This window comes from Lampetra fluviatilis, chromosome 17 (genome assembly GCF_964198595.1).
Source record: "Lampetra fluviatilis chromosome 17, kcLamFluv1.1, whole genome shotgun sequence".
Lineage (NCBI taxonomy): Eukaryota > Metazoa > Chordata > Hyperoartia > Petromyzontiformes > Petromyzontidae > Lampetra > Lampetra fluviatilis.
Window position 1 is genome coordinate 12,322,595 of NC_136291.1, and position 72,089 is coordinate 12,394,683.

Consider the following 72,089-nt stretch of genomic DNA (forward strand, 5'->3'; position numbering starts at 1 on the left):
TTCGCAGCAAATCTGATTGGAGAATCAAAGGGGTCAATATGTCCGTTCGTTTCTCAGTCCGCTTGTCCTGGTGAGGGTCATGACCCGCGACCCGCGACCGCGTAAATATGAATGGATGAAAACTTGACCCGTCTCGTATTTGCCGCCGACGTAGTCGTTATGATGTCGACTGGGAATGAAGCGCAGGGAATGTTGGGAGCACTGCAAAGTTTGGCTCCGAATAAATATAAGAGCAAAGGTCACGGAATACAATGACCTTTTTTTACCTTAACCCACTTTAAATATGTACAGGCAGTCCTTGAATTATGAACACCCGACTTCCGAACGCACGCCAGCACTTAGGAACCAGCTTCCGTAAAATATAAAAAGAAATTACATCGACTTAAAACGCGAACCCGCACTTGCAAACTGAATTGCGGAACTATTTTGTTCAGCGGAGCGATCCTCCGCAAGATGTAATGAGTCGGCCTCGGCTGGGAGTGAGTGGTTTGTGTGTGCGCACGCGCAGTGTTACATGCAAATGTACAATATTTATTTTTAATTATGAGTTTAACAATGCTTCCATTTTTTGCTGAACCGTAACACATTTCACAACACTGACCATATGGGCCTTGTTATTGTATTATTGTGTTCCAACTTAATGCGTTCCAACCTACAAACCGTTCGACTCACGAACGGGTCACAGGAACGAATTAGGTTCGTAAAGCGAGGACTGCCCGTACAAAGCGTAGGCGAAGGAGCAGTCCTGTAACTGCCGACTCACTCCCCTGCTATTGGAGCGGCCTACACCGGAGGGCGCTCTGGAGCTCCCCATCTGGGCGGCCTGCACGGACACCGCGTCGTGCGATACTCGTCACTAATTGGCACGTTTTGTTTATGTGACAAACCCCTTACTGATTGGCTGTGTCGGGTGGTGGCGGGTTTAACGACACATTTATATTTATGCGATCTAACCGTCCCAGCTAAAAAACGTTATCGTGGACAATTATGGTCGCGAAAGCGTACGTGTTAAACTGACCTTCATTGGCCCTTCATTGAAGTTTTATTTTGTTTCCAGTTCTCACATTAGCTTTCTTAAAGTCCGACTCTCTTACACTTGCATGCTGTACTATTTCTCCTTTAGCCATTTCAAAATTGAAAATTAGATGGTTTACATGGCCTTCTACGATTGTCATGAACAGATTTAAACAAATGTTCGGAGGCCAATTGTAAGTCTTAAAATCACATTTGTCTCTCTTTCTGAACGGAATAAAATAGTGTGGAATTGTTCCAGGATTGCAGAATTACATTCATGTATAAACGTTTGAGGAAATACGTCCGATCGTTTAGTTTAAAAAGCTGGTGGTGCTTTCTTCCAAGGCAAGCAGCTATTTCATAATGAAGCAACTAATGGACAATCGAGGCTAACCAACTACATGAGCAATCTGGATTTCTACAAACGTCTCTTCTACGATTGACTACATACACTCCAGCAATCAAATCGTTGAAAAGACACGGGGATTTTACCCACCGTTGTACATCGCTTTTCGTAGATTACGAAAAAGGCATTTGATTCGGTGCAATCGGATGCAATAACACTGGTCAACAAATAAAAAACTTTTTTTCTGGCCTGGACTTTTGCAGCTGTTTTAGACTAATTTCAGAGTGCTGGTTCCAAATCTGATCTCAGATTTGCTCTATCACATCTCATTTTTATGCTATCGGCATACCCCATTTTCATTGCAAGTTGTTTCGAGTCAGTGACTGCTTTAGTGTTAAAATATGGTGCTGTATTTTTAGGATAGTGTGTTTATAATATCATTTTATGTAAATATCCACATTTATTTAATATTTTTCTTCTGCAGTTTTTATTGAAAATGCAATATTTGATATCTCAAAAACCTGATTGGATAGACAAAAACTGATGCCAGATTTGGAATCAGCACCCCAAAATTACGTTAAAACCGTTGGAATACCTTATGCCAGAAAAGGTGTGTTGACCAGTGTCATCATCCAAGCTCTCACGAACCAAGGCATTCACAAAAAACATGGAAGTGATCACAACCATGTATCAGGATGGACCAGCTCCACTCAGATTGTTGTGGATTTACTCTTTAACACACCGGTGTGCTGTAGTAGTAACGAATTGCCATGTTCTGTTCAGGTGACAAACGTTACTAATTGGCTGTGTCGGGTGGTGGTGGGTTTAACGACACATTTATATTTACACGCTCTAACCCCCCAAAAAACCTGTATTATGAAAGTAAAAAAATATAATTCAGGAGTCGGACAACAACAAAAACTGTTGCCAAAACTTTATAGCAACTGTAGTAGATGCTTTCCAAAACTTGAATTGAGAAATAAAGAAATAAACATAAACGGAGACAGGAATTCAAATTCGTAACTGACGAGAAACTCTATCCCAACAATTCGCCATCTCATATTTGCTAACAGCATAGTTATATTAGCAACCAATGGAAAATAACTTTAGGAAATGACTGAATAACGTCATAGAGAAGGCTGCAAAGTTGGCCTCAAGATACATGTGAGAGAAACAAAAGTAACGTACAAAAAGTTTGCTAAATGATTGCTAGAGGGACACAAGTGAGAACATCATCAACCTTGGGCACTTCTGAACTGTCGCAGGATGCCCATGAAATAGGGCCTCGCGACTCTGAGTCTTTCCTGCTTTAATAAATACAATCTATCTATCAATATAAGATGAATCAGGATCAAAATAATGACATAGAGAGGCACAAGAGAGCAGGATGGATTACTTTTGGAAAACTGAATTTGATCATGAAAATCTAAATCCTACTGTGCCGAAGGACGTACTTCAGTCGGTGCATATTACCCACTATAAGACACGGATTGGAAATATTTACACCGCCAGAGGAAATGGAACCAACGTTGACAGGTATGCAAAGAAGCGTGGGGTGATGCGTGCTTAAAATGAAACTAAAAGAGATACACACAGATCAGGCAACAAACACAGATTTGAGACATAACACACCGTAGGTAGCCAACCGTGCTCATCAAAGGTACGAACATGAAGAATGTAAGAGTTTTTTTTTGGGTCAGATTGCATAAATATATAAATGTGTCGTTAAAACCCACCACTATCCGACACAGCCAACTAGTAAGGGTTTTCACGTAAACAAAACGTGGCCAATTCGTCACTAGTACAGCACACCGGTGTGTTGGAGAGCCAAGCCACAACATTTACCATCTGAGTACGACATTTCGCCAGTAATTACAACTAGCTTCATCAGGCGACAGCCAGATTTGTGGAGAAGTCTAACCGTTTCGCTCTTGTGCCACGTGGGGGCGGGGGGGAGATTACTGAGGCAACATACATGATGCGAGCCCTTTGAACTTGTCCTTCCTGTCTATTGTGTGTATTAAAATAGCCGTACCAATGGTAATCTCTATTGAAGTACGCTGCCCTTTATAGGCATGCATTTAAATAATGTATTATTTGATGATTCACTTCCACGCAGAACTAAGGCGGTAGCTATCCAAACGGTTAAAGTTTTTTTCTTTTAATTTCGATAGATTATCTAATTAGTCTTGGCCAGTAGTAGCTAGTTTTGCACAGAACGTCAACATTATCCAAATCAATTGAGTGTCCTTGTTGGCACACGTGCTCTGCTACTGCTGACAGTTGTATTTGGGATAATTTAATATTTCTCTGATGTACTTTTAGTCTCATGCTGATCATTCGTCCTGTTTGCCCAACATAACATTTACCACAGGTGCAGTTAATCCTGTACACACCTTCTGCTAATAGCCTCCTCATGTTTAGATGTGGCCAAGACACGCCTGCAACACTCCAGACAATAACCATTACGTTATTTTTTTTGTCCGCATTTTTCTCCCGTCAACAAGGCAACCTGGATGATGATTATGCTGACGATGCGATCTTTACATACACAGTGGCACACAAATAGCAGCCTCAGTACTGAACCAATAGCCAGTAGTTGTGTGGATATAATATAAACGTATGTTAAATAGGGTTTGCAAAAAGAGTACACTACTCCATAAAATGTGACGGCACAAATGTTTGTATAATGCAAATTACGGATCACAGTTATAGTTCAATAGTCAATTTTAACTAAACCATGAACCGAGATAAACCATGAACCATCACATGAACTCCGGTCATCTTCGGAGCAGCGACTTTTGGATAGCCATCGAACAAAGACGGCCACTGCATCATGCGCTTTCTAGAACTCTATTCTATCCGGTACTAGGAAGTCACTGGAGCTATGCACTTTTAAGTAATCTAGATCGCAAAAACATTCTATTTCGACTGCTTTTTGTGTCTACTTTGTTGTCCTTCCTTAGGGGCATGTTCCATAAATGACGTCACGCACCGAGGGGGGGAAGGGGGGTCAGACATTTGTGAGGATGTGTGACGAGGGGGGGTTGAGAAATGTGACTACACATCAAAATGCGCAACTTTAAATGAATGTTAATTAAATAAAATTGTTATAACACTAATTTTTATTAATTTTCATGATTAACTATTTAATTATTTAAATTTACTAAGGTCACCTTTTATTTATTCCATGAAGGAGCATTTTGCTTCTCCATGGGAGAATGGAAAAGCATGCATTTTGTAAATTTTTTGAATGATTGTTATTAAACATTTTCATCATAATGATTCTACCTGGGCTTTTCATTCTGTGGAATGAATATGTGATTGTTATAATTGTACTCGCCATTTTTCTTCGTTCTACTACAAAGTTTCAAGTATTTTTTATAGTTATAATTACTTTTTATATTTTATAATAATAAGAGAATTTCAGTTTAACACGTAGGCTTTCGCGACCAATATTATTCATAATCAACGTTTTTGGGTTTAGATCGCGTTATTTATAAATGTGTCGAAACCCTCCACCACCCGACACGGCCAATCAGTAAAAAAGTGTCACGTTGACAAAAGACAAATAGTTCACTGCTTTAGCCCACCGGTGTGTTGAAGCGTAAAACTACCACATTTACAATTTGAGTAATTCTGGCGAATTGCCCGATGATGCTGGATGCAATTACCAGCGAAACGTCGTACTCAAATTGTAAATGTTGTGGTTTCACGCTTCAACACACCGGTGGGCTAAAGCAGTGAACTATTTGTCTTTTGTCAACGTGACACTTTTTTACTGATTGGCCGTGTCGGGTGGTGGAGGGTTACGACACATTTATAAATAACGCGATCTAAACCCAAAAACGTTGATTATGAAGAGAATTTCAATATAATATTCTGAACATCTGCAGTTTTAGTTAGACGTTGAATATTTTCGAGTGAATTTTATGCTAAATTTCAGGTTTCCAACGCCCCCTTTTAAAAACGTGTTTTCTCCTACAACATCAGAGTGCAGCGCCATATTAAATACACACTACAATGAGAAAAGTTTAAAGTGATTTGAAGCATACTCTTTGGTTCTTTCGGTAAAGTCACGTAGGTATTTTATTTTCTACCTACGTGACTTTACCGAAAGAACCAAAGAGTATGGATTCCTGCAGTCACGAAAGCTTTAAACCAAGATTGATTTGAAGCATGTTTCATTTTCAAAATGGAAATATGTTTTTTTTGGGGGGAGGGGTGGGGGCTGAGCTTTGTAACGTCATATTTTAGGAGGGTCTGACTTTTTGTGACGCCGTGTGACGAGGGAGGGAGGGGTCAAAAATAGGCCAAAACCGCGTGACGTCCTTTATGGACGGCCCCTTTGCGCGGCTGGCTACATAGTGCGCGAAATAAGTTCAACGTGCGTGCATACACAATAGCCACCGGGAAACATTCGCTCATTGCAGGACCTCCAAAGTGCGACTGTGGCCATGCTGGCGAGGCAGCAGTCCCTGTCATGGGGACTCGGGGCGTTTTGGCCGGGCGCTGCCTCTGACACGATGCCCGGCACGGCTCCCAGTCGTGATGGTAACGCGGCAGGGGGCGGTCGCGCTAACGAGGCACCTCCCACGTGTGGGGAACCGAGACAGGCCTCGAGGGAGGGTCGGTAGGTCACGCGGAGACGGAGCCTGTGTGAAGCCTTCACCTGCAGTAGGAGGCAATGCGAGTTGGCAGTTGCCCGATCTGTGGTATTGGAGAATTATCACCTCACACAACTGGGTTTTCTCCTGATGCTGTGATTTCCTCTTTTATAAAATTACCGAATCAGAGAGGATTTAAGCAAATATCCCAAGTCGGGATGTCCTGAAATATCAAATTTCGATTCTTCGTGAGGGTTTCCCGGTTAAACAAAACCAATTATACATTTTATTGGGGGGGGGGGGGGGGGGGAGTTATTAAGATTGTAAAATGTATTCAATTTCTTTTAAATATAAAGAAAAAATATATTCCCTTTGGGAACATTAAAAGTTCTCTGCATTTAAAATGCAGGAGAGTATTGAGAATGTAATGAAGATTATTTAACGGGAAAATGTTGAGGCTAGAGGCTGTACAGCGATTACGGGACGGGCAATTGTCTGTGCGTGAACGCGATGAAAAAGAGTGGCGCTCACCTCGAGGCTGCGCAGCATCGTGTTCATCGAGGAAATGTCCCATGGTGTTCATCGAGGAAATGTCCCGTGGTGTTTAGAGGTAATATCCCATCGTGTTCTTCAAAGAAATATCCCATCGTGTTCATAGAGGAAATATCCCATCGTGTTCTTCAAATAAATATCCCATCGTGTTCACAGAGGAAATATCGCATGGTGTTCATAGAGGAAATGTCCCATCGTGTTCATAGAGGAAATATCCCATGGTGTTCATCAATAAAATATACCATCGTGTTCATAGAGGAAATATCCCATCGTGTTCATAGAGGAAATATCCCATGGTGTTCATTAATACAATTTACCATCGTGTTCATAGAGGAAATATCCTTTCGTGTTCATAGAGGAAATATCCCATCGTGTTCAGAGAAGAAATATCCCATCGTGTTCAGAGAAGAAATATCCCATAGTGTTCATCAATAAAATATACCATCGTGTTCATAGAGGAAATATCCCATCGTGTTCATAGAGGAAATATCCCATCGTGTTCAGAGAAGAAATATCCCATCGTGTTCATCAATAAAATATACCATCGTGTTCATAGAGGAAATATCCCATCGTGTTCATAGAGGAAATATCCCATGGTGTTCATTAATAAAATATACCATCGTGTTCATAGAGGAAATATCCTTTCGTGTTCATAGAGGAAATATCTCATCGTGTTCATAGAGGAAATATCCCGTCGTGTTCATAGAGGAAATATCCCATCGTGTTCAGAGAAGAAATATCCCATGGTGTTCAGAGAGGTAATATGCCATCGTGTTCATCGATTAAATATACCATCGTGTTCATCGATTAAATATGCCATGGTGTTCATCAATGACATATTCCATCGTGTTCATCGATTAAATATGCCATCATGTTCATCGAGAAAATATCCCATGGTGTTCATCAATGAAATATGCCATCGTGTTCATAGAGGAAATATCCCATCGTGTTCATTGAGGAAATATCCCATTGTGTTCATTAATAAAATATACCATCGTGTTCATAGAGGAAATATCCCATCGTGTTCATAGAGGAAATATCCCATCGTGTTCATAGAGGAAATATCCCATCGTGTTCATCAATAAAATATACCATCGTGTTCATAGAGGAAATATCCCATCGTGTTCATAGAGGAAATATCCCATCGTGTTCATCATTAAAATATACCATCGTGTTCATAGAGGAAATATCCCATCGTGTTCATCGAGGAAATATCCCATTGTGTACATCGATTAAATATCCCATAGTGTTGATAGAGGAAATATGGCATCGTGTTCATCGAGGAATTATCCCAAAATTCACCGTTGGCTTTCCCAGGCAGTATTCTCTCAACAAACTCTCCCTCTGCGGAAGTAGTGATTGTCCCACATCATACATAGCGCTGACATTTTAAGGAAACCAACAAAATATAAACTTTGGTAACAAAACGTTGTAGAACTTTTACAAAAACAAGGGATAAACCAATAAAATACATTGTACAGACACAGGCTTATAGCTTTGTAAAGAATAACATTACGGAGTGAAAAAAACCCTGAGATCTAAAATAACAGTTTCAAAAGTATAGCAAAGAAAAATTAGAGCATAAGTTTTAGAATTAATAGGCAATTTGTGTCCCAGTAATGAGTTATTGGTCTTACGGGGATGACGGCTTATTTTGCTTCTTTGAACAGAATTAGTGCCCTGCATCTGTAATTAGCAAAATAATTACATCGCCCAAAGTGTGTGACAGTTAATGGGATGATTTTCACTTGAATTAAATTTGGACTGCTTTGCATTTTGATTGCATCTAATAACATAGCTAGGAATTAGATTAAATGTCTTTAGACGGATTACTATGGTAACACGGGAGGGCGTGTAACATTGTAACACTACCTGTTGGCGGGGTATTTTTCATATCTATAATTCAATTTTATTTGGACGATCTTTTTTATTTTCATGAAGCCTGCGCATCTCTCTTTTCGCAGCTGTAATGCGATTTGCCGTTATCAACGATGTTAATCTACTTATTGAAGAGAGTGGACTATACATGCACAAACCAATCCAAGCAAAGACAAACATCCCCCGTGCAGCCTTGACAGACTGCTGGGGCAAGTGCCGTTAACGAATAGCACCTACGAATCCCGGCACGGCACGCGAAGGGGGAGCTGGGCCGCACCATGCCCGGCCGCCTTTGTCTCCCGAGTAGCAATGTTTACACACCGCACGAAGTACTCATTTGAGGCCGAGTCGATGTAGGGGAGGTCCAGGACCGGTTCAGATAATCGTCACCGTAGTTAGCTATGAGCCGGAATCGAACTTGTATAGCGGGTTTCGTAGAGCAGCGCGCGAACCGCGACACCACCGCTCTCCATATACAACCAATCCACAGACACACACATTTATTACACGGATAATAAACAGCACTTTTTATGCCATGGTTTTCTTAAAGGTTTTTTTTTATCTCTTCGTAAAGGCAGTAAAACACTCCCAAAACTGAAATCATTTCTCCATATGGTTTGCAAAAAGATAAATCACTCCGGGCTAACACAATTTACAAGTGCACGCACACACGCACACACACGTACATCGCACGCACGCACACACATACGCACAAACACACACGCACAAACACACACGCACACACACACACGCACACACTGACACACACACACGCACAAACACACTCACACAGCAACAACCGACATTCGCCACTAAGTGGCGGTGACGTCACCACGACGCTTGTGCCAGGCCAAGTGCACCTTGAGGCCACGTGAAGTGTCAAACGCCCGCTGGCAGGAGGTCACGGGCAGACCCAGCAGGTGCCACGGGTCGACTGATTGAGATGACTGGCTGATGCACCACCTGTGCCCCCTACTGTACCAACTTGCTGCGCTTTAGCCACCCGGCGCTCCGCTCGTTGTTGTGAGCGTCGCTCCTCCGCCCTCCGTTGTTGGAGGGCGACTGCCTCCAACTGCCCAGTAGCGTCCTTCACGAGCCTCCTCCACAGAGGCCGATCTTGACACCGCTGGTACCAATCATAGGTAAGTCCACTCAGCTCCACATCCTCCTGTACCACGTCACTCCATCTCTTCTCTAGCCCGTGCCGCGCCCGTTTAGCCCCCCTCGATCCGGCCGAACAAAAGCTGTTTAGGCATGCGGTGGCTGGGCATGCGGGCTACATGACCCAGCCAATGCAGCCTTGCCTGCCGGAGGAGCTCACCGATGGGACTTTGTCCAGATCTTTCGAGGATTTGTGAGCTCCTCACACAATCCAGCCTGGTTAACCCCAGGATGGATCGTAGGCAGGCCAGCCTAAATCTTTCTAACAGGCGAAGATGCTCCATTAGGGGGGTCCATGTTTCGCAAGCGTAGAGAAGGGAGGGCATGACCGTGGCCGAGAAGACCTGAAGCTTCATGCGGTGCGACAGACCTGGTAGCTTCCACACAGCGTTACGCAACCGATGAAAAGATATTGCCGCTCCACTGATTCGGAGTGAGACCTCTGCTGTCAAACCGGAGCAGGTCATAAGCACACTGCCCAGGTATGGGCAACTCTCCACTCTCTCCACAACTGCCCCATCACCGATTGGGAGTTGTGGGGGTGGAGTGTCCGATGGTACAAAATACCCAGGCACACACACACATACACACGCACGGCGTCACGACGGGCAGCACCGAGAGACGGCGCTCGTGTTTTGGCCGAAGTGTACCTAGGGGAGGCTCACACTACGTTTGTATGCTTGCAAAAGACAAAGACCCCCCCGTCTCGTCCCGTATAACCTCAAAAGATTGGTGGGGCAAGTGCTGTTAGCGAGCACCTATGCAGGCCGGCACTGTGGCACACGAGGGGGTCGATTAGCCAGCACCACGTGCGGCCGCCTTTGTCTCACACTCGTAACAGCAGCCGTATTTGGCAGTGACTCACCACAATATTTGTACCAGGCTAGGTGCCTTGTGAGTTGGCAATCCCCCGCGCGCAAACGCACACACATACAACATTAATGTACGGTTAAGCTTCTGTATATGGCATAGAAAGCGGGCACGATATGTTTGGCGACACTAAATTCCCTGAAAAACGCTCACGTCGTGTTGCCAGTGGTTACCGAAGAGCTCGGGCTATCTTCGCCGCGCATCGCGCAAAGCCATCTGTTTAAAACCCTGAAATTAACTATCTGGCTGCTGCAAACCGCATTCGCCGAAGGGAGCGTGCACCGATGCCGTTTGCTGCCTTGATTGGAGAAGGATCGTTGAATAAATATAAATACGCCACCACAGCAGCGGAGGGGGAGGAGAGAGGTAACATACAAAGGACACACAAAGCGCCGTCTTCATAAGTCATCCAACAAGCGCCATGAATATTTAACAGCGGCATTTTCCCGCGCTGTTAGGCCAGCATTACGGTTATCAAGCAGAGTATTTCCCACTGCGCAAGCTTCCTTGTTGATGTTGTTGTTGTGCGCAAGCAAACGCCCACGGTTGTGTTGCACGGGCATCCTGAGCGGCGTGGGCAGGTCGACCGGCCGCTTGCCAAACCCCTGCGCGCCGTCGACCATCAAACACACTCCCCTCATCCAGCGGCATTCATTATTGGCAGGACGATGATGCCATTGATGTGTGCGGGCCACCATTGGTTGTATACAACAATACCGGGTGAAATCAATCGTACGACACGTGCATTATGGTGTCAAGCGCTGCGCCACAATGCCACCGCTAAATTGATACGCTCCGATAATTGTTTGGCGTAACTCAGGGGCGCTTTTTAACATTTCATAATGTGGCGTCTGGCTCCACCGAGGTCATTAAACATACATTGCCAGGAAGTTTTTTGTTGTTGCCACAATTTACATGATGAAACATTTTCCCTGAGAGAGTGATGAGTTTTTTTTGGGCGCTTTATATATTTATTTATTTCCTTCCAGGGATAAAAGAGACCGACAAAATATTCAGTCAATTCCATCCGTTAGCCATTTAATGTCTCGTGGCAGTTTGACCAAGAAGGAATTATCATAGGTGATCATAAAATGCTTCTATATTCAATCGGGCATGGTAAGAAATGACCAACATTATTAATTAAAATGCTACTATATATGTATACTGTATATATATACATATTTTAATATTTTAAAGAACAAAAAAAAACATTTTAATCTAATGCATATTTTTAATGGCCTAAATAAATATGGAAAGAGAAAACACAATCTGCGGAAATAATGAATGAAAGCCAGGGATAAAATTGCTTTTCTACAAGAAGCTGGAAGCAGAGATGGGTTAAAATGCAGAGAGGAGCTGTAATAAGCAGCGGAGGAGAAGGTCCGCCGGGTTCACCTCCTTAGCATATTAATGCAGAGGACAATTTTACGATTCACAGAGCCGCGCAGCGGGATACAGTGTGTGCCGATCAGAAACACAAGTGGGAGAGCAGCGGAGGGGCCGCAAAACAGATTAGTGCAATATCAGCGACGAGCCCACGGTAAGACAACGCAGCCTCGAAAATAGACGAATTTTCCACTGCAAAACGGCGACGTAAAAACAAAAAACGAATTTACGCGGATACTCACAAATCGAGTTCGGTTGCAGCCACTCCTCTCGGCCGTACTATACACAGCTACGCATGCACGTACGTTGAACTTCTTTCGCACCGTACGTAGCCCACCGTGCCGGTACTGGATGTGGAAATCCATTGAGGGCTACGTACTCTTAGCTCAAATTCTGCAATGTATCGTTTTTTATCTTCCAACGTAAAAAGAACATTTTTAAAAAACGACCGCAGAATAGGTGTAATAGTTAAAGAGGATGCTTCCTTTTCATTTTGGGCAGCGCAGCAAAATATTTGTGGGGTTTAAGCCTTCGGAAGATCACTGTCCCCAGGATGATATTTTAAAAAATCTATAGAATAGATCTTAATACCCCCTATGAACAGTTTTACTGCTGTCAGTACGCTATACATCAGTCTGTATTCACAAAGCTTTTTGATATGCTATTCTATATGCAAACTATCAATGAAGTGTTCATCAGTTTGTCAGCTTTTTGTTGTTTTCATTTTTTCGCAATAGATGTCCGTCTCATTGTTTCCATGCACATTGAGCGTCCGTGCTTTAATGAATGGTGCCGCTAACCGGTCATTGCCCACCAGTGACGTGTTGGCGGCTCCTCGTGCATCTCGGGCATTGGGCCCCTGTGGACAATGTCTGGAATTAGAGAAGTGAACACTGCACTGCATTACATTACACCGCTGCATTGATATGAAAAATATATGTTCCACATTAGCGGTGAACAGTTTAGAGTCTGATTGGTCTCAATCGCATTGGATACAATCAGGCTCTTAATTTCACCACAAACCAATCAAATTTCATCTTCATTTTTTCCTGAGCCGATTGGCCCGATAGCAGAATAAGCAAGCGATTTTTGTATAAGACTCTAGAGCAGAGCACTGCATGAATGAAATAGCAACCAAAAAAACCGTGGCAATTACATTTTTGTTTAAGTTTCATCAACACAAACCTGACCTGACTGAAAAGTTACAATTTGTCTCTCAGCAGACTCCATTCAGAATTGTGCAAAATAACAGTGTGTGTGGCTCTTTCTCGGCCATTATCCATGTTGGAGTTAATTGAGATTCGGTGAGGACGCATCACCAGACGGGATGACGATCGATGGTCAAGAATAATTATGGCGTGGCGGCCAAGAAACGCAATCGGTTGAAGAAGACGTCCGCCGAAAAGATGGAGCAATGGAATGAGCTCAGGCGCAAGGTGCCAGGTGGGTGACTGCATTGTGGGGTTGAGAGAGACGGTGGCAGCTTGGTAATGGGGCCCTCATCTAAAAGTGGGGTGATCATGGCTGATAACGATGAATCAAACACAAATGTTACTGCAAAGGAATATATTAAAATGCATTCCCTTTACGGCATAAATTTGTGGAAATGTGACAAATTACGCGATGTCAATGATAACCAACATTAACACGTTTAAAATTACGTGCACTTCAGGAAACTGTTTAACACGCAGGAGGTTTTTTGGGTACTATCGCGTAAATATAAATGTGTTGTGATTTCGAAACGTTGTACTCATTTTGTAAATGTTGTGGATTTACTCTCTAACACACTGGTGTGCTGTACTAGTAACAAATTGTCATGTTCTGTTTAGGTGACAAACGTTACTAATTGGCTGTGTTGGGTGGTGATGGGTTTAACGACACATTTATATTCACGTTATCTAACCCAAAAAACCTCTATTGAACTTAAGTAAACTATTAATCTTGTGTACGACAGCGAGTGGGGCAGTAGTTTTGTCACTGCACTAAGAACCCGATGACCAGCCACAACTGACAGAATATATTTCATAATTAAAGTATTTATTTACATTGGAGGAATCCGATGAGCTATCAAGCTTTTTCACAGATCTCCAGTAGGTCACAGCTATCCAGTAGGGTCTGTGGGCACTCTTTTAATCGGCACTGACCAGCATGGTGAAGTATGGTCAAACAACCCCCATGACTTATACGGCATGGGGAGGCCTTCATCCAGCTGTGTATCATTCATATTACAATTACCTTATATTATGACATACCATTCATAGTTTTTTTAGTATAAAAAATACTTCAAGGGGCCATTCAGAATATCATCTTGACAATCTGATCCAACACGATTTTTTCGTGCAAAAAATCAGTTGGGATCTGATTTCAATTAAATCCGACGATGCCCTCCCTGTGTAACAGCCACGTCAGCTTCAGATTTCTCGTTTCGTTCCAGAGATTATTTTTAGATTAACAGCGAGGAACAGCATGAGAGTTATTAAAATGAAATGTAACTTGCATAATCGTATGCAAGGGTTAAAGTTAACCACGCTGGGAGTTTATTCCCACCTTCTCCATTGCAGATGAGACCACGTCTCAGCAGACTTCTCACCTGGGTCACGATGAGCTAAATGACTCATTCATTCATTAATTTCCTCAGAGCTGAAGAACATGCTCTGCTACGTTGTTTTACAGGACAAAATAAAAATCACTTGACTTTAAATATACGAATAACGTGTGCACTTATCAAACATCCCTTTGTCATGCCCCTGATGGATGAACGCCTCTTGACACAGTGCTGGTCAGTTAAGATAGAATTGACCATACGTCACTAAACTGGAAAGTGTGGGATGGCGAAGGTGGCGGTGGGGGAGTGCGGGTGGGGGGGGGACGCAAGACCAGTTCAGATGTCACTCACCATTGATGCTGGTCATGACCGGTAATCAAACTCTGGTTGCTTGGCTGCATAGCGCAGTGAGCTCATCACTGTTCCACCCATCCATCCAGCTATTAACCGCGTAAAGAAGAGCACCACAGCGGTCCTCGTACTCGAGTCGTTGTCAGGAGGATCCTTGTTTTTGCCATTTCCTGCTTGGAGTATTTTTTTGCGTGGCAGGAAATCATACTATCTGCCGAAGACCAGTCTGTCCAAACCTACTTGCTGTACTCCCCTCCCGGCCTCCCTATGGGCACCTCGTCTTGTAAGTGGAGGTCTCAAGCACCTCCGATCAGCACGGTTAGCTACGTAAGGTGCGAAAGAAGTTCAACATACATAAATACAGACAAGCAGGCTCTATCTTTGCACACACGACTAACGCTTCATCCGAGTGTGCATTACACAAAGCGTGCCCCCTCCCCCCTCCCCGAACTCGGTCCTTTGTATACCACACTGCTCGATACGGCACGACGGAAAGTCCCATCGGCAGGTGGGGTAAAGCGTGAGCATTCCCACCTCTTCCAATGTGTCTCGTTAGCGTGGAAAAGTAGGCCAGCATAGCTTCGATAGGGGATCTCGAGAGCTCTCTCTAGCAGGTGCCCTTTCACGGGAGCAATCAATTTCCATCACTGTACAGTATTTATGATAATCTAACATTTTGTGAAGAACATCGGTGTGACGGTGTATGCATTGTCCTCCAATCACAGTTGTCCGAGGGTTGATTACTGGCCGTGTTTATCAGCCGAAAGTTGGTATAATTATCCAGACAGGGTCTTCCGCAGCTTAAAATCCAGCCAGGACCGTTTGCAAGGTCTAAATAGCAGCTATGACAGGGCCCAGTCAACACATGCTGATAAATTCGTGCAAAATAAAATAAAAAATTAGAGACTGTATTTCTTGAATTGTAAAAGAGGCATTATGTTCAGCCAGCAAGCCTCTGGGATCTATATTTTGAATTTACAACTGTGCAACAAAATCTCAGAGCAGCATTCTTTGTACTCATCACCATGCCACTGTCATTTACAAAACTGCCAAATGTCACGCAATACAGTTACAGGTGAGATCTGCCGTGAATAAACGCAGAGTAAGCATATAGCTGTCAGGTATAGCTATCACATAACGCTGCAGATTCGGTAAGTAAAACACCGTATAATTGGCACGTCTTCCAGATATAACATAACCTTAATTTAAAATTGTGTTTTTAAATTCTTTGTTTTTGATTTAATGAAGTAACAATTTTATATTAAATGCAAGTGTATATTTCACACTCACGTTTCTAGAATTAAAATATCAGATGTGGCTTTTAGAACGTAAAGCAGACACTTTATTAAGCAACAGAAACACACATCCCAGTATCAAGAGTTTAAACAAGGCTACGTGACATTTGCTGAATGTGAATCTTTAAAGTACTGCATAGGATTAAAAAGATCTGCTCGTCAAATGTCACTCCCAAGTGCATTGCCACGCATTTTCAGAACCACCCAGAAAAACCCGTACATTCTATCGCAGAGATGATAATAATAGAGTAATCATGAGAGTCAAAAATCAAAAGTCGGCGTACCTCTGCATAAATGAGCAGTGGATGCCACCCATCAACAACGGCAGCTGTGACCCCGAACAAAAATGACGGGCCAAGGTGACCCTGAATTCACAACCTTCTGATCGTCAGCTAAGCCCTCTGGTCCACTGCAGCCACCTATGTAATACTTGGGCGTGAGTCACAAAGCACCCAGTTCAAACTTTGATGAAATAGGCAATTCTGTCAAAGGTGTAGAAATTAGGTCAAATGGTTGATATTCCTGGATGATAAATTATCTTCCCACCGACTCCTTCAACGAGGCACCAAGTCTATTCTGCAAAAGAGAGGAATGATTATTGAGTATAAAAAAATATAAATCCTAATAATAGAAAAGTAAACTCATATTTTGGAAAGTACAATGCAGATAACCCATGAATTGTGCAAACATACTGATAGAGTAAACAAATAGAACAATTAAATAATCATGAACACAACATGCGAACACAACATTGAAAGGGGTTAAACATGATGAAAGATCCCAAGTAATTAAAATTAGGCGCCATATGCATAAACTAATTGCATAAATTAATTGGGAAAATATATAGGAAAAAAGGGATTAAGGTCTAAACCTTTTTTTCCAGAAGCATTTTATTAAGGACATAACATGGACACATGTACACACAGACAGCAGTTAAATGTGTGTGAAAAAGGAAATAAAACATTACACCCACATCATTAGGTACTAACCACATTACAGACAAGCACCGATGTTAAGCATTGCAATCCTGCCTTCACTTTAACGCATCGAGTTCATGGTGAACCCTCAACGTTTGCATTGTTCCCCGTAAGGCCTAAAATAGACCAAAATATCAAGTTCGTGCCAAGAAAAACCATGTCGTTTTCACGGCGCTTCACCTGTGCAGATGCTGCAAAAATATATAACCTGTATACGTACACTGTACATACGGTCGTAAAGCGAATTATGCACGCACATTTTCTGTGCAAAATATAGACCCGAGGCAACCTGAAGACGTGTGTGTATTTCTTCCACACGCACATCCGTGCACATCGAGATGAGAACAGAATTTATAAAAACAGGTTGATTCTGGTTATTTTAGATAACAATGGCAGGGAGTACTCTCCAATCTGTACATTTTGAAGTATATTTTCACATAATTGAAGGTCAGTTGGCCAGCATGTAAACTCTTTCACTTACAATTTACTGAAACTACAATTAAACAGTGTCTCAGGACAACAATACAATCGCATTATTTCTCTCTGGTGAGTAAAGTAAAAATATCTCCTGTATCGATCCTATATAAAACCTTACAATTTCATCAAGAAATCGAATTTTAATTTTACGTGTCAATACCGCCCTCAACAAAGTTGGTATCAGTCAGTGCACATCACAACGGTACTAGACGCGCACAAAAAACCACATACACCAGCCAAGTCTGGATGTTACGTTTTGCCCTAATCTCGCCAAGGCGGTCCACATTGCTCCCCGGTACAGAGTGTGTCCGCAAATGTTCGGCATCGGAGTAACTAAAGTGTTAATCGTCGTGCAAATTATTGATGATGCCAGCAGCGGCGGCAGCACGGGGCTGAAACGCGCTTCGCACGGCCTCCGCCGCTGATTAATTGCAAATTGGCGAGGGCCCGTAGCGGAGGGGAGAGTATCATTACACGATACGTCTACATTTCCTGCATGCAGACGCCTCGTGTAACATTTATCAAAATTGCTTCTCCGGCTCGCCGCCATTTTGTGCGCAGCAAGGGGGCCCAGAAAGAAGATTTCAGCAAAAGTCGGAGGATGCGTCCAGAAATGTCTCGCTCGGAAGATGCCACAACACAAGCATCCAGTTATTATCATTAACAATATTATATATAAATTCAGACGGAGCATGTTGTTTTATTGTAATGACAAGACAATACAGCATATATTAAGAATTTTAAAGCGTGACAGTTATTGTCAGCCTTTTCAAGCAAATTGGCACTGTTGATGAATGTTGTTATTATTATTGTGACGTTATGAAAGTGAGATTTGTTTGCACCGAAATTGTATTTTGAAATAAATAAATTCCACCAGGACACAATTTGCTAATTTAAAAATAAAAATTCAGACTGTCAAACAAGGTCAATGTGAAATTGCCTAACCTTTAATAATTAAAATTTAAATTCACACTTGCCGATATGAACAATTACTGCTGACAGACAGATAAAAATCCTCTGCCTCTTGCATGCCCAGCCCTTTATCATAAAAGGATGATTGCAGCTAGGGTTCACCGATAAACGCGCTTTCTTCAAGTGCAATGACTCAATAATGGGCACAATTAAAGTAATCCATTATTCATTAGGATTGCCGTTAATCATATGGGTAGATAATTGTCCAAGAATAAGACACTACCTAGGCCACTGCAAAACGCTTGCATTAAAGTACAGCGTATAATTTTTTACAAGAAAAAAAATACAATAAATATACTTACTTTAATTGCAAGCAGATTTGAGCAGTTATGCACTTTTGTATTCCATTACCTGTCATTTTTCGTTTCCATTTTTTGAGACATTCTATTCAGTCGACTGCTAATAAAATAAATTACCGCTAGAGAAATGCCATTCTTTTGTTCAGCAAAAATAAGTAAGCTATATTTTCACAAAAGGAAGCCTTAAATAGAATAGGACAGCAAGACAGATATGATTGAGCGATTCCAAGAGAAACCCCCTTTGCATTTCCGGAGATAACGACAAAAGGGCAAGAGTTTTCTTTTTTCTGCTGGGCTCCGGCAGGCAGTCTCGCTCGGTGCTGAGCGGAGGTTAGATGAAGCGCCCCCCCCACTTAAAATGCCGCCCCATTTGGGGACAGCGTAGCGGGCGCCTATTCACCGCTAAAGGTTATGGCAGCCGACAAAAAAAAAGCAGAGCCCAAGACGTCAGCCCACAGCTTATCTCCAGACAGAGCGTGCCTGCGCCACGTAGCTTGCACTGCTGAAGAATTTGACAAGAGAATTAGCAAGGCAATCATTTTTCAGCACGATCTAGTGGCTTCCCCCCCTCCCCATCGGCTTTAACAATACTGAATGTCCGTCATGCATTTTAAATACTTGTGACTTTTTAATGGCATTCGAAAATCCGGCGTCTGGAAAAAATGGCATTTTAAAGTGCTACGTTCAATCAGCCAACAATTTTTCTGTTAAATCCTATATTTATTCATGACTGTTGGATAATCTGCAACCCAGTAGGCCTGGCTTTTAAATCCTTTGTGGACGAAATGTCTTAGCTGCCACATTTCCTGCTTTCTCCATGGCCATTGTTAGCAATGGCCAAGTGCGGAAGTAATCCCGCATTTCACACTCAACAGATTTCGTTCTCTGTCAGCTGATAATAGTTTTTTTTAGGTTTTCCTGTTAATCAGCGGCATCCACACCACCGTGAGCCATTGAAGAGGAGCCACCAGCCTATCAAATACGGTGCGTACCTTTCTCTCGGGGTCACACATCAATCACCTCAAGTCCCACTGAAGAATTGTGCAATCACTGATAATGTTTGTACTGTTCACACTGCCCATCGCAGGCGGTCCTTCCTTAATTGTTTTACACACACACACGTACATAGCATGAGCACACACACAAGACCTCCGATTAGCACGGTCGGCTACATGCGGTACGCACGTGCACTAACATCAATGAGGTTGTGAAGAATACACGAGACTTGACACAAAAATGCAGCAACAACCGAATGTTACGCTTGCTCTAAATCCATATAAATAAACAATATACCATACCTGTGTAGTGACATCGCGGATGTCACTGTGTAATGCCGGCTCTAGTGAGGCACGGCGTGCGATGTATTGACATCGTGGGCCCCACGTATATGTGGGTGCAGTACCGGCCCTAGAGGGGCTCGGTGAGCGCTGACCGACAGTGCTGAGTGGCACCACGCTCTGCGTGCAGTGCCGACCCCTACAGGATGGGGTGTGAGAGTGCCGGCCATGGGAATGGGGTTAATAAGGGCCATGGCACTCTGGTTGATCCCGAAGGACACGTGACCAGTAAAGTATACACAGGAGCCCCAGGTGGGGGCTAGGGGTGGTCACGTGTCAGGGCCGAAATGCTGCTCGAGGATTCTAGAAGGTGATCGTGGCTAAGGGCGGAGCCAGCCCTACCACGGAGGATATAAGCCAGGTCTCCGAGCGGGACCGTCTGCTGTTGTTCATCCTGAACAATGTACGTTCCACGTTCTACGTCCTTCAAGAGTCACCAACACGTGGACCGGGACCCAGGCCAGGGTCCGGTCCGTCGTAGCCAACTCCAGTGTAATTAGTGTAGATAGCCTGGTGGTCCACCACCATAGGTTGTTGATGTATTAAGGGGTAGTACCCCGTGTGTTGGTTTTAATAAATGCGTTGCCTCCAAAAAGTGTCTGCGACTCGGTTGAACTCACTACACCTGTAATAACACAAGAAACAGTATACCAAACCTGTAATTTACTAAAAGCTTTTTTGCCCGTCCAAGGACGGGTGTATATTGCAGTAAATCTAAAATATTCAATAGAAAAAGTGAAGCTCATGATTATTAATGAGGGGGGGGGGGGGTTGCCCCATGTGGAGTGACATCACCCACTAATGGTTACTGGGGAGGGGTGGGGCATGTGGAGTGACGTCACCCGCTCATAATTTTAATGAGGGGTGCGGCATGTTTCAGTTTAATTTATTCGGTATAGCCCTGTGAGCCATGAAGCTCTTGACTCAGGTGCAACTGCAACAAACAAAACATGAAGAACATCTTAAAGTGACGACGCGCAACAGAAACATCTAGGAAAAAACAGTAAAATCTTCCAGAAAAAAACACATCATGTGGAATGTGCTACCTTGTATGTTCGTGTAAATTTCCACGCGGAATATTCATGAAGGGGGGCCTGTTTTGCAGTGACGTCACGCACGAATGTAGCACTGTGCTGCGTAGATTTATTTTTTACCGTCACTTTCTGTAAAGAAACGTCCTATTTGAAGCGACTTTGCGTAATAAATTATTTAATCAGCTCGACCTTCCTCTGCGCGAGTGTAAAAATACACCCACTCATGAATATTAATGAGGGGGGTGGGCCTCATGTGGAGTGACGTCATGCAGGGGTGGGCCTCATGTGGAGTGACGTAACGTGCAGGACGGACACACATTTCTGGGTGATTATAGTAGGTAATGAGCCAAGAACGGCTGCGAGTCCCACGCGTGACGTCACTCCACGTCGACCAGCCCCCCTCATTAATAATCATGAACAGGTGACGTCCTTCACATGGACCCCCCCTCATTAATAATCATGAGCGGGTGACGTCACTCCACATGGAGAATCCCCCCCCTAATGAATAATTATGAGGTGACATCCTCCAAATGGACACCCCCTCATTAATAATATTTAGCGGGTGACGTCACTCCATATGGGGGGCGAGGTGCCTCCTCCCCCCTCCTCAGCGTCAACTTACAACCGTCACTACAAAGGCAGAACCCTCACGTCACGCGATCACCGTCATGCTGTTGAGACATCAAAGTAAAAAGGACGTCATGATGAACATGGGATTATAACCTTAAAATGAAATAAGTCTGTCACCGCGGCCTTACAAATTTCACACGAATGGATGCAATGAATATCACGTCACGGTCTGCTTTTCGCTTGCAAGTTTCAGATTTACTGCAATACACCCGTCCTTGGACGGGCAAAAGGCGAGTAGCACAATAAACAGTATACCATACCTTTAATAGCACGATAAATGGTAAACCATACCTGCAATAACACAATAGAATACCTTACCTATGTAGTGGATTCAACTGAGTCGCAGACGTACTTCTTTGGAGGCAACACATTTATTGATACCAACACAAAGGGGTAACTGCCCCTTCACCAGGTAACATCCTATGGTGGTGGACCACCAGGCTAACTACCCTAATTACACTGGGTGTAGCTGTAACGGACCGGACCCCGGCTTGGGTCCAGGTCCACATGTTGGTGACTCTTCTCGGACATCGAACGTAGATTCTTCAGGATGACAACAGCAACGCTGAACCCCGGTCCCCCTGGGGACCCGGCTTATAGCCTCACTGGACGTGGCTGGCTCCGCCCTTGGCCACGACGACCTTCTCGAACCTTCTATCAGGATCTCCCCCCGACATGTGACCACCCCTAGCCCCCACTTGGGGCCCCTGTGTAGACTTTACCCGTCATGTGCCTTCCAGGGTCAACCAGAGTGCCATGCCCTTTATTAACTCCATTCATGGCCTGGCACCCTCACACCCCCTCCTAAAGGGGACAGCACTGCACGCCGAGCGTGGTGCCACTCAGTGCTCTGTCAGTGCTCACCGAGCCCCTCTAGGGCTGGTACTACACACAGCACTGCACGCCGTGCCTCGCTAGAGCCGGCATTACCCAGTGATAACACAATAAACAGCAGACAATACCTGTAATAACACAATAAACAATACACCATACCTGCAATAAAACGATTAACGGTATACTGTACCTATAATAACACATCAAACTGTATACCATACCTGAAATAATAAAATAAATGGGATACCATATCTGCAACAACACACATACACACACATATATAATTTAAGTGAAATTTTTAAAGATGAAAACATGTAAGCACCTAATTATTATAGTTTAAAGAGCAGCTCCACCCCCACCTCCCCCAAATTGGATTTTGCAAGCTTTCATAAATGAGACATTCGTATTACTTGACATCCCTGCAGAGGTAGGCCAAGACAAAGGAAGCACGTTCTTGCCAGTGTTCTGTGTTGCAGCAATCAACTGATTGGTCCAATTTCCATCACCCACGTATACGAAGCCACCCTTCCCTACCCTCATTATTGGGCCGATGATGACAACAAAAATGAAAGTATAATATTGGCGACACAGAGAAAAAACAATATATAAATGCACACATGCCACCGTTGCCATTGACGGTCAGATTCCTATCACTATTAAATGTGAAATGCATTGACGTTTATCAGCACGCTCTTCCACGTCCCTAGCGAGCGGAAGGCGGTGGTGCTGCTGCATGGGGTCCCCTTCGCTCTTCACCGCTGCTGCAGCGGTGCAGCTGCTAGTGCTGCACTGGGTGTAACTGTGCAGCGTAGCGGTGACCAGCTGCATCACAGCCATCAGCACCGCGTGCACCGTTTATGTCATTGACCTCCGCGGGCCTTCGTAATGATGATGCATGGTTTACGTATCATACAGGCCAAAAATGTGGATTTGCATTTTCTTAAAGGTTTAACCCCTTCCGTGACATCTGTGAGATATATAATGAAAACATGAGGCTTTTCTCGAATTAAATGTATCTCTGTAAAAAATATGTCCACGGGAATTTACTGTATATGCTCATTTTATATGTAAAACCTTCGTATTTCCTACAGATAGTATTACTTTCTTGTATATATGTAACCGAGGCTTTCACTCGTATCTAATATAAGTGGGTTAAATCTTCACATTTTTTAATCTCCTTTACATGTTGTTTGGGGAGTGTACCCGTCTATTAGTATTAAAAGTTGTATTTTATAAAATAAACACTAGGCACTTTATCTTATTGAAAGAGAACATGTAAACTTTGCTTTGAGTTGGCTTTTTCAGAAAAAAATAAGTTGGTCGTAGTGCCGAGTTAAAATCTATATATTAGTCATTGCTAGTAATTGCATAAGACTAGGAAAGAGTCAACAAATGCTCCAGCTGACCAAATCACACTCAAATGTCCCTCCGTGATATACATTCAATACGCCTGTCCACTTTGTCTTGAGCAATCATATCATCAGAACCCAATGCTGCTGCATATCAATCTTTACAAATAGCAGTTGTTATATATTTTTTTTACACAGCATAATAGCTGACACAGATAGAAATACATTCGCTCACAAAAACACAAAAACAAAAACATCCCCCCCACCATTTAACCTTTCGGCTGATGGACTGATGGGACAATTGCTGCTAAAATGCACACCTCTTAAGTCCATCATACCCACACAAGGGGGAGTTGGGCATGGCCAGAAACTTGCTCAGCCACCTTTGTCTTCCCATTGCTGATGTCAAAAAAATCACCAACGGCTGATTTTAGGCTGAGACAAATGAGCGGAGGCCTGGGCCTACAAGATATACTACCGGTGGCCCCAGGCACAGGTAACGAACCAAGGTCACTGTCAGCACAATACGTGCTATTCACCATGGCCCCACTCGTCCCTCCACTACCCCTCGACACACACTTTAGAAAAAGATCCCCCGTGTAGCCTTTAACAGACTGTTAGGAAAAGTGCTGTCATCGAGCACCTATGGAGGCCGGCATGGCACACAAAGGGGTGGGAGGCCAACACCACGTTCCGGCCGCCTTTGTCTCTCCAGTGGTGATGTTTCCACACCACACCAGGTACTCATTTGAGGCTGAGTCGACCTAGGGGAAGTCCAGGATCAGTTTGGATAATCATAATTTGTGTTTGCCATTAGCGGGAATTGAACTTGGGTCACGGGGTTTGTTGCGCAGCACGCTAACAACTCCGCCACCGCTCCCCCACCAACACACACTTTATACACACTCTTGCAGACACACACGTCTATGCATCCCTGCTTTCACAAAATTACAATCCTGCTTTCACATGTTTACATGTGGGTAATTTCCAATTACACAAGTAAACTCAAGTTCACGCTTACACACATTCATACATCAATGTGTGTGTACGCACACGTACAAAGATATCTACACAACTGCAGACATGCTGACCTATTACAATATGCAACGGTGCATGCTTTCACACATTCAGTCACCCTTCCTGATATTTGTACACACACACACGTTTACTACAAAAATGCTTCTTATAGCTCGCAGAAAGTTTTGTTCGTGAGCAGCTATTAGGACAACCTCAACACACAAGAGGTCAGCATTATACCCAGCCACCTTCACCATCAACAGTTTTAGGCTGAGTTAATCTAGGTGAGGCACTAATCGGATTCCGATACCATTTTTGAGGCAAGGATATGACACAATCCCATGTGTCTGGGTTTATAATACAGCAACGCATACAACAAAGCCGACATTTATCCTACACATGTACTCGTGCTCACAATGAGAGACACATTCTCACACGTTCACACATTAACAAAAATGCATGGGCTGCCAGGACAAGTGCTGTTAAGGACAGAGCACCTGTTAGCGAGTAAATCCCCCCCCCCCTATCACACACACAAAGCAATCATGATACACTCGTTAACACTCATTCACACACTCACGCACTATACGATGCCTTATTAAATTAATGCAATAAGTAAAATTGCTCTGATGCTCAACCACAGATTCCCCCAAACACCCGAATTTTTTTTTTTACTGTGCCCTTTCAATGCTTAAAATCGGAGGACATGCACACAACGACCGACTGCACGGCTCATCACAAATACGTGACTAGGAACACCTTTGCACACCTTTACACATATACATGTACACAGCTTTACACGGACACATCTGACTCACAATGTACTCTATCTGCTCCCATGTTCACTCTTCAAAAACAAGTATTTACTTATCCATAACAGAGGTCTTTTTGTAACATCGAAACAAGATAATTTCTCCACAACTCTGGCTGTCGCCTGATGATGCTGGTAGTAATTCGCAGGGAAATGTTGTGCTCAAATTGTATATGTTGTGGATTTACTCTCAAATACACCGGTGTGCTGAACTAGTAAGGAATTGGCATGTTTTGTTTACGTGATCCAACCAAAAAAACCCTCGATTATGGATATTGGTCTTAAAAGCCTGCACGTTAAATTGCATTTATTTAGACCAATTTAGGCAAACGAGACAAAGATCCCCCGTAGAGCCCTGAACAGACTGTTGGAGCAAGTGCTGTTAGCGAGCACCTATGAAGGCCAGCACAGGACATGAGTGATGGATGGGTCGCCAACACCAGTCATTTTAAGATGGGGTGCCATGGTGGCTAGGAGATGTTAACTACCTCGCCTGGTATACAGGAGGTTGTGGGTTCCATCCTGACCTGAAACCTGTATATTTGGAGTTTGAATGTTCTCCCTGTGGCCGCGTGGATTTTTCTTCGGGTCCTCCAATTTTTCGCTCCACAATTAGTAACATGCGTTTTGAGCGGCTATAAATGTCCACATAAGCCACTTCTTTGAGCCTTACCTGGTAAAATAAAAAAAAAGTTGTTTTAATAGATGTTTTCAATTACTCTTAATTACAGTCTGAAGATCGATAACGAATTTAGATACATATTTTAAACTCTCCATTTCCCTTAATATATTGCAGATTTAAGGCTGCTTTACAGTGGAAAACTTCTAAGAAAAACTCATCATAATTAGGAAAACCGATTACTGAAACAAATGTATAACAGATGAATACATTTTAATTAGTAATATCGTATAGTATAGAATTACCAACATGCACTGTTATATAAGCATAACTCACATCGCATTATAATTATCACTGTAATGAGCAGTGCAATAGACATGGCATGGCAATCGGCCAGTGGAACCCACTTGCCACCCAGACACGTGCAGCAGGTGCAGCCCTGACAATCAGAGGTGGGAAAGTGGCAATCGCTGCTGGACTTTTCAAAACGCTCGATTGACAACTACACGGCTACAGCGGAACTGCAATCATTTAGAGACATGAAGGTGCAATTACGTGCTAAAACATTAATTTGAAAAACAAATCTCTTCATACGTGGCTTCGTCTATTAATATTGCAAAAATCAAAAGGGGCTTAATACATTAATACGGTTTTAAGTTTATCAATTAAATAATTTAGTCGATGCCTCCTTCAACATTCAAGTTATCAAAAGTGCACAGGGTACTGTTTGCACAGTACAATGAGAATACGTGTAATATTATAAAACGTAAATCTTAAACGCTGCGGAAATGCAGTGTGCTATCAGACAGGCCACTTGCCTGAAATGTGACCGAAGAAATATTTCATTCTTTTTAAGACCACGGAGGTATTGACGACGGGTGTGTAGAAAGACAATACTTAAAATAAAGTTTCTGCTGACAAACAAAATAAAAAATACACCGCGTACATACGATGTACTATATAATCCATTATTGTATTGCAATAATTACACGACTTCAATAAGGCTGATGTTTTTGTCAAACATTGCTGATATCATTTTTTAAGTACAAGAGTGAAGCAAACACTACGAAAACGTTATAATTGATTAACTTCTGAATGTACCTTGAATGACTATGGACATGAGCTTTAACTGATCACAACGTGGAACCTCCCGTGGCACCTCGTTACATTGGGGCTGAAGTGTGAGGATATAAAGTGAGACTCCTTCAGGGCACGCCACAGTCCACCATCTTCCAATTAAAGTACTCAACACACACACACACGCATGCATAATCCTGCAAGTGATTTGTTGAAGACTGGTGGGGCATGATAACACAGTCCGTGATCACCAACAGCACTCGCACCTCACAACTATATCACGCCTGAAGAAATAGATTTCAAATGTGAAACCACTGAGATGCGACTGACCTGGGTCGCCTACCAGACTGTGTGGGAGGCTTCGATGATTGGACTCTCACTGCCCACTGATGCGTGCAGGTAAGCGCCACAGCTGCAAGCACAATTACCATCGTTTTGACACATCTTTAATTAGTGTTCTTTGTTCACACATGAACAACTATGATTATGTCCACAGCTGCGCGACCAAATAAAAAGTCATTAATGCATAATAAAGCTGTGACCCGGTCAGACACAGCCGCATCATGTGGCCAGTTTGCACGGACATTTATAAACGCTAACCACAAACCAACATTAACCCCCCAAACTCCAATTACAGTGGGAGGAATACTCAATCTCATCCTCTTCTCTGTTCATCATCAACCGTGGTTGATCCACTACTGGACGAAGACCTCGTCAACCGGCCACCACTTCTCACGATCCCAAAATGTAACACAGAAGCACTTGCACACCGCTTGATTTCAATGCTCCATCTCCTAGATGAACGTCCTCTTGGATGCTATCCATGACTGTTATTACATTATAAATTAAATGTATGGAATTAACATAGAAGTTGTCGATACACGCCAGTGGTTATAAACGCTTGACACTTGACGGCTACTGTAGTGTATATATAGTGTGTTTCAATTAAGACATCAGGCTGCTGGAGCATGGGGTAGTGGGTTAAGAGATTAATGTATTAATCAATATGAAGTTGTCATGTACGATATTAACTTTGGTGGAGAGGTGGCACAGTGCTTACCACACCGCGCTATGAAATCGGCGACCTGAGTTTGATGCCTGGCTAAGGTGAGTGATATCTCAGTGAAAAAGACTTAAATGTCTGAATGAATTTCTGTTCTCATTGTTGATTGATAAAAAGTTTACGTGTATGAAAAGCATGAACAGCAACTGGGAGAAAGGGGTAAGGCAACAGATAGGTAGTCCTGTATTAACTTATAATATAGGTTTTCATAGCCCAGACAATGATCCATGTGTTTTTGGGTTAAGCCACATGGTAATTTAATGACAAAATGACAATTATTTCAGATATTTTGGCATCAAACTAGTCCTGTATTATTATTAACCTCTCAAAATCGCATTCAAGTTACTTAGCTTGTACCAGTTAATTATTTTAACAAACACTTTAATTTCGAAATACAACTAAAATGAGGAAATGATCATATCATTGGTTTGTAGTCAAGCAGGAAATGCACGGAGATTTTGTGACAAAGCCTTCGACCCTAGCACAGTGTTGGGGAACTCCTTTTGTCCAATACACTATGACCCACGATTCATCTTATCCATGCGATCTAACCTAAAACACCTGTATTATGGATAAATGTGTCTTTAAACCACCCACCAACCGACACTGCCAATTAGTAAGGTTTATCACGTAAACAAAAGATGGCAACTCGTAACTAGTTCAGCACACCGGTGTGTTGGAGAGTAACTCAAATTGTAAATGTTGTGGGTTTCCTCTCCAACACACCGGTGTGCTGATCTAGTAACGAATTGCCATGTTTTGTTTACGTGAAAAAACGTACTAATTGGCTGTGTCGGGTGGTGGCGGGTTTAACGACACATTTATATTTATGCGATCTAACCCAAAAAATCTTTATTATGGATTCCAAGTACAGTCCTGAATATACAGCTTGGGCAAGTGCCCTTAGCTGTGAAGGCCGGTACGGCACACAAAGCGGTGAGTGGTCAACACCACACCCAGCCACTCATGTCTTCCTAGTGCTGATGTTTTATACATCGCACTCGGTATTCATTCAGGGCTAAGTCAACCTAGGGGAGCGCCCAGGACCGGTTAAAATATTCTCTGATGTTGGCAACGAGCAGGAATCGAACTTGGATCGCCGGGTTCCTAACGTAGTGGCGCTATCCGCAAAGTGATATCACACAAACGCGCGCACAGACCCCACACACTTAAGCATTCAGTTTCACTCATTGTTTCCACTATACATGCACATATAAAAAACACACATATCGAATTACCCAAAAACAAAGACCTCCTATATAGCTTGGTTAGTGCCATTAGTGAGCACCTATTAATCGCACACATCTATACTCATGTGCACACAGCTTAAATTAATTTGGCTAAAAAAGCAAGCAGGGATATACTTGCTTTCCCATTGTGGGTCTTGATATCCTGATCCCCATAAGTTGTCTGGACAAATAATTCAGACACCCTCCAAACCATTTCCATGCATTTACAAAACAGGCTTTTAAATGCTTGTCATTTTACTCTATAAAATAAACTTTTATTTTGGCAGGTAAGGCCCACTGAGCTACATAGCTCTTTATCAGAAGCCATCATGGCCATAAATGACAGCTCAACGAAGTGGCTTATGTGTAAATTTATAGCAGCCATATACTCAAAACGCATGTTACTAATTGTGGAGCGAAAAATCGGAGGACCCGAAGACAAATCCACGTGACCACGGGGAGCATATCCAAACTCCAAATATACAGGTATCAGGGTCGGGATAACATCTCGCCATCGCGAGAGTACCGTATTTTCCCGCATATAACCCGCGAGGTAGACCACTTTTTACAAACAAAACAAGACCCTGCGGGGTATATGGAGGTGCGGGCTATCCCAAAAATATTTTACACGTGTGACATGGTAAGACTATCCACTATGCAACACTTACCTTTGACTAAAGCACTGCTGAATAAACCACTAACACTAAAATTGCATATGTTATCACGTTTTAAATTATTCAAATTGTTTGTACAATGAAACGCCAATGTTTGAAGTGGGTGCACTTTGTTTACCGTAATACTTTCAGTGGCTGTAGGGAGGTACAAAAGTTTCAGCTGAGGCTATGGATTGCACAATGGGAAGGGCCTTAACAAGCGTCTACCAGACGCAGAATCATAATTGCTGAGTCCCTTAGGCCGCTTTCATTAGCTGAGCACTATACAGTCGCGACCATGAGCTTTGTTTCAAACTTCCAATGGCTTTGTTGCCAGGAGGCAATGGCGTTACCGTAGTGCCGCTATTGTCTGCGCAGTGCGCAATCTACCAGTGCTAAAACTGTACTGTAATATGATGAGGTCGAATGCTGGTAAGCCTAACAGTACGCTTACGGTACTTATCTACCAGTTATGTGTTACTTATTTATTGGATATTTACTTTTGTTACTTATTTACTGTTTTAAGTTCACTCGTTTCCGGTGAGTTTGTTTTCTTTGTGCACGTTATGATTTTAATGTAAAAAATTGATAGTGGAATGTATTACAAATGTAAACTTCGTATTAATATGATGGAATTAAGCTGCGGTAACGACGTTAAAGATATGAATGCATGCGGGGTAAATGGAGGTGCGGGCTATCTGAAATTTGTTTCACACAAAACGCTATTTTTGCGGGGTATATGCATCTGCGGGTTATATGCATATGCAGGCTATATGCGGGAAAATACGGTATATTCGTTGACTGCAAACGGCACCGACACATTTCGCATGTACTCTATACACTTACACATTCAAGAAAATGAATACGCACCCCAACAAAAGCATCCGCACGTTAAAACACACACACATTCAAGTACTCACTCGTATTCGCATGCAATGCAGATATAGAAGAGATAACGTTATAAAAATCCTCCATTAAGTGACAAAAACTGTTTTGGGAAAATGTAATTACCCAACATCTATTTACTGGCAATGCATGGACATCCAGTATCGCTACCGTAGCCCTACAGACTGTTAGGCATAGTCCCCTTCGCAAGCCTATAAAGCAGGGGGGGGGAACGTCCGGCCCGCAGGCCGTATAAGGCCCGCAAATTATTTGGTCTGGCCCTGCCAAGGCAAACGCAGGCGGGACTCGAAATTCAATAAATCTAGGAGCAAACCTGGAAAAGCAGTTGCGAGTAGAGGCCGACCGAAACTGAATTTCTGGTTTCGGACAAAACCGAAACCAGACCAAAAGTAAAAAATTGACATTCGGCCAAAACCGAAGCCGAAACCGAAAGTTTAGCTACACTTTCGACCGAGACCGAAACAGAAAGGTATATAACCGAAGTTACCGAACACAAGATTTATGAAATATGTCATGATGCAATGCTACTTTAATTAAAAATAAATCTAGAACTAATCATTCAGAGCCTGCATTAAGAGTCGCCAAATATCAAATCTTTAGGTGTTACTTACTTAGTAATTATAATCCAAACAAACGAATGTTGTCGTTAAGAAACAACAGTTTTTCCGTATTAAGCCAGACTGGCTGCCGTCTGTTGACCGGTCGTATCTACATTAGCAGACCATGGTTGCGGCTGTAACCTCGCTTCCAAGCTGCTGCGTGTGTGTGTTTGCAGACTATCGCATAGGATTGCCTAGCACCGACTGACCGGCCGATAGGCAGTGATAGATGTAGCACTAGCGTTATATTAAAAAAATAGCTCTTCGGTTGACGAATGACGACCGAAAGTCAATATCAGTTTCGGCCGAAACCGAAACCAGACCGAAAGTTAAAAATTTACTTTCGGCAAAAACCGAAACTATGCCGAAAGAGGCCATTTGCCAACTTTCGGCGCCGAAACCAAAACCGAATTTCGGTCGGCCTCTAGTTGCGAGTAGCAACATCATCAATACCAGCTAACATCACACGCCTCACCAAAGAGAAACAGTTCCAGCCATCACATTAGGGGCGAGTTAATTAAATGTTTGACCAAATATAACAGGCACATTTTTAAGTTGATAATTTTGTATGGCCCGCGAATGATGTTATAAATATCAAAATGGCCCTTGGCAGAAAAAAGGTTCCCCACCCCTGCTATAAGGTGTGGCACACCCCACAAAGGGTTGGCGTGGCTAGGCACCGCTCCGAGCTGCTTTGTCTTTCCATTGCTGACATTTGCATGTGATATCGGCTCTCCGATGTGTTGCAGGTTGTGCCCGCGGTGTTTGTTCGGCAGAGTCTCCAATGTTTCGCTCCCTGTGCGCTGGGAGCTTCTTCGAGGAACTAAACTGGAATGTTTGGCGTCGCGCTATACAGCCCGCAGTAACCATCGCAAAAGCTCATCGGAGAGTAATACAGCACAACCGCGAAAGTCTACGAAGTGGCGCACTGGCGACTGGTTTCGTCTGCATCTAGGGGAGATCAGCTCGACATTTGCATCTCTGTTGCTACTAATGTTGTGAATGGACAAGAATGGAACCAGAGCAGTCAGGAGTGTGATACAGTGCACCAAGCACATTCCAAATGCTCCCCACGCAAAGAGACAAATATCCTAAATCCAATTTGATAGACTGAAGACAAATGCTTCTAAGAGCACACCTATTACGTTTAGCAAGACACATGAGCGGGTCGTGTAGCCAGCACCAACACCTGGCCAGTCTTTATCTCCATACCAGGTATAGGCATATTTAAGGCTAAGTCAACCTAGGGGAGGCCTAAAAAAGGTTCAGATACCGTTTAACTACTGACGTTACACGTGGCAGGGAATCAAACCCAGGTTTCCCGGATAGCAGTATCGTGCACAAGCAACTTTTTCACCACTTCCAACAAAAAGACAAGGATCCTCCATGCAGCCTACAGAAGCAAGTAGAGCAAGTTCTCTGAGGGGACACCTATTAAATGTGGCATGGCACACAAAAAAGGATAGTGTGGTTCGCACCAGGCCCAAGCCATCTGTCTCATCACCGCTGATGTTTTCACACCGCAGCAGGTACTCGTTTAAGGCTGCGCCGACCTTGAGGAGGCCCAGAACGAGTTTAGAAAATCACCATTAACAGTTGGCCGGGTGCCAGGAATTGAACTCGGGGGGCCATCGGGTTTGCGGCACGGCGCCACTAACCACTGCGCCACCGCTCCCGACACGCACACGTACAGACACACACGCTCCCTCACTTTTCTTGCGGCCTGCTGTGAGCCACGGAGCTGTGTAAGATTCATTGCCAGACAGTCGTGTTGGGAGCTATGGTGGGACGGTGACAGGCAGACGTGAGAGGAGGCTCAGATGCCTCATTACATGGCCGCAATGGCTGCCAGGCAGTGGTGCTGCTCCATGCCTCTCGTTTTGTTCCCTCTCCCATGCACTGATTTTTTTGCACCTCAGATTTGTACACCAAGACAGAGAGAATCACTGTTACATAATGATGAAGCCAGTTTTAACCCACAATACTTGTATACAGAAATGTAAATTTTCCAATTTATCACCGTCAATTAATGCCACAACAAAGCCTCGATTTGGCCGACTAAATTTCACTCAAATGAATTACCCACATGCCCTTTAAAACGCATGACAATATTTTGCGTGGAGAACATTTGTTAAAATTGCTCACCGTGCGGGGTGGACATTTTGAGCGTGTTTATTCGTAATGTCACTGCTATTACTGCATTGTTATTTTTCATTACTCGTACCCACCAGACAGTATTTGCGAAACACAGTCGCATTCATCTGCACGCAATAGTCTTCATCTCACGGGCGCAATCCAACGTATTTTAATTTAGCCACGAACAATGCCGCTACATTTCAAATAGGCATACGTACAGTGTTCATAAAGGTGCCATGATACGTGTACGTTCAGCATTAACCGAGATATTTATTTTACTCCCTTATTTTAAAAAAATTCTCTAATTTCTGTGACCGTGTCACTTTTTCTTCTTCCCCCCACCGTTCGCGTCCCGCTAGTTGGCACGTAGCGTGCATGTTCATTCAGTCAAGAAGGATGGGGGTTTCATTGTGAGCGCCGCAGACGGAATTAATGAACCATTAATCCGACCGATTCATCAGGCTGATGACCTGATGGGGTTAATTAAAGAAAGACAATTATTTCTGTTAGGCACACAGCAGCGTCCGTTTTTTGTCGTGTTTGTGTTCTCGGGCTGGTTTCACTGCCTACACAAAACGCTCCCTTGCAGATACAGCCATATCACTTCCCCGAAAGGTTGCCTTCCTTTTGCTTCGTCAGAAAACGTGGCATAAAAAAAAGGCATTTAAACTTTGTTCAGAAAGGTGAAATATGGAAATCTCTACAACGTGCCGTTTAAAACATTCATAAGGCGCGGTGTGGCTGTAACATGTTTATACAGTGTCTGAATTAATGAGAAATGGCCAGAGTGCTCAGAGGCATGCACAGATTGTATGATGAGATCGAGAGATCTGAAAACCGCTCACAACTGCTAATGTATTTCCTGCCCAAGCACAACGCATAAATGGCGCCTGCACTGTAACGCCGACGTGCAATGGGCGCGTTATAGTCTGGGCACAAGGGTGCGTTTGTAATTCGTACGACGGTTGTAGTCGCTCGCTTTCACCTGACAGCGATGCTACAGCGAATGCTACTAAGAATCTGCACATTCACTTAATTCAACATATTGCGCACGCAAATGCAAGTTAATTCGTTAGATCATGCGTAGATAGGAAAATAAAACTGAGCATTACAAAATTTGTTCAATTGACAATTATTTTTCTGCAAAGTGCAACGAAAGAGCTGACAATTCATGGCGAGAGACCTTGCTAAGGATAAAAAAAATAGTCTACTTGGATCATACACAGAATCCTCGAGCCAAGTGTCCTGTTAATATTTACATCCTACATGTCTCATGAACGCTGCGCATCCTGCATCACCTACATTATACACACCATGCAAACTCGCAGCCAGACTTAATTAATCTGTCTTATGCAGATGTAAGAACACAACTGTAAATGCTCCGGAACACACTGTCCCACTTAAGTCCTAGTTAAAACGTGACAGCATAAATGTACGCACTTATTTTTACACGGACAAGTAAAATCACGCATATATACCAGTTAAAGGCGTAAAGGCGTTTGCAATAGATGAAGTAATAGACAGCCATACAGACGTCGGCTGAATAATAATGAACGTATCAGCAAGGTAAAACAAATAATAATGTATTCTATTTGATGTATTTTCTACCTTCTCATCTCTATTTCAATGTACTACATGACAGGTCTTGGGCCCACTAAATAAATGAAAGACAAATAACTGACAACAGTCTTTTTATTCTCATTCACTTGGATTATATTGTCCCTTTTTAGGTAAACTATTGACATCGTGAATCTAATTCTCCTCGCACACCCCCCCCAAAAAAGTGCGCACAGCATGCAAAACAAATCCTCCATTTACGAGCATTTAGGCCAAATCGGCATCGCAAAGACCTACAAGTGCAACACAGGAACACATCACCTTGAGCGTGAAATGTTTTAAAGTGCTATCGTGGCCACGCATGCGCACAGCTAAAGCCGTTGCCTGATTTTTTTTTACACGTTGCTCTGACATTTCAGCAGAGCGCCCACCGAGGGCGGTTACGCAGCGCGCACGATCGCAGGCGCAATGCGGCAAATCGCAAAAAAAATTAGGACGGGTGAGAGCGCGGAAAAGAGAAGATGGAAAGAATCCCTCCCAGAGAATTAAACGGCCCCGCGTTCGTAATTGTACATCGGAGCACGGCGCGCGCGACCAAAATATAAAGGAAAACATTCAAACACCTGGATTTCCCATTCTCTCGCTCACTTTTACACAGCGGGACGTCGGGTCCCCCGTGATCAACGCTGGGGAACGGAGTGCTGCCTCTACCCGGACACCGAGCAGGCCGCGTTCACCAACCAGGCCTGCCGATACCAGCAGCCCTTAGCAGCAGCAGAGGCTGAGCACTGTGGGTAGATTCCCCTCCCCCCCCCGCTTAATTAGCTGTAATCCAATTTTCGATCGCTAATTCCTCCGTGATTTAATGTCTTCTCCTTTCATCCGCAAAATATTGTGCAGCTGCTATAATTATTGCCTTCTAATAGTTGGAGAAGAGGCCCATTCTGGCACGCGCATATGCACGAACATCACGATATTTTCCAAACGGTGCACAAATACTTCCATACGTTGGCGTGGTCAACTCTGTAATCCTTCGGTCGCCTTGCCAGAAGTGTAGCCATGTTGGATCCACGCGGCGCGCACAGTTCCAATGGAGATTTTTATAAAAACGGTCGATATTGCGGTTGTATTCCCAAATAATTCCAGAGCTGCGGCTTCAAACCAACATCCGAGCGCTTTCTCTTTTCTACAGCTGGCGTGGATGCGCTGCCAACACGCTCTCCAATTGTTTCCTCCGCGAGGGCACCGAGCGCACAGAAAACGCGCCGCCCGCCCGCCCTTGCCCGCCATTACGGGTGGGCATCGCTTTTCCGCAATTTTCCTTCGTTGTCTTTTCTGGGCGTATTCCATCTTCGTTCATGCCATCCACGGTGGGGCCGGTGCCATCTCCGCGAAGAAAATCTCACTTTTTTTTACACCTCTTTTCGCTCGTGCCCAACCGCCGAACATTGTACCTACGCGGAGCGATCGTGACTGGTATCCGAAAGCGCGATCGCAATGGCGCTCGCCGCTGCCGCCGCCGCCGTCGTCGTCACCGTCGTCGCTTGGCATGCCCCCGTGTCTTTGTCGGGGCGTCCCCGGCACCAGACAAAGACGGCGGGCGAGAACGATGCCAGGCTGTTGTCCGTGTCGCCAGCCCTGGGAGGGGTAAGGGGCGAAGGGGGGGGGGGGTTGGGGGTGGCGGCAATACAGTGGGCAGCGGCGAACCGGGCTGACAAGAGACGCGCAAACAAGGCGAAGTGAGAAATCCGCGGTTCAACCGCGATCAGTTGCGAGCGCGGTGGCACAGGCTGGCACACCGCAGAGACGCCACCCTTTTATACCGCCCCGCCGCATCGCGCAACTGCGAATACAGGAAGAGGGTCCGCCCGACGCACCAGAAGGCTGCGGGCATCGCAAATCCAGATTCGCTCGGGGGGGCAGGATCGGTGCCAACGGGGGTTTTTTTCTTGATCGTTTTGCCCCCCTCCCTCCGCTCTATCCCGGAGCGCCAAATGGCACTGCCAGCCGCTTTACGCGCCTCCACCTGGCGGGCGCAAAACAAAAAAAAGCAAAACGGCGCGACGCTCTAAACAAGGTTCGTTACGCAAACGAAGCAACTCGGAAGCGGGCGCGGGAAGGCTGCGTTTTTCACAGCGCGGGCCGGCAACGGCGGTCTTGCGTGCCCGCGTACGTGGCGCTTTCCTACAGTGTAGCGATTTCGCCAAAGCAAGCGGGCGGGCGGGCGCTGTGACACTCGGCGGCGAGCCAGTGACAGCTGTTCCCGGCCCCGGCGCGCAAGAATCCAAGGCGAGCCGAGCGAAAAAGAAAGAGACGCCCCAAGCCATTCCTGCTTCTTTCTGTCGTCGCCCTCCCTCTCGCCGTTTCGGATGGCACGGTGCCAGCGTGTGCCCCCTCTGCTCCCGGCCTGCTGCACTGACTGCTAATTAACAAGCAAGCTAATTGTTCTCCCCGGCGCCGTGAGCAGGAGCACGTTGGCCGATGTTCCCAGAGGGTACGGAGCGCATTCGCGGCGGCAGGCAACGAGAGGATCCTTGGCAGTGAGTTTTTTAAAAGAGCAGGCTGCAGTGATAAGAGTCTCACATATACATGGAACGCACATGCATACGCACGCGCACACGCACGCCCGCTTTTCGGCCTCGTGACCGACTCTGACGTCATTCTCATATTTCTTTTTTTTGTGTGCAAATAATCAATGAATTTTTTTATACGCTAAATTGTTTGCAACGTTGTCTCCGAACTCGGGACGCTAAACGAACGAAATCGGTCGCTAATTATGCAACGGGCAGTAATGGAATGTTTGCATGGCTTCATGCGCGGCTATTTATTTCGTATCGGGGAAAACGCTACATCCAAGCTCGCCGCGAAAGAAAGGCAGGTCGTCTATTTTGTGGCCGAAAACGGCCAAGCGAAATGCAATGGGCGCGATGCCATATAAACATTTGAAAAGTTTTTCTCTGTCAATGTGCTTCATTAAATTAACTTACATTTCGAGGTGTGCCCAATCCTCATATTGCCGCTTTGTTCAAGTTTTCATTTGTTGCTCGCTCGGATCGCACTTAAGAAAGTTCCATTGTGCTGTGGGAAAAAGTAACTTTAAATGTGCCCATAAAAGTTTACTGAACTTTAAACAGAGGGTCTTTTGCATAATAAATAGGTCCTGCTTAGTATGCATAGGCTGATTGCGCATTGTACTGAGTGTGGATAAAGGGATGTCGGGCTCCCACAGACGGTAAAAGAGACAAGCAGACATGCACAACAGCACCACATTGATATACAGCCCTTATAACGTCTGGACAACAGTCTGGATGGCAAATAATTTCAACAAAATGTGTTCAACAGGTTGCAGGTACATATATGCCTTCCCACTCTATAGAGAACACAATCTAAGGTGTTTTTTTTAGCTTGTGCATGAGAAATAATGGGAACTGCTCAAATTTTTACCAAATCATTATCATCATCACAAACCAATTTGTAGCTCATTCCTGTATATAGTTTAACATGAATAATGCTCAGGGGCGTTTGTAGTAATTGTGGTTTCTGGCTTGATGCACATGGCACACGCTGCGTGCGATGTCCAAAGAGACCTAATTCATTTGTGGTTTAATTGGATTATTTATGCACTGCCAAGTTGTTACCTCTAATTGGGAATATATTTCATCTATAATAATTTTAATTGATATTGCAAGTCCCAGCTTGCCCAGGTGTTCCCATAAAGGAGCACATCCATTTAAATGTTATTCGTAGTATTTTAATTTGGGTTAAATCTATATTTGGAGAAACACTGAATTTTATGAGAAGTGTAAATATATTACCAGTTAAAATATGGACTATTTATCATGTTTTTTGGGTGAAAATGAAATAAATATAATTTATTTTAAATTATGAAAGATTTCTTGTCAATTACAAACTATCCCATTATTTCATATTTGTTAAACTGTTTTACATTAACATATTTATACTAGTGATCTAATCCCATCTGTGAAGGATGTCATTCCTGACATGCAATATCCTGGAGTTGACAAACTAAGTTGCACCTGTGGTGATTGTTACATTGGGGAAACAAAACATGTCTCGAACTGTGTTCGCGAGCACAAGTCAGATCTGAAACACAGCAGAACTAATACCTCCGCCGTGGCTGACCATTGCTATAACGCTGTGGGCTCTCATGATATTGTTTTTTCCGAGACCAAGGTGCTCTGCAAACCTTCGGGCTACTATCAAAGGTTTGTTCATGAAGCCATCCAGATATATAAATATAGACATAACTTCAACCGAGAAGATGGATACAAATTGAGCAATCATTGGAAGGATGTTATTAACCAGGTAAAACCTTAAATGCTTTATGGTATTGCCTTCATATCCGCATCTCCAGTTTCTCAACCTCCCACTCCCGCCCACTCCCACCCCACTACATTTTGTCGTTCCTCGCCTTTTAATCCCTTCTAGCTGCTCTTCACACGGCAACGCTCCACTCCCCCTACCCCCCTTTGTCTCTCCTCCCTTTTGCCCACTTCAGCAATTGATTCTTGCTGTGGTTGTCCCACCTGATGACGGACGGTTGTGTTGCGCCCGAAACGTCGTGATTTAATTTATTGTTTTATTTTATACCTACGCGACTTTACCGAAAAAACCAAAGAGTATATTATACTAGCTTTTTTGCCCGTCCAAGAATGGGTGTATATTGCAGTAAATCTGAAATATTCAAAAGAAAAATTGTTCAGCTCATGATTATTAATTAGGGGGGGGTTGCCCCATGTGGAGTGACGTCACCCGCTCATGATTATTGAGGGGAGGAATGTAGCATGTGGAATGCTCGACCTTCTTGTGCGAAAGTGTAAATTTTCAGACGGGCATGAATATTAATGAAGGGGGGGGGGGCTTCTTTTGCAGTGACGTCACGCACAGATGTAGCACTGTGCTGCGTAGATACATTTTTTACCGTCACTTTCTGTAAAGAAATGTCATATTTGAAGCGACTTTGCATAATAAATTATTTAACTCAGCTCGACTTTCCTCTGCGTTTGTGTAAACATCCACCCACTCATGGATATTAATGAGGGAGGGTGGGCCTCATGTGGAGTGACGTCACGCGTGGGACGGACAGACATTCCTGGGTGATTATAGTCAGTCATGACAAAAGCAACTTTCAAAGATACAATCAATAAAAATATAATCAATTTATAATTTCAGAACTATTATTGTTTCCTCTAAGCTGAAGTGTTTTTGACTTGTTTTAATATGTGTAATACATTATTTCCATCCCAATGTCGTTTCCATCATAGGGTTGGCTAACCATAGCTCATCACACTGGTCAGTGCTTTAGATTTCACTTCCCACCAACATTAGCTGCATAGCAATGCAGGGGCGTCGTGGTGGTGAGATGTTAACAACCTCGCCTTGTATGCAGGAGGTCGAAGGTTCGATCTCGACCCTGACACCTATATATTTGGAGTTTGCTTGTTTTCCCCGTGGTCGCATTGCTTTTTCTTCGGGTCCTCCGGTTTTTACCTGCACATTTAGAAACGTGCGTTTCGAGTATATGGCTGCTATACATTTCCACATAATAAGTAACTGTGTAGCCAGATCGCTTCTGAAAAAGAGCTCAGTGGGCCTTAGTTTAGCTTTGACCACTGTTTTATGTAAAGTGAATCAATAAACATCCAATGGGTGGTGGCTATTCACAATTCTGGGTGATAAGGTGGCACCTGTGTCATAGCCAGAAAAAATTACATTGCGATTTCATATAATAATTGACACTTCTAAAGCACCTTTCACCCGGATATCACAAGGCCGCTGGATAAAACACACACACAAGCTTACCAATTAAATCCAACTCCAAAATAAAGGATTAAAAAGATAATAAAGGATAAAAAAGATCAAAAAAAGTACTTTAAAATAAATGTGTCTTAGGGCGCGATTTATATAAAATGAGGGAGTCAGCAGAGGGAACCTCCAGTTGAAGTGAAAATCTGGATTCGTAATACAAATACGGAGAGTTATAATAAACACAATAATGTTATACCGTGTGCGTATTTTAGGAATCGAACGCAATGTTCGATTGAGAACCCATCAATCCTGGTGATTATCGGGAGATGCCATTACGCTATTTAATGTAAACAGTTTTGCACTTAATCTGGCCCTCCTTTCTCTGCTGGTTTACATCTCAGAAATGTCTGGCAGAGTGAGCTGATAACTTAAGCGTATTGCTTACAAAGTACAACCAAAGGTTGTGGTAAGATAAACCGCTGAAGGACATAACCTTTGAGGTCACTTCCAGATCATTTTTCTGATGTGACCTATGGCTGCTGTCAGAGAGTTCCAAAAACGTCTATACATCCCATCTCTATCTTATCTGATGGCGCACTTGAGATGCATGTAATTTGTAAAAAAAATAAGCCACGTGTACCTATATACAGCAATATAGGGTAAACATCTTGAGAGATTTTGAATAGAATAAGTATTGTACGTGGAAACAGAAGAGACGGTTGTTTATGTGGAACACGCGTGTTGGATGAAGGAGTGCAGGTTACCGCGACAAGCATTGGAGTGGCATCCAGGGTCTGTAAAGGCAAATCCCTGGTGGCTGAGTGTTGACTGCTCAACAGCCGAGGGACATCTCAAAAGCCAGGGAAGTGATGGTGATGAGTAGCGACAACAATTGTATTGACTGCGATGACGTCTTGATCCTGGTGGAAAATTCAAAAACGTAAAATAAAAGTAGAAGCCAATTGTTAAATTTATAATACATACAAAACTGCATTTCTGGAGGCATTTGTTTTGCTCTGTGTTGAAATATTCATACAGAGTTGTAAGACTCAGCAGGTTTGTTATCCTTCCACTAAATACCACTCCTCAAAAGCAATTCCTGCACGGCTGCATCACTACATGAGGGCAGCATTGTGTGCAGGAGGTGGACTCATGACTGCTTAACTTGTCCACTGGGGTTCACCTTGCTCCTCGTTCACTGTGGCACATCTACACGCTCGTGTGTCTGTGCATTAGTGGCTGACGACTCGGTTAATGGCTATGAATTACCGTACACTCTCATTTCCAAGAAGCTATTTTTCGAGCAATACATGCAACAGCTAAGTGCACTTAAATTGCTACTTGAAAGCACGAAGGTTCAGAGCATAGAATAGTATTTTGTAAAGTACAGTAGGTTCATTATTATGGATTGTTGCATATATGCACTATGGAATGATAATGTAATTTCTTTATGGACATGGGCTTCTGTATTTATTTAAAAATCTGAAGTGTAGTAAAAATGCAATTCGTTGCCAATATTTTTTTGTTATTCTGGGATGGAAGATTTCTGAATGCATTTTGGCAGCCTTCACCACACATTCACCTGCGCCGAGCGTTGACAATTTTGGCAAAAAAATAATCCAAACATAACGCACGGGTCCAACGGTGAAAACAATTTACAGGACCAACGTGTCCAAACATGCAAGTGGACCAGTCTTTTCTATTCCATTTGAGTGCAGTAGCAGCGAAAGTGCAAGGAACCCTCGTTGTACTCTTACTGACAGTACGTGCAATATGCACTTACTGAAACAAAGTCAGATTCCATCCTGGACAAAGTAATTTTTGGGTGTGCATCATTGTTGTCAATTGTGATTACTTTCCTTTGATCACCGAGGGGCTCATTATTTCACTCTAAATAAATAAAACGTGATGTTGAGTGCTTTGGTGTGCCAAGTATGGCCAAAGGGAATTCCAAACTCAAATGTGGCCATGCAGCCTTAATGCAAATTAGTAGGCAGAATGTGAATATGAAAATGAGAATTATAAGGGCCTCTGATTTTCATTCCCCCAATTTCCAATCCAATTTCAGCGTGATTTTGAGTAGCTCTATTTTGTCTCTTCGTGCCACGTGATGAATATAAATGCATCACAGGACGTGTTGTCCGCACCACCTTGTTTGGAGTTCATTGCTTTGAGAGGGGGGAAAAAAGCGCATGGAATGGATAACGCCAGCACGCTTTCATGCAACAGCTAAGCCGCCAACATCGTTGGACCCGTTGGTATAAGGAAGTCTCTTGCAGTGTGCAGCTAAGGTACGGCGTATCACAATTGTGCACAACTATTGCAATAACAAAGTGCCATCGCTGTGGGAAAAGTTCCTATTCCAGGCAGTGCTGTCCCTACTTTGTTGGAAAGAGCCAAAGGCGAATGAGGTGAAGTGCCCACACCCCACCAGTTAGTTACTTGACTTGTTGCAGTGCTAATGCACTCACTACCTTCTCCAGTGGTGAATGGGCAACAGCTATGAGGATGGAGAAAAGTTTGAAATGTTTTTAATCGATAATTAAACATACTAACTTTGGCTTCCAACGCTGATTAACATCAAACGAACTGCAACATTATCAGTGTAGACTTAAAGCTTCGATTTAAAGCTTGCGTGACTGCAGGGATTCATCTTCTTGGTTCTTTCGGTAAAGTCACGTAGAAGGGAAGTAATAAAATAATAAAAATAAAACATAATAAAATAATTCTCACGACGTTTCGGCCACAACGCAAGCAGCCGTCCTCAGGTGAAGAACATGTCCGTCAATAAGACAGAGTCTGAACGGACATGTTCTTCACCTGAGGACGGCTGCTTGCGTTGTGGCCGAAACGTCGTGAGAATTATTTTATTTTTATTACGTCCCTTCTACGTGACTTTACCGAAAGAACCAAGAAGATAGACTTAAAGCTTTCGTGACTGCAGACATTCATACTCTTTGGGTCTTTCGGTAAAGTTACGTAGATAGAAAAATTATAAAAATAATATTTCTCCCTGCCTCAGCAGTCCGTCTGCTGTATTTTTTCACCTGAAGACGATTGCTTGTGTTGCGATCGAAACGTCGTGATTTTATATATATTTAAAAAAAAATTTTTTTATATCTACGTGACTTTACCGAAAGACCCAAAAAGTATTATAAATGTATTTCAATTTTTTCTTCCACCGAATATGTATAAATTTTGTTTGCAAATATTTAATGTAAAATGCATTACATGTTGGAATTACATTGTACCTGTCCTAGATTTGCCACATTTTTCCTGCAGATTATGCTTCATATTGTATTACTGATTAACAAAATTATGAGATTGACTTTGTGGAGTAACAAAGTCAATCTCATAATTTTGTTTGTGCAATTCATCCCTACGAATTACATATAAGTCCTCTAAACATCTAACGAATGTAACTTGTATTTAAGATACAGCAGACATTAAATAATTTGCGATTCAATAATCCATGAATCCCTGTAATTCAAAGATTTGCCGGTTTGGGATTGTTCTGGGAATCTACGGTAAACCACGACTTGTAGAAGTGGGAAGGGTTAACGTGGAGGCAATATTTTATAAATGTTTCATCATGCATTTTTTTACGTCACACAGAATAGCTGTGCTGATTTGACTTGTTTAGTCGAAAAAGATGTTGCATTTTGGATATTATGCAAAACCAAATGCCAAAAAAACTCTTTATGGCAGATTTACACCATTGGGTTCATAGAAATACCCATCTCGTATTCCGCAAATTTATTGTGGATTAATGGAGCTGCTACTCACGTGCCGTGTTTCATCTGTAATCTGCTAAATTTGTTCAGACGGAGCCGCATTGTGAATTCCTCCCATAATCCAATGCACATCACTTCGACGCAAATATTTTTGTGCCGATTATAAGTCTAACTTCCATGGAATCAAGAACAAAATGTACTAAATAAATGAATGTCCTTCGCCAATTCAATGCTGAATACGACCTCATGACATTCCAGTAATGGGATTTGTTTCACTAATCTTAGCTACACTGATCGGTACGGAATGGTGACCGGTACAGATATCACTTGCCATTGATAATAAAACTCGCGGTTAATGGGTTGGTGCACTAACCATTGTGCCATTGCTCCACAATATTGTATCATTACAATATTAACGTTTAAATTACCAATTGTTATATTCTCATTTCGATACATTCAATCGTGTTCAAATATATATGTCCCGAAATATTTTTGCAAATATAAAAAAATCCAAATGGCCCGGAAAATAAATTGCTGTTGAATGTTTAGTACATTTAAAACTCACGTTTTTTATGCACTACTTGTGACTAAAATAGTAAGTGTGCAATACACAATAAAGCGAGCTGTGTAACTTATAGAAACTGCACAAACACATATTTATTTAAAATTTGGGTTTCTTTAATTACATGAAGTCTTATACTAAAGGCTTGCCAAGAGGCGAGTTTGTTTGTCATGCCCTCAAATATACTGTATTGTCATCTGCCCGTGGCGTTGACAGGAATTACTTTCATCTACATAAAAGGCTGGCGTATTTGTATACATTAATTACTATCTGTGCTTCACCTCCACACTCATCATACATTGCCCTTTCATGTCTGTAAAGTGTCCATCAATATACCTGTGCATTATTCGCATTTACAAAATACTATTTCACAAAACATTGGCTCAAAGTGCCTCTTTTGTGGAGGTTGTTTAAAAGCGCCTCTTTGATGTAACTGTTGTGGGTCCTTGTCTGGAGGAAATGCTGCTTGTGGAGTAACACTGGGTGAATTATAAGCTATTGTGTGTTTTGCGGGCCACGGACAATGTAACGTTGATCTTCTTGGTTCTTTCGGTAAAGTCACGTAGAAGGGAAGTAATAAAATAATAAAAATAAAACATAATAAAACAATTCTCACGACGTTTCGGCCACAACGCAAGCAGCCATCCTCAGGCGAAGAATGAAACACCCCAAGCTTGGAGCGTATATTTAAGCTGGGTTAGAGGGGGGGGAGGTGGGAAGAAGAGCGCCTAAACAAAATAATTTGCATATCAAGAGGAATTCAGCATATGGAAAATGCGTAGGAGGTGGGCGGGGGGGGTTCCAAATCAATACTATGCCCGTGCATTATGCAGGATTAGCAGCATCAAAGGGGGGGGGGGAAGGGGGGGAGCATTAACAAAGGAAAGGAATGTTAATAGTATGTAGCTGTAGTTACTAAACAACCACGTAAAAAACTACAGTATAAACTGCATGACAAACTAAAGTATAAACTACATAGCATCATCAGTAAACTTACTATACTCTACAATAAGCTGAGTTACTAACAGTAAGTAATACATGAAAAATTCTACGTTGTAAAAAATTATATAATATGCTTCCATCTAAACTTTATTCTCTTACATCACACGCGTCTATACCGTACTATATACTTCCATAGGCAAAACCAACATTAAATTACATACTGTATTGCTATAAACCACCCTATACCTTATACATTTTTAATATAACACTATGTATTATTCTACCCACCCTAATGTGTATCAAAATGGTTTATTACGTCCTTCCAGTGATTGCTAAGCCAGAATCCATCTTCTCGGTTAAAATTGTCTCTGTGTTTGTAAATGTGGATCGCCTCATGTACGAATCTCTCATGATAGCCAGATGGCTTGCAGAGAACCTCTGTCTTGGAGAAGTCAATGTCATGTGAGCCCACTGAGTTGTAACAGTGATCTGCCACGGCTGAGGTGTTTGTCCTACAGTGTTTCAGGTCAGCTTTATGTTCACGGATGCGGTCCGAGACATGTCGTTTGGTTTCCCCAATGTAACTGCTACCACAGAGGCAACTTAGTTTGTAGACACCAGGGTACTGTATGTCTGGAACCACATCTTTTACAGACGGTACCAGATCACGGATTTTATGTACTGTGTTGAATCGGACCTGGATCTTGTGTTTAATCAGGATTTTGGAGATCTTTTTTGTGACCCCAGCAATGTAGGGTAAGGTGATGGTCTTGAAAGGCTCCTCAACAGGATCTTTCTTGGTGGTTGGAGTGATGGCTTTGCGGATTGTGTAGTCGGAGTAACCATTAGCCTTAAGAGCTTGGCGTACGTGTTTGAGTTCACTGGAAATGTGTTCATGGTCGGAGATGCATTGGGCTCTATGATATAGAGTCTTGATGAGAGAATTCTTCTGGGATGGATGGTGGTGGGAATCCGGTTTTAGATAAGCATCCGTGTGGGTGGCTTTCCTGTAGACAGAGTGGCTCATTGAACCATCAGGTCTCCTTTTGATTAGGACATCCAAAAAGGGTAGCTTGCCATCATTTTCGACTTCCATGGTGAATCTGATGGCTGGGTGTATGGAATTGATATGGTCGAGAAATTGGTCTAGAGCAGGCCGGCCATGTGGCCAGATGACAAAAGTGTCGTCTACGTACCTCTTCCATAAGGTCGGGCGTAGAGTCGCAGTCTGGATGGCGTCCGTCTCAAATTTCTCCATGAAGATGTTGGCTACAACCGGAGATAAGGGGGAGCCCATTGGGGTGCCCTCAATTTGCTTGTAGAAGGTTCCATTCCAGGTGAAGTATGTATTGGTTAAGCAGTGTCTCACCAGGGGGGGTACCCCAGCATTCAGTCCTTGATGAACCAAGTCTTCAATGATTGCGATGGTGTCAGGCACAGGCACCTTGGTGAACAAGGAAACCACATCAAAACTGACAAGCAGGTCGTCTGGGGACAGGGCAATCCCCTTGATTGTTGATACCAGGTCAGTAGAGTTTAGTACTGCAGAGGTGGTTTTTCCAGTGAAAGGCCGTAGGATTTCGGACAAAAAACGAGCCAGTTTGTAAGTCGGGGAGTTGATAGTAGAGACAATGGGACGAAGAGGTGTATCTTCTTTATGTATCTTTGGCAAGCCGTACAATCTTGGTGGCCTGGCTGCAGAAGGTTTCAACGAGAACTGTTTGGTCTGATCAATTAATGCGGTTGAAGCAGAAATGATGTTGTTGGTTTTGGAGACGAGGCTGTTGGTGGGGTCTCTTTTTATTTTTGTATAGCTGCCATCGGTGAGTAGTTCTTGAATTTTGTTGTTGTATTCTATTTTGTCCATGATGAAGCTTTAAATGAAGCTTTAAATCGAAATGTAACGTTGCTTAGCATACGATGGCGTTACTCGACAATTCAAATCAGCTGTTCTGCTGCGCATTAATAACGTGAAGTTTGCGTTGGGCCAAATTGTAAAGTTGAAAATCTGCAATGGGTATGGCTTGCACAGATATGCCATCACAAACATTACCGCGCTTAATATTATACAATCTACAGATAGCTCTCGATCACTGCGCGTATACAAGTTGCAATCGAGTGCGATGGTGGTGTGGGAGAGAGCGCCCACATCGCGGATTATGGAACCCGCGGCGAGGTTTTCGTTCTCTCATCTCGTGGGGGAGGAAACAAAACATTTTGTACGTCAAGTGACGGAAAAATCGCCAATTACAGAGGAATCACAGAGCAGCCCCATCACTCCGCGATAAGTTTGAGGACTTTACGAGCTTTTATAAGGCTCTAAAATGGCGCAAACCTGTCGTACGTGTCTTTTAAATGGACAAAAAATACCCAAATCGCGTCATAAAAAGCCGAGTCTGTGCAGACGGTAAACCAATGAAACGAACATTTGTAATTGCCGATGATAATTGTTGTCTTGGTGCCGCACCGTACCTCGCCGTACCTCGCCGCGTGTCCTCCTCCTCCGCGCGCTCCGCGACCCCGCGGGGGGCCCCGGCTACGGGTCGCGGTGCGCGGCCCCTCGAGGCGATTTTCAATCCGCCGCGGTGCGACGCGAATTATTGGATCGTTTCGATTCAGTTTTTTCAGTTCTATTTATTAGGTGTATGACACAGTGAGCCATGCGGCTCTTGACTCGGGTGCAACCTCAACCAAACAAAAACATGAGCAATAAACATCTTAAAGTGACTGCACGCAAACATAAAAATACATGGCAAAAACAGCAAAGTCTTCCAGAAAAAAGCACCTCATTTCAACGCTGTGTGCAGAAATCCCAGTGGGATTCGAGTCAAACAATAACAACCATAAGACAATTTAGATTAAAGTTATCAGGCTAAAAGACAACGCATCATTAATACTTGCCAGTGCATGTTTTTGTTGTTGTCTGCATGTTCATCACGAGAACCGTGTGTGGTTAATGCGCATCACGATTGCTTGCAAAAGGTTTATGTTTGGTGTTTTCACATCTTAACACAACTCTTTTATTGCCAGAAAGGGTAAAACATCACTTTTTTTTATTCTGGCCAGGGAGGTCCCATGATGTATCTGCTCACCCCAAGCTCTCAATGTCCTGAGAGTGGCATTGTCTTTGTGCTGTTCAACTTTTGGCGTTGTCCTCTGGTCTAACACCGCTTGAGACGAGGCTCTCGAGAAAGCTGTCTCTGGTGTGGATCGATCAGTTTCAAAGCCAATGGCATCATATACTATCAGGGCATGTTTGTTTGCATGTTCACCACAAGTATATGTGGGCAATGCAGACATGATTCCTTGCTAAATGTTTCTGTTTGGTGTTTTAACATCTTAACCCACCTGGCTTATTGCCAGAAAGGGGTAAAACCTACACTCGTATTGGATCGTGTGGATCACGGAATTTGGATTTGTGCCGTACGTTTACTACTTTACTTGTGAAACGCCACTGCACCGCGTATACCGCGCTGGGTCACAAAGGAAGGATGAAGCCCTTTCGACGACTGTACCGCAAAAAAAGAAATCTAGGCGAGCGCAACGCAACGTTTGGTTAAAAAAAAACATTCCGAGTGAATGTTCCACAAACTTGCGAAGGTTTCTGTAATAATGCGCATGGATAATCGATGAGTCAAGTACGATGCTTGCTTTTGTTAATATTCGTGTGCTCGGCACTTTACATACTTGTATAACGAGGCTAGTTCTCCGTGAACAGTGTGTGTTGTGGTATCAGCTCGAGTAACCATTGCAGGAACAGTCTACACATACACTGCTTACACGTGGCTACGAGCCTCGTGGTCAGAGTTTGAATTCCCAGACACGGCGGACATCAGTGGCGAGTTGCAACCCTCAACCTGTCCTGACCCCACTGCCCCCTCTCGGCAATGACCCTCGGAGCTGTCCATCCACACGGTTTACTCCGTATTCTTGTACAGAGAAGTTGAGTTTTCAGGTCCATACGGCGGACAGCCGTTTCAATACGGGCACCAAAAAAAATGTGTCGATTTGTTTGCGTTTCTCTCCCTGTGATGGGACTTTGTAGGATGAACGTTGAGATTTATAAGGGCACGGGGTGACCAATAAGGTGTGGAATGGTTTGTAATAAGGTAGGGCACTGATAAGGGGTTGACAGGTATCGACACTTGTGGGGAAGTATGGTCCAACTACCCCCCATGACCAACGGAGTGATGATGCCCCCCCCATCCAGCAGTATGTAGACAAAAGGGCGTACAATGTAAATTTTTACTTTTATTCGTAATACTGAATAGTATATTCAAGACGTGTTACAGAAAACAAAAGTAAAAAAAAAGTGCATTCTAGAAGAAACTACCTCTCATAGACGCAGGACTCTGTATTCTGGTTGGTATGGCAACTGCATTTGACATTGACATTCTTATTAGGACATTTCCATAACACTTGAGGAACTGTAACTGCAATTACTGTGCAATTACCTGGTAGTTACAGTTAAACGCATGCGGTATAGGTAACAATTACTTGGTAATTGTATGGGCTTTCTTTATTCATTATTGGCATTATTTATTTGTTTTTAATGTTTATCGGTGGATGTCCCATTGGGAATCTCAGCGGTGCTTTCAGAGATTATGTTATTTTGCTATATCTGTACTGTACCGTTATTCGGTTAGCTTACGTTGTAAAAGCATTATCAGAATCTTTATTTATCCTGGAGAAATTCGATGAGCTATGAAGCTCTTTTTCACAGATATCCAGTAGGGGTGGGTCAGAAAGTTACAACAATGAACAATACGAGGAGTGATGGGAGTGCAAATTATAGGACACGTAACTAAATCATTAATAATAAATACATAAAATAAAGTATATACGTTCAAATTGCATTAGTACACAAATTCCGAAACTTGGACAAGGCAGCAATCCACAGCAAAAACAGTCCCAAACCATACCAAGACAACACACAGTCCCTCAATAAAATTGCACATATTGTGGAGTAACTGAATAAAGGGCATTTTATATTCAATAATTTAATGCAGTAAACGCATCTCATCCAAACTTATCTCTGACAAAACCTAAAGTATATGGTGCCCGCAGTCCGCTACAACTCTATTTCACCGGGGGAGGGGGGGCATCACTCCTAAAATTCGCGATTTTTCCAAAATTTGACGAGAGATAAATTGCACACTTCCCAAAACCCGCAATTTTACTGTTGACGAAACGAGTCGTGTGGCTAAAAACTCGCTCTTGTGCAAGAATAATGCGAGCGTGACCAGGTGACCATATTTAAATGCACGCACATTTAAACACGTCTCTACGAGTGCCATGCATTGCGCTACCGTCCCGTTGCGATCAGTGTGATTGACTCACCATCGATAGCCACTCCACTGCTAGATGAAGGTTTAGCAGTACTTGGGCCTGGAGCAAGTACATCGATGTGAGTGAGGGTTGCAGTGTGGAGGTGTCGCGGCACCCCCAGGGTGACACCAGTTAGTGTGTGCACCGGATTAACGCCACCTTTTAGCTTCGCCACCAAGCTCCTCCAGCTGTTGTTGTGAAGCAGAGAGTTTGGGTTGTTGCCGTCGGTGTTTGTGCAGAACAATCTATACATAAAGCATCGACAATTTCTACAAGTGGTACACGAACATCATGTGGTCCCCTAAAACAACAGGCGGGGTACAGCATTGGCTAACTAACACACGAACACAACTTTATTCTTGTCGTATGGCTGCTGATGTAGATGCACCGGCTGCGATGTCACATCGAGGTGGTGAAGCCCAGACAGCCGCGTCAGGAGCAGTAGCGGAGTTGAATCATCGCCGCGGTGTCTCCTTCGTGTGTTTGTGCATCGGGACATTGCGTGGTCGTCACGCGTTGCCCGGTCTGTTCTGGATGACCACAGTCGCACACTACTACTGGAGAGGTTTACATTTTCAATTCGTGCATCGGGTATCCGCATCTGCCGTGGTCTGTGCAGTGGATGCGATTTAGGGCTGTGTTGGGGTCTTTTAGAACAAGGCGGTGTTTGTCTGTGAGTTCTTCAGAACTCCATTCAGCACTCCAAGCTTCATCGGGGTTGAACTCGCATTGGTGAAGTCGAGACGCGTGGGTCGAAAAGTGTTTTGCGTAACTGCAAGTGCTGACGCAAGCAGCACTCCCTGTGCGAGTCGTGGCAGTGTCAGTACTTGTAGTATTATCATAATCATCAGAACACCCCCCCCCACCTCTCGTGGCCATGCACACATTCTGTATTCTAACATATTCGAGCAAATGTTTCAGTTTAGCACGTTGCCATCTCGTGAAATACTCGACAGCAAGAAATATTCATTTATCTTCGTGGTTAGCGGGAGTGGCTCCAAAATATGCATTGCTATAAGCTCATTTACTCTGGAAACCGATCTATGTTGTAACGGTGACCGTTGAGGCTCACCCAGTTTGCTTACGCCTCACGCAGCTTTCACATGCAGCAATCCGCGACATCACATTACGAGACATCCTGAGCCATGTTTACATCTGTCTCATGCAAAGATATGTGCTTTGCACACCCTGGTGCCCTGTGCATACCGTACATGGTCATGCCAATTCTGCAGTACTGTTTCTCAAAGCTGTTTCGGAACAATGATACCATCCGCTCGTGAGCATCGATAATAACTACACCTTTACACGGGCAACATCAGTGCTGTGCTGAGCATGGTTGCATGCTCCAACACAGTCAACATGCGTGTTGGCCTACTCATTCCTGCGTTTCTTGACTGATGTTCGGCCCATCGCGTTAAGGTGAGATCCAGGTCGTCCTCGGAAAATACACCAGGCTGAACAACGTGTGCGGACGTTTCGTTTTGGCTTTACACATTGCATGCGTTCCACCATACACAGGAGCAGGACCTTTTCGTGGTTCGGGAATGCTTCAGCGTTAATACGAGACAGAGCATCTGCGTTACCATGAAGACTGCCTTCCCTGTGCTGTGGGACCATGCTCGACTCACCGGGCCATTTGGCCAGCGTTGGTCTCGCTCCATCGAGCGCTGTTGCAATTGCGTGGTGAGTTCGGCACAGGAATTCCCTTCCAAACAAACGCGGGCGATTACACTTTAGAAAAATGCACGAAAACACTGATATTCCTTTCCAGTCACAGCAGTAGCCGTTGCTCGGCAGCAGTGAGCACTCTGCTGCCGCACGCGATCGCGACCTCGATTGTCCATCATCTGAAACAACAAAACAGCGCCGATCGTTGACTCGCCAGCATCGGTATCAAGACTGTGTTTCTTTGAAAAATAATGGGAGGCTCACACAGGTGATTCGGTAAATTAGACTTGACACGTATCGGGCGCTTCTTGAGCCTCTCAGGACCAGATGAAGGGTGTATTTTTTATTTAGTCAGCTGATGAAGCAGGCGAGCGATCCTGGCAACACTTTGAACACATCTCCGGTAATTCGTTGCCAGATGCCATGCACTGGCGAACGTGAGTCACATTTTGCGAATGCATGCGCTTTTGGTCACGGTAATTAGCGAAGACGCAATTGCTCGCAACGTGGCCCAGGTATAGCACCTCAGGTCGGAAGACAATTTTCAATTTGCGTTACGCGTAAACTCAAAGACACCTCTTTTGGTCGTGACAAATGCTTCGCCTACATTTCTCCCTAAAACAATGACGTCAAATAGGGCTGGAGTCCCATTGTTGGCCTGATAAGACAATATCCATTAATATTTGAAAGGTAACTGACACATTTTTGTCAGGTCTATCGGGAGTACAATGTGTTCAAATAACACCGAGCGGGTGACTAAGGCAGTTTTCTCTCCAGAGATATCACAACCTCACACTGCCATAATACGCTCTTCAAATAAAGTGTGGAAAGTAACAATGCCACTGACAAGGCATCAATGGATTCATCGATATGTTGGCAATGGAAAAAGCAGCGGCAACGGTGGCCTTAATAGAAGCAAAACGTAAGTGAAACCATCTTTTTTTTCTATATTCTTAGGTTTTTTTTCGGTAAAGTCACGTAGGTAAAACATCAAAATTAATAAAAATAAAATAAAATAAAGATCACGACTTTTCGGCGACAACACAAGTCTCCGTCATCAGGTGGGACCGTCACAGCCAGATTAGCTGCATCAAGTGAGGCAACGATTCAAGATGTAATCCCTTAAAAGCGAGTTGAGGGGGGGAGGAGAAGGAGGCGGGAGCTCATCATAATGTGGTAGCCAATGAATGGAACGTATCGGGAGGGAGGGGGAGCGGGGCCAAAAGGGTGGGCGACGGCGTGGAAGCGTGGCCTGTCCGATGTGGACATGACACCGGCGTCCAGAAAATGCTGGGCACATTCACGGATCGTGTTCTTTTCCACAGCACTAGTTCCGAACGGATTTTGACACAAAAGGTGGAGCATCACCGGCACGAATGCGCTGCCGAACTGAAACACTCCCCAGATCGGTGCGAGTTTTACTGAAAACGTTCTGAGAGTCATCTAAGGGAGCGTTCAGTTCTTTTGTCGACACGTAGCACCTCATAGGGGCACATTTAAATAACTGTTTCCAATCGGAAACACCGTCAGTCTGTGTCTCCACAGCACCAGCACTCGCACCAAGCGACGTCTCGTGTGCGTTCGAGCTGGCGTTAATGCATTCGTTGGCAAGATACGTGCATTTAGCGATCAAAATATTAGACCCTAACGTTATGCTGTCAAACGCGGGATTGAAATCTTGCATAAATACTGCTTAATGAAGACCCGTAGCGTTACCCTGAGCCCACAAGTCATAACAAGATGAAAGATCATCACAAGGCTGTACAATCCTACTAGCGCTCACGCCGCACACAATCTGTGAGACTGCAGTGACCAGCGGCAAGACGAATGTGACAACGACGTTGCACGTGAGTCTCACCTTGACCTCGCTGCAATAACTATCGCCAATCAGCGGCAGGAATCCCGTGACACCTTGGGGAGTCTCTAGGCATTGTTGGGACATGTTAATCTTGACAGGCGAAATGCTTCATGTGTCTGTGCATATTCCCTTTTTTTGACTGCTGTGATGTCATCGACAGGCCGGCCTCAGAAACTGTCCTGAAACGCTTGGATCTCCACATACTATTCTGCCCTTCATTCTGCACTTAATGCCCCACACAGAACACAACCGGTGATCTGTGCTTAAACGCAAACCTGACTCCTCTTGGCACTCGGAGACAGCGTCATTGTGCATCATTTATACTCCTCGTCAAGGAGCATAAACCATCACCGTGCGAACCCTGGTCATCCTCGCAGCAGCGGCTTTTGTCTAGCGAACGAACAAAGACGGTCACCGCATCGCGCGCTTTCAGATGCGCTTCTGCGGCCGTCTGGAACGTTCCTTCTTCCGATATTAGGAAGCCATTAGATATATGCGCTTTTAAATCATCTACATTGAAAACTAATTTCTGGAGAATTGATTTTTGTGTTTAGTTTGTTGTCCTTTCCCCGCACCTCCAATGCGAAATAAATTAATCGTTCATCCTCAAAATATTCCAAAACAAATACTAACGATTTTTATTTTGCCAGGTAAGGCTCACTGAGTAATGTAGCTATCTTTGCTGCAATACATTTCCACATGATAAGTCACTTCGTTGAGCTATCATTGTGGCCAGATCGCTTCTGAAAAAGAAGCTAATAGCTCAGTGGGCTTTACCTGGTAAAATAACATTTTTTTTTGTCTAACTTGCTTTCCTTTTCTATACTTTGCACTCCTATCGTGTCTTGCACTGTTTGTTGCTGTAACGTTCTAACCCGCCCCTACTGGACATCTGTGAAAAAGAGCTTCATAGCTCATTGGATTCCTCCAGCAGCCTAAATAAAAATGCTGAGTCTCTCCTTCACCGTTAACCAGTTACGTTCCAAAAACACCGTCACTCATTTTCCTCACCGCTTTGTCCTTCTACCCCCATTAAAAATGTCACCCTCGCATTCTTCCCTTGGTTGCGTTCGCCAGAGATGGCGTTGTTGTCTCAATTGTCACACGTCACAGTTCAATTCGGTGTGGGTCACGTGGTGGAGACAGCGCCACTGCTCAATCCGCCAAACTAGTTCTCCTTTGAGTTTGTTTTAAAGGCACCCGGAGAATAGACGTACGTGGAGAAACAGAGACACGTGTAGAAAGAAAATCCATTCAGCCATCCCCATGTAAATAATGAGACTTTTGGCTAAGAAGAGGTAAAAACATGTGCTGTTGATTTGTATAAGTTTGCTCTGTGTATTGAGATGCTTAGATATTAAGATGTTGTATAAGCTAAAATTATTACAAAGACAAAGATCCCCCGTATTTTTGGGGCAAGTTCTGTTTGCAAGCGTCTATGAAGGCCGGTAAGGCACGCGAGGGGGTGGGTGGCCAGTTCCACGCCCGGCCGCCTTTGTTTCCCAAGTGACGATGTTTACACATGCGCACCAGGTACTCATTTGAGGCTGAGTCGACCTAGAAGAGGCCCAGAACCGGTTTAGATAATCGTCACTGGTGTTGGCCGTGAGCAGGAATCGAACTCGGGTCGTCGGGATCGCAGCGTAATGCGCTAACCGTTCCGCTAAAAAAAAGTATTACGATAGCAGCTCCACAAACATTTCTGCTTATATGTTATTGTCCACATTTCTTTGATTAAACTCGCGGTCAAGAAGGCACTCAAATAGAAAACAGACACTGTCCCTATACACGTATTTTCTTACGTAAGTTTGCAAACTAGTGTGGTTTATCTACTGGTGTGATTGCATAACTTTCCATGAATAACACTGGAACGTTGTCGAGCTGAACAAGCTGTAAATATAACGACAACAAGATGTGGAAACGGATTGATGTAAATGTGCATTCTAAATGACTTCAAAACCAAACTGAGGCATGTGTTCTCACTTGAATATTGGTTTGTTCTCTTTTTTGGAAACTGTAGGCACATGAATGCTTACATGATGCTACTCTGCGACAAGTACAACACAATTATGTAACAGCCACAAAAGGTAATGTTTGCTCGCGTGTTATATACGTTTTTACTGATAGGTAAGTTAGCTACTGCTCAAAATCTCAGTTTCTGCATTTGTAAACAACACTTACCCTTACATCGGCTATTAGCATGGACAGGTAAAGCCCCTCTCTGGGACGAATTATTTGGTAAGGCTGCTGCATTGGGAGCGGTGCACAAAACACAATTGGCAAAAAACCTCAACACATTCGTTAATAAAACTGCCTTGAGAGGAAAACTATTTAATAGGCGACGTTCCGGGCAATGGCCCTTCTTCAAAGCACACAAAGATAGTGCATATTCATGGACTCTGTGGGCCAGCTTATATTTACTGCCATCCCATCAGCAAAGAGGGTGACAGCTTAGCCATTGTCTCACTGTGGTAACCTCATCTAGGCTATTCCAAATGTGTTAATAAACAAGAGAAATCGACCATCACATATGAGAGGCTGCATCTCAACCGTATCTACACAGTTTAACCTACGCAGCTTCAAGAGGATTTGAGCGAGTGATGGAATATGAACCATTTACCAACAATAGGTTCTGGCTCATGCTGACGAAGACTGCCTTCCTTTTGGGTCAATATATCCCGAATTGTATCCCTTTCTGCTTTGCACTGTGTCTGTGTCTCTGTGTCCATCTCTCCAATGCCTCTGTCTTTGTCCATCTCTGGGAGTGTGTATTTCTCTGTGTCTGTCTCCACCTACAAAGTCACACACTCCTGCACAGTAAACTGTCTGGTTTTTGAGAGGATTACTGCACCACCACAGCTACTATGGATGTATTATTACATTTTCTCTTCAGTAACCTGGATAAAGGCCAGTACTGCTGTGCGCTATTCCTTGACTTCTCAAAAGCCTTTGACACTGCTGACCACGATATTCTATTCACGAGACTTGGTCAATTAAAATATTCAGACAGTGCAATAAAATAGTTTAAGAGTTACCTCTTAGACCGTTTTCAAACGGTAAATAGTAATAACATCTCGTCCACATGTATTACAATAACAAAGGGTGTTCCACAAGGTTCAGTGCTGAGTCCAATTATGTTCTCATGTTTAAACAACAATGGACTAAATTTACTCAGAACTAAATCTCTTTGATTTCGACTTAATTCATGATCAATTGTCATCACTAAAATCTCTCATAAATAAAATAAAAAGATAATGAGATTGTATTCAAATACAAATTCAGTTTCATTCCATTGAACAAACGGAGTGCTTCAAATACTTGGGTTTACCGATGGATTTAAAACTTAGGTTCCAACCCCATATTGATCACACCTCATATAAAATCGAATAAAAAGAGGGTTTTTATATTGAAACAAACATTTTTTCTTATATGATTGTACTTTCAAATTGTGGAAGCTATCATTCTACTACTGTTTGGCGACTATGACACTGCTTACAGATCAGCTACTAATGAAACACGAAACAGATTAAACCCATTTTATCATTCGAAACTTCGATTTTCACTGGATGTGCCATACAGGACCCACCATTGTAACCTCTACTTACAATCCAATCTAGACATCACTTGATGCAAGAATACATCTACATTTGGCCCTGTTCAACCATAAAATCCTTATTGGGAAATCTGCACTATACTTAGCGAATTCATTAACCCCGTTGTCAAACCCAATAAACCTAAGACGTTCATCTAATTGCCTTTAAATGATCCCAAAAACAAGAATTGGAATAGGTGACAAAGCCTTTGCCTTTGCAGCACCAACGTTTTGGAACAACCTTGTTTCCTCCCTTGACATCGCAAATCTTTCTTCTAAAAATATCCTGAAACAGAAAATTAGTGCTGGATACAACTGCTGATGAACAAATATCTAGTATTCTTTGGGTCTTTCAGTAAAGCCACGTAGATATTTAAATAATATAAATAATAAAATTATAACAATATCATGACGTTTCGATCGCAACACAAGCAATCGTCATATATCTATTTCCTGCCTCGTAACATTAGCAAAAACGAACGCTCTGAACTCGCGAACCTAAAAAAGAGAGATGATATAGTCATCCTCTCGGCAGACAAGGGCAATGCCACGGGCATCATGGATAAAGACTCATACAACAACAAAATCCTGGACCTACTTAATGATGGGAGTTACTCCAAAATTAAAAACGATCCTACTAAAAGCCTAACGACAAAAAACTAACAAGATCATCACGAGTTCGACTTCCCTAATCGAACCAACAAAAACGTCCCTCTCTAAAACCATCGGTGGCAAGACCTCCCAGACTCTATGGTCTTCCCAAGATCCATAAAGAAGGCACCCCACTATGACCCATCGTGTTGACGATCAACTCTCCTACCTACAAACTAGCCCGTTTTCTATCAGATAGTCTGCTTCCCTTCACAGGCAAGACCTCTTCGGCAGTACTCAACTCAACCCAATAAGTCTTTATGGTCAAGGACATGGTACTATCTCCTGATTATATCCTCGTCAGTTTTGATGTAGTATCGCTGTTTACCAAAGTCTCAGTGCCTGACACCCTAACAATAATTGAGGACTTGGTCCAACATGGATTTAATTCGGATGCACCTCCGCTGGTTAGGCATTGCCTCACCAACACTTATTTTACCTGGAATTGCACCTTCTACAAACAGAATAAGGGTACCCCTATGGGCTCCCCCTTGTCACCAGTGATAGCCAACATGTTCATGGAAAAGTTTGAATCAGACGCCATCAGACATCCACCCTGCGTCATTCCCTGTGGAAGAGGTATGTGGATGACACTTTCGTCATTTGGCCACATGGCCTCCCAGCATTGAACCACTTTTTGGACCACATCAATTCCAGACACCGATCCATCAGATTCACCATGGAAGTGGAGAAAGATGGCAAACTACCATTCTTAGATATTCTGTTTGAGAGGAGACCTGACGGATCCTTGGGACATTCTGTCTACAGGAAAGCCACCTACACAGATTCCTACTTGAAACATGATTCCCACCACCACCCATCTCAAAATAATTCTCTCATCTAAATGCTATACCACAGAGTTCATTGCATTTCTGACCAACACCACCTGGCCAGTGAATTAAGAGATGTACATCGGGCCCTCCATACATAGCAGGCATGACCAAAAAGATCTCTAAACAAACATAAGATCCAAGTCCGATTCAGCACAGTACATAAAATCCGTGATCTAATTCCATCTGTGAAAGATGTCATTCCTGACTTACAATACCCTGGAGTCTACAAAGTGAGTTGCAGCTGTGGTGATTGTTACATTGGAGAAACGAAACGTCATATCTCTGATCGTGTCCGCGAGCACAAGTCAGATCTGAAACACGGAAAAATTGAGTCTTCCGCCATTGCCGATCATTGCTACAACGCTGTGGGCTCTCATGAGATTGTCTTTTCCGAGACCAAGGTACTCTGCAAACCTCCTGGCTACCATCAAAGGTTTGTACACGAAGCCATCCAAATATACAAACACAGACATAATTTCAACCGTGATGATGGGTACAAACTGAGTAATCATTGGAAAGATGTTATTAACCATGCAAAAAAGATTTAACTACACATATTTGGACCATCTTATTTGACAGGCACTATTCTTTAGTTACCGTACAGTTTACTGATAGACAGCCAGTTTTGTTTTATCATGTTTAGCTTTTTTCACACACTGGTTTCCTGCTTTAAGTTTTACCCACCCAGTAACATTGCAAGGGGCTGTTTCTTCCTGACCTGCTTTTCTGCTTCTACCATCTACATAACAAAGGCTCAGTCCCATTAGCAGCAGCCGCACCTTAACAACTCTGGCACCTCCCAGTTCAACCAGTCTAAATAACAAAAACTCATTCCTAGCAGCAGCCTCAGCTGCACCAACCTTACCATAATAAAAAAAAACTCCGATCCAGGGGCCTATCCTGGCTCCTCCCCCCTCAACCAGTATATATACAAGATCGGGTCTCTTGGAATGTCTCTTTACTTGATACAGCAATTGTGTTGTGACGGTTCCACCTGAAGAAGGAAGCTTGTGTTGCCTCCGAAACGTCGTGATTTCTATTTTACTTTAATTAATTTTAATTTTATTTTTTTACCTACGTGACTTTACCGAAAAAACCTAAGAATATACTTTCGACGTAGTTTCTTTGTTCACCAAAGTGCCAGTGCCCAACACCATTGCAATATTTAAAGATTAACTCCAACAAGGATTGAATGCTGATGCACCGGCCCAAGTTAGAAACTGCCTCACCAATACATACTTCACCTGGAAATGATTTTTTTTACAAACAAGTTGAAGGCACACCAATGGGTTCTCCCTTATCTCCGGTTGTAGCCAATGTTTTCATGGACAAATTTGAAACATATGCCATTCAGGCATCCACTCTACATCCGTCCTTGTGGAAGAGGTACGTAGATGACACATTCGTCATCTGGCCACATGGTCGACCAGCTCTGAACCAATTCCTCAACCACATTAATTTCATACACCCAGCCATCAAATTCACCATGGAGGTGGAAAACAATGGTGCTACCATTTTTGGATGTTTTAATAGAAAAGAGACCAGATGGCTCAATGGGACACTGTCTACAGGAAAGCAACTCATACGGATGCCTACCTAAAACCTGACTCCCACCACCATCCATCCCAGAATAATTCCCTCTACACCATAGAGCTCGATGTATCTCTGACCATCACCACCTAGCCAGTCAACTGAAACACTTGCACCAAGCTCTCAAGACGAATGGATATTCGGACCACACAATCCATAAAGCTATCACCCCAACCGTTGGGAAAGAACCATCTGAGGACCCAATCAAAACCATCACCTAGCCATACATAGCAGGGGTCACCAAAAAGATTTCCAAAATCTTGAGTAAACACAAGATCCAGGCTCGATTTAACATAGTACATAAAATTCGTGATCTGATCCCATCTGTGAAGGATAGGATCCCTGATATGCAATACCCTGGCATCTACAAATTAAGCTGTGTCTGCGGTAGTAGTTACATTGAGGAAATGAAGCAACATGTCTCGGACCGTGTTCGTGAGCATAAGGCAGATTTGAAACGTGGCTGATCATTGTTTTAATGCGGTTGGCTCACACGAAATTAATTTCTCTAAGACGAAGGTACTTTGTAAGCCCACTGGCTATCAACAAAGTTTCGTTCATGAAGCCATCCACATATACAAACACAGACACAATTTCAACCGAGAGGATGGGTACAAACTCAGCAATCCTTGGAAGAACGTTATAACTGGCTGTGATGTTCTCATTCTGCCACCTTCCAATGTTATTTTTATTTTCCCCGTGGCTTCGGCTCTCTGATTTTATATTAACAGGTTCAAATTTGTTCACACCAACATAGCCACCTCCGCGCGCCGACCTCGACGCGGCGGCGGCTCTGCGATCTTACATTAACATGCTAATCTCTCATAATCAACGTTTTTGGGTTTAGATCGCGTTATTTATAAATGTGTTGTAACCCTCCACCACCCGACACGGCCAATCAGTAAAAAAGTGTCACGTTGACAAAAGACAAATAGTTCACTGCTTTAGCCCACCAGTATGTTGAAGCGTGAAACCACAACATTTACAATTTGAGTACAACGTTTCGCTGGTAATTACATCCAGCATCATCGGGCAATTCGCCAGAATGGTGAGGCTCTGCTCTGTCTCCCGTTCTTATATAGAGCAGCAGCAGGGTGACGTCATCATTAACTCATTAACTCATAAGGTGCAACGATTTGAGGGGGGGGGGGGGGTTATTGTAATTATATACTAGATTAGTAATCAGGCAGTTGTTACGATGCGAGTTGTAGATTAGTAATCAGTTGGAATGTGTTTTATTGTGATTATGCTACGTTAGTAATCAGTTAGTGTTTGTTTCCCCTATAAGGAATTGTAATGTATCTTATTTAATAATACGCTTCCAGGCCGCACTAAGCCTGTAGCTTTCTGAGCGATTAAAGTTATTTCTGTTTCTTTAAATTTCAATGGATTCTCTAATTAGTCTTTGCCAGTGGTAACTAGTTTTACACAACACTTCAACGTTGTCAAAATCAATTGAGTGTCCCTGTTGGCAAGCATGTTCTGCCACTGCCGACAGTTGTGTTTGCGATAGTTTAATATTTCTCTGGTGTTCTTTTAGTCTTACACTAATGTTACGCCCTGTCTGTCCAATATAGCATCTGCCACATAAACAATTAATTAGCCCGTGTTTTGCTTTTGCAAAACACGGGCTAATTTGTCAGTTACTCCTGAGATAAATGGTATTTTTATTGTTTTAATAATGTGATCGCTTTCAGCAGTGTTGCTTTGCGATCGTGATTTGGCATTTAGTGCTCTGTTAATTTGAGCATTATTGTAGCCATTCTGTCTTAGTGCTTCTTTAACATGTTGAATCTCTCTCACTAGACTTTCACCATCTGACACTGTTTTAGCCCGATGTATGAGCGTCTTGATAAGAGAGGATTTCTGAGCTGGGTGATGATGCGAATCTGCATTCAGATAGGCATCCGTGTGCGTTTGCTTTCTGTAAATGCTGTGTGTTATTTTACCATTTAGGCCATGCCCAAGTAAAATATCCAGGAACGGGAGTGTGTTATTCACCTCCATTTCTATGGTGAACTGAATGGCGGGGTTTTGTGCATTGAGATGATTTAGAAAATCGTTAAGTGTATCTTTACCATGTGGCCAGACAACCAAAGTGTCATCCACATATCTAAACCAAAAGGATGGTTTTAATGTGCTCGAGGCAAGTGCTCTGGTTTCAAAGTTTTGGAGGGTTACGACACATTTATAAATAACGCGATCTAAACCCAAAAACGTTGATTATAATATTGGTCGCGAAAGCCTATGTGTTAAAATGCTAATCTCTCACATTAACATCACTAGCCCTGCCCACTTCTTTTATGATCCTTGGGCTACACCCATTTAAAACTTATAAAACAGTCTGCCTCAGCAGCTTTCCCCCTCTTTTTTCCTCTTGATGACGATCGCTTGTGTTGTGATCGAAACGTCGCGGTTTTTGTTTATTTTATTTTTATTAATTTGAACCTATCTACGTGACTTTACCGAAATACCCAAAGAATATTATAGTGATTTGCTTGCTTTTTATACACTTTGCACTCCTATCGGTTGTTTGTATTGTTTGTTGTTGTAACATTATGACCTGCCCCTACTGGACATCTGTGGAAAAAAAGCTTCATAGCTAATCGGATTTCTCCAGGATAAATAGATATTCTGATGATATGTTACTCAACAATGGATTGACACAAGGTGCAGTACTTGTGCCAACACTATTCAATGTTTACACGAGAGACATGCCGCCAACCGCAACACGCAAATTTGTTTTGCGGATGACTTTGCTCTGGCAACGTAAGCAGCCAATTTTAACGACATCGAATCCACTCTGAACCAACACCCAAGTACACTGAAAGTGACCATCTGCGGCAACACTGTGCAGCACGACCCCACTCCAACCTCTCTCGGAGTGAAGCTGGACCATACGCTAACCTTCCCCGACCACCTGAAAAAAGTAGCCACCTATCCCAAAACAAGGGTCAACTTGGCAACCACAAGTTGAGGAGCTTTATCACCCTCAGTGCTATGGACATCAACGATGGCTCTTCTGAACTCTGTAGCCGAGTACTGTGCAGCAGTATGAACCAGAAGTAGTCGCCACTCCACTTGTTGATATTCAACTGAACACTGCAATGCGGTGTATCACTGGAATCCTCAAGTCGACCCCAACACCTTGGCTGCCTGTGCTGTCACATATCTCTCCTCCACCAATCCGTCGCGATGCTACGACTCTCCAGAAAGTCCTGCGAATTGAGGAAAACAGTCGCATTCCCATTGTCAGGACCTCAATACCGTCCCTTGACATTGCCCGAAGTCATGCAAGCCCTTTTGGATCCATGTACTTAACCTGAAACAATGCGAATTCAACCCCAATGATGCTTGGAGAGCTGAATGGTGTTCAAAGGAACTCACAAACAAACACCACCTTGTCAAGGACCCAACGCAGAAGATCCCTGTTTTGATCTTCCACGAAGCTCATGGTCCACCCTCAACCGCATCCTCATAAACCATGGCAGATGCGGATACCTGATGCACATATGAAACATTTTAAACTCTCCAGTATGGTGCAACTGTGGTCATCCAGAACAAACCACACAACATATAACGATGCAATGCCCTATCTATAAATATGAAGGAGACATCACAGCGATACACTCCCATGCCTGACACGATTGTCTGGCTTGACCACCTGAATGTGAAATTGTAGTTGGTTGCTCTGCATCTACATCAGCCAATATGAAACAAGGAGATTGTGTAGTAGACGGATATCTGGCATGACAGATACATCCTTGTGTGAGCCATTTACCTAACATCCAGATTGTCATATTACAGTCATGCATCACCTCCAAAAAATGCGTGCAAACATGCATGTGTAAAGAACAAACCATTCTCACGTACAATTATGTTACATAAGTGGTAATATTACATAAATAGACTACTTAGATATAACAGTACATGCACACAATCTTCTGCACTGCATATTCAAAGATGTGTATATCTCATTCGTAAATGCACATTAAAGACAAGCCGCAGTAGTAGTGCGATTGTGGCCATGCGACACAAACTATGGACCATGCAGTAAACCATTGCAAAACTACACCAAATCTCTCCTGAAGCACTCTCGTCATGGCGAGCAGACCTCAACATTGGCATTTAGTTCCTGACCGCAAGGCCGTAATTGTAATATATATTGGGGAGAGAGAGAGAGAGAATATTCAAATATGCTCAAAATGTCCCCCCAAATATATTGCTATTAAAAATTGCTATGCTATGTAAATAAAAACAACAATTTGCTAAACCTTGGCCACAATATCTGGATTTGTCTTCATATACTGTAACAATGCATAGATTTATGTTTATATGATTGTGGTTATGGTTTTACTTTATTAATCCCTAATCTCTGCCATTACATACAATGAAACACGAAATGGTAAACAAGTAAAAACAGAGCAATGTAATACAATACACTATTAGACATTGTTATAAAAAATAAATAAAAAGTCCATCCCATGTGTTAGTGAATTTTTTAATATTTTAGGCAGGAAATTAGTTTTCAAATTTAGACATTTTTCTGGGTTGGGACCCCCAGACACCCTGGAAGATTTGGTCCCCCCCAATGTTGACTCCATGGCTATGGCCTTGCCTGACCGTATTGCTATCATACGCAATAGAATCGCTGAAACACAACCCCCAAGGCTGATGTGACATGCCAAAGGCCTTTGTCCATCAGACGATTGGCAAAGGGCTTGTACATTTTTTTTTTATGAATAAAGGCAGTCATGGTAATGTGTTTATCGAAGGTGATGTGACTGCAATTAATTCGTGTTTGCTAATGCGCCTAAAAGTTGTGCACATTGAGCCTGCGTACCATCGAACAAGCGGCGAGGGTAGGAATCAGGATCGCGGTGGTCAAGTGCATTAGCCAGCAAATGTGTTAGTGGGTGCTTGTGATCAATGCTAATGGGTGTGGAGTTGTACGTTTTGTTGTCAACAAGTTAACATCTTAGGGGTTGAGGGGGCTTCTTAATGGGGCTGCTGCTTGGCACATGAGTTGGCATTTTGAATTGTGGGAAAAAGGCACGATATCAACTTAATCAATGAAAAAATATATTAATGTTCAAGAAGAATCCACTTCTGCAGGAGATACACATCTGTTTTTCAAAGCAGGGTGTGTAGTGTTGTTGTAACGGGTTTACGTTGGGGTGACATTGGTGATGCACTGAGGGTGATTTGTGATGAAGGTGATTACGACGATGTGAAGAATGGCGTGAGAATGGGCACATGGCCAGTGAGGACTTTGGCGCTGTGGGTGTGTGAGTGATGTACGGCTGTCAGACTGCAGTGATTGCCATGTTGGGCGGGCGCTGGGTCAAGGAGGCCTGGTAGCCAATCGGAGCAAGGGGAGAGAGAGGTCACGAGCAGAGGGCGGCAGAATGTTGCCAAGCGCATGAGTAAAAGTGTTTTTTTTTTCGTTAAACGCCGCTCGTGGATCTAAATGCAACCATTCGGGAGAGAATATGATCTCAAAGGAACCAGGGATGGCAAATGAGAAAGAGGCAGGAGCTAGGAGATACCACCCATCTGGTGTGCACACCTAAGGGTTTAAATGCACTCCAGTGGGGAGAGAGTCGGGTTACCAGGAGAAGCAACAGTTGAAGAGCAAGCGAATGGCGCAAATTGAGAGTCACTGCCCATTGGGTATGCAGATGATCGGATCTTTATGTATATTTGAAAATCGAGAGTTGTATAAGGCGGGTAAATAAGTATGTACGTTGAACTTGTTTCGCAATCTACGTAGTGAACCGCACAAATCAGAGGTGTGGAGCCAATTGCGCTAAATCGACGATAAGATGTCGGCGGCAGGTCCAAGTCGCGGAACTAAAACTGCAGCAACTCGGGAAGCAGCCTCCGGCGTCAGGCAGGCAGGCCATTGCGCACACACGCAGAGCGGGGGGCACAGGGAGTGCGGGAAACCAGAAAGTGTTGGAAACGGAAGGGGCGGGCGGGCACGTGTGCGCCAAGAAAGACAGAGAAAGACCGAGAGGCGAGCCGACGAAGCTGCTGGCGTCGGCAAATGGTGAGAGTGGAAGAGATGCGAGCGCTGGCGGTGGCTTGCGTCAAATGCGCAGACGATTGGTCTGCAATGACGGCCATAGCAGTTCAATGAGTAGGCAGAGATATTTATATGCGTGCAGTCGGCAAAACACACCGGATATTGTGTTTGACAGCTTATTGTGTTGATACGGCGTTACAGCTCGTGAAAGGTTATTACGTTGGAAGCGAGTTACAGAAAGTGAGTACGGGCAGCCCTCTTGTTACGTTTCTGAGATCCATTCGTAAGTCAATTCGTTCGTAACTCAAAACTCAATATAGTGTTATAAAATGTGTTATGGTTCAACAACAAAATGGAAGCATTGTTAAAACTCTAAAAGAGAAAGAAATATGTTATTTTAACACGTAGGCTTTCGCGACCAATATCCATAAGAGGTTTTTGGGTAAGATAACGTAAATATAGAAATGTGTCGTTAAAACCCGCCACCACCCGACACAGCCAACTAGTAAGGGTTGTCACGTAAAAGGAACGTGCCAATTCGTCACGAGTACAGCACACCAGTGTGTTGGAGAGCCAAGCAACAACATTTACAAACTGAGTACGACGTTTCGCCAGTAATTACAACTAGCTTCATCAGGCGACAGCCAAATTTGTGGAGAAGTCTTACTGTTTCGTTCCTTATTTAGAGGCGTTGATGTGGTGACCACCCTTCTGCGCTCTTGCACAATGTGGGAGGGGTGGGGGGATTACTGAGGCAACGTGCATTATGCGCTTAGAGCTTGTCCTTCCTGTCTATTGTGTTTATTAAAATAGCCGTACCAACGGTCATCCCTATTGAAGTACTCTGCCATTTGTAGGCATGCATTTAAATAATGTTTATTTGATGATTATCTTCCACGCAGCACTAAGATGGTAGCTATCCGAACGGTTTAAGTTATTTTGATTTCTTTCAATTTCGATAGATTCTGTAATTAGTCTTGGCCAGTAGTAGCTAGTTTTGAATCAATTGAGTGTCCTTGTGGGCACGCGTGTTTTGCTACTGCTGACAGTTGCATTTGGGATAATTTAACATTTCTCTGATGTTATTTTAGTCTCACGCTGATCATTTGTCCTGTTTGCCCAACATAGCATTTACCACACGTGCAGTTAATCCTGCACACACCGTCTGTTGATAGCTTCGGTAATAGATATTTTGTACCAGGGTGGGGAGGGGCTGGGTGGGGAGGGTGGGGAGGGGCTGGGTGGGGAGGGTGGGGCTGGGTGGGGGGTGGGAGGAGTGGGGCTGGGTGGGGAGGGGCTGGTCACCCCGTGGTGCCCTTATCAAATTCAACGTTTAACCTACTCACGCCGGCTTGTGCCAACCCTCACAGTCGGGCATATTTGCGGAATACACCACGCCGCCGTTGACCCTGGCCATTGACCGAGCAACCCAACGTTCCTACCATCTCCCTCCGCAGGAATGTGTTACATCCACACACGTTATGCCTGTGTGTGTTTTTGGTCCATAATGTTGTTGGTCAGTGTTTTTTTTTTCAAGTGTGACGTAAATACGTTTAATAAATAAAGTGAGAAAAGTCAGAAGCTCATGAGCCCTGGATTTGTGCATGATGGATTATTATCACCGCGAACAGTGCGCTGTGGATTACTGTGGATTACAAGTACGGCTGAGACGGTCCACCCCAGAAAGGTGGACACAACAGTTTCATATAGATAAGCCTACCATATGTTTTACAAGTTAAATGGGTTGATGTCGACCATCAAGCAAGCCCAGTGAATATTGAGGCGTTCCCTGCTCGAGTGAGCAACGGATAAGAGTTTACCTCTATTGGTGGCCCTGAGTCAGTGTTGAGAATTTCACATTCCCAGGGCAGGGTGCGGGGGGGAGTCACTCCGTGAGATCGCCGCTATTGAATTCCCACAAAACTATACGATGAAATAAAAGATTTATATGTTTTACCAGGTAAGTCCCAATGAGCTATGTAGCTCTTTTTTCAGAAGCGACCTGGCCACAAATGATAGCTCAACTAAGGGGTTTATTGTGTGGAAATTTGTAGCAGCCAAATACTCGAAACGCGTGTTTCTAAACGTGGAGGGAGAAAAATCTACGTGACTACGGGGAGAACATGGAATATACAGGCGTCAGGGTCAGGATAAAACCCAAGACCTCCTGCATACCGCGCGAGGTAGTTAACATCTTGCCACTGTGGTACTCATTTTAATAGCACCGGTTAAATAATGGGCATGAGCAAACCTTGGTAGGATATGAGTTTGCAACCTTTCAAATGTGACCCAAGCACTTTAAACGGATCATCACCTGGCCATCACACACCGCTAGATACATTGAAACTGATATGTCTAACAAACTCACGCTAACAAATGCATTCCCTGAAACCTCACAATTATTTATGTATTTTTCTAGTCGTTTGAAATTGCCTGATGCCAACTGCATAATACAATCTGAAGCTATCATGTAGCTCAATAACCTGCACACTGAGAATGCATCCCAATCTATAAGGGCTGTAAGAAATTTGCACAAAGAGAAATATTCTACTGTATTTACAAATAATTATTTGCACTGTATTGATTGTTCATTTTGTGAATTCACAACATGCGTACAGCAGGGTGCATGTACAACACCTGCGTCAATCCACCCCAGGATGAGTGCCTCGTCATGCTGCTCGGGTCATGGGGGTTATTTGACCAAGCTGTAATTCCCAACAGACATCTAGAATATCTGTGAAAGTGACGCTTGGTTCACGATCGTGCTCAGTGGATATATGTCAATGTTAGCCAGCGTTGGGCCCTTGTTGGAGCAGTGTCGGACATAATTGAACCAACATTGGCCCAATGGAGCACCTTAACTGGCTATAAGTGTTCCGAATCCTGAGTTTCCCACTGAGAAACCGGTGGACGTGAAAAATGAGCATAATTCCAGGTATAATTCACTTTGGGAAATGTAAAAAATACACAGGCAGCTTGCCTTCCTGCAGTGTTTGCTGCTCACAATGCTATTTTTTGCGGTTGGCACAAACTGTAACCACAATGGGAGTCCCGGCTACCCACAGAACCTCCCTTTACCACGGAAGCCAAACCAAAATTTATATAATGTAATAAAAGCCCTCCGATCATACAAGATTAATTGCTGCTTAGTGCAAGGCCTGCATGATGTCTCATGAATACAAATGGGAATTTGTGTAATAACGGGCTGCTGATTGAGATAAAATATAGAGATGGATGGTGTTGCCGCATGCATTGTAAAACGGCGGTTGATTTCTGCTATTCTCTCCTGACAAAATATTAATGTTGTACATGAGGCCAGTAGTGCTTTTTGCATGCGAGCCAAACTTGCCACTCCGAGCACGTAAAATGTATCAAAAATGTTCACTTGTTAGCATAAATCCATTTTTTGTGATCCTTTACACACACTTTATCACTTTGTTTTATTAGGTGTTTCTCCTCAATGCTAAGAATACAAAAAAGGCTGCTTAACAAGGTTACAGAAATGCGTGGAATGCGCGAAAATCGTTGCGCAAAAACTGCTTTAAATACCTCCTCAGTGGCATTGCTATTTGACTTCGGTGACCTCTGACTCGCAGCGTGAGGTGTTATTTAACATCCACCTTTGGTGCACCCCCCCTCTCCCCCATCTGTCTTTGCACAGCGGCTATTTAAAGTCGGGCACACCGGTGGTGAACACTCCTCTCCATGCGCTGCTTTGTACGCAGGTTTTAGTTGTTCACAACACGTGCAGAAAAGGTGGCCTGTGGGCAGGGCCGTCCATGTGTGCCCCCCACCCCGCCTTCAAACCGTGACGTTGAAGTGTAACCCTCTCCCCCCCCGAAGCGCGGGGCCCAGGGCGGTCGATTTCGATTCAACGTGTACCCTAAGGGACGGCTCTGCATGTGGATAGAGTAGGTGGGTAACGGCGCAGCCCTGCGACCACTTGCTCACGC

At 43.5% G+C, this 72,089-nt stretch overlaps 1 long non-coding RNA gene across 4 annotated transcripts; it reads right to left on the minus strand.

The window, feature by feature from the left end:
- Window positions 1-12,411: 12,411 nt before the first annotated feature.
- Window positions 12,412-49,121, minus strand: LOC144936945 (uncharacterized). Of its 4 annotated transcripts, XR_013637522.1 has the most exons (6): window positions 49,061-49,121; window positions 42,115-42,270; window positions 36,589-37,219; window positions 16,290-16,576; window positions 14,711-15,033; window positions 12,412-12,686 (listed from the first exon to the last, which is right to left on the minus strand). It is a non-coding gene; the product is annotated as an uncharacterized LOC144936945 (long non-coding RNA). The 4 variants fall into 4 exon arrangements; XR_013637520.1 differs by lacking the exon at window positions 42,115-42,270 and having other exon boundaries at window positions 49,061-49,111; XR_013637523.1 differs by lacking the exons at window positions 42,115-42,270; window positions 49,061-49,121 and adding an exon at window positions 37,459-37,548.
- Window positions 49,122-72,089: the final 22,968 nt, after the last annotated feature.